The sequence below is a fragment of the Acromyrmex echinatior genome, chromosome 17, assembly GCF_024713525.1.
Source record: "Acromyrmex echinatior isolate Ae372 chromosome 17, ASM2471352v2, whole genome shotgun sequence".
Taxonomy (NCBI): Eukaryota; Metazoa; Arthropoda; class Insecta; order Hymenoptera; family Formicidae; genus Acromyrmex; species Acromyrmex echinatior.
The window spans coordinates 551,845-612,792 of NC_141868.1; the positions used below are offsets into that span (position 1 = coordinate 551,845).

General features: G+C 31.6%; 5 protein-coding genes and 2 long non-coding RNA genes across 16 annotated transcripts; 5 read left to right on the plus strand and 2 right to left on the minus strand.

Moving 5' to 3' along the window:
- Positions 1-7,460: 7,460 nt before the first annotated feature.
- Positions 7,461-14,920, plus strand: LOC147906803 (uncharacterized). The gene has a single exon (XM_087415140.1). It carries the CDS (start codon positions 8,593-8,595, stop codon positions 9,010-9,012), a length of 420 nt encoding a protein of 139 aa, XP_087271266.1. The 5' UTR covers positions 7,461-8,592; the 3' UTR covers positions 9,013-14,920.
- A 3,100-nt stretch (positions 14,921-18,020) lies between these two features.
- LOC105154993 (small ribosomal subunit protein uS17-like) lies at positions 18,021-19,533 on the plus strand. The gene is made up of 2 exons (XM_011070848.2): positions 18,021-18,429; positions 18,620-19,533. The coding sequence occupies exons 1-2, from the start codon at positions 18,302-18,304 to the stop codon at positions 18,717-18,719; spliced, it is 228 nt and encodes a 75-aa protein (XP_011069150.1). The 5' UTR covers positions 18,021-18,301; the 3' UTR covers positions 18,720-19,533.
- An 11,364-nt stretch (positions 19,534-30,897) lies between these two features.
- LOC105154978 (TBC1 domain family member 19) lies at positions 30,898-34,559 on the plus strand. 2 transcript variants are annotated; one of them, XM_011070819.2, is made up of 11 exons: positions 30,898-31,122; positions 31,200-31,322; positions 31,859-32,066; positions 32,137-32,224; positions 32,300-32,381; positions 32,462-32,692; positions 32,794-32,868; positions 32,941-33,175; positions 33,373-33,574; positions 33,649-33,835; positions 34,077-34,559. In XM_011070819.2, the coding sequence occupies exons 1-11, from the start codon at positions 31,012-31,014 to the stop codon at positions 34,143-34,145; spliced, it is 1,611 nt and encodes a 536-aa protein (XP_011069121.1). In that variant the 5' UTR covers positions 30,898-31,011; the 3' UTR covers positions 34,146-34,559. The 2 variants fall into 2 exon arrangements, with proteins under 2 accessions (XP_011069121.1, XP_011069127.1); XM_011070825.2 differs by having other exon boundaries at positions 30,962-31,122; positions 32,321-32,381.
- On the minus strand, positions 33,787-34,081 carry LOC147906804 (uncharacterized). Its single transcript, XR_015547881.1, has 2 exons — positions 33,962-34,081; positions 33,787-33,864 (listed from the first exon to the last, which is right to left on the minus strand). It is a non-coding gene; the product is annotated as an uncharacterized LOC147906804 (long non-coding RNA).
- A 140-nt stretch (positions 34,560-34,699) lies between the features above and the next one.
- On the plus strand, positions 34,700-49,620 carry pod1 (coronin). 7 transcript variants are annotated; one of them, XR_015547879.1, is made up of 19 exons: positions 34,700-35,513; positions 35,906-36,122; positions 36,226-36,374; positions 36,654-36,840; positions 36,905-37,199; positions 37,364-37,619; positions 37,743-37,895; positions 39,094-39,510; positions 39,736-40,372; positions 40,449-40,562; positions 40,835-41,005; positions 41,098-41,533; positions 41,621-41,759; positions 41,848-42,054; positions 42,141-42,276; positions 42,358-42,494; positions 42,759-42,848; positions 43,234-47,880; positions 47,950-49,620. XR_015547879.1 is itself a non-coding variant. In XM_087414914.1 (18 exons), exons 2-18 carry the CDS (start codon positions 35,963-35,965, stop codon positions 43,240-43,242), a joined length of 3,693 nt encoding a protein of 1,230 aa, XP_087271040.1. In that variant the 5' UTR covers positions 34,700-35,513; positions 35,906-35,962; the 3' UTR covers positions 43,243-49,620. The 7 variants fall into 7 exon arrangements, 5 of the variants coding, with proteins under 5 accessions (XP_087271040.1, XP_011069086.1, XP_011069079.1 ...); XM_087414914.1 differs by having other exon boundaries at positions 43,234-49,620; XM_011070784.2 differs by having other exon boundaries at positions 34,700-35,367; positions 43,234-49,620.
- Positions 49,621-49,755: 135 nt separating this feature from the next.
- Ufm1 (Ubiquitin-fold modifier 1) lies at positions 49,756-51,943 on the minus strand. 3 transcript variants are annotated; one of them, XM_011070759.2, is made up of 4 exons: positions 51,720-51,943; positions 51,530-51,586; positions 50,089-50,219; positions 49,756-50,015 (listed from the first exon to the last, which is right to left on the minus strand). In XM_011070759.2, exons 1-4 carry the CDS (start codon positions 51,734-51,736, stop codon positions 49,945-49,947), a joined length of 276 nt encoding a protein of 91 aa, XP_011069061.1. In that variant the 5' UTR covers positions 51,737-51,943; the 3' UTR covers positions 49,756-49,944. The 3 variants fall into 3 exon arrangements, with proteins under 3 accessions (XP_011069061.1, XP_011069069.1, XP_087271042.1); XM_011070767.2 differs by having other exon boundaries at positions 51,761-51,938; XM_087414916.1 differs by lacking the exons at positions 49,756-50,015; positions 51,530-51,586; positions 51,720-51,943 and adding an exon at positions 51,082-51,523.
- Positions 51,944-57,007: 5,064 nt separating this feature from the next.
- LOC147906805 (uncharacterized) lies at positions 57,008-58,658 on the plus strand. Its single transcript, XR_015547858.1, has 2 exons — positions 57,008-58,173; positions 58,486-58,658. It is a non-coding gene; the product is annotated as an uncharacterized LOC147906805 (long non-coding RNA).
- Positions 58,659-60,948: the final 2,290 nt, after the last annotated feature.

Consider the following 60,948-nt stretch of genomic DNA (forward strand, 5'->3'; position numbering starts at 1 on the left):
GTTTCTAATTTTAAATAAAAAATATAAAATCTTATTATGTATGTATGTATGTATGCATTATTATATAAATAATAAACAGAGTATCTCTGAAATACATGCAGTCATTCATTTCATGTTTTACTGCGTCCAATGGAGAATTAATTATTTTTTATTGATGTTTTTGATTATTTTTGGAGATTCCTTTAAAGATGCTAAAGAAGCAGAGAAAGATGCAGAATTTGTGTCATCAGATAAAGGAAAAATTATAGCTCTTCAAAATAAAAAAAGATTTGCCTTTAAAAAGATAAAGGAAACCTAAAATTTTTGATAATTTTAATGATGACAAAGATTGATCTTCCGATATTGAAAATCTATAAAATTAAATTATTATATTTCTAAGTTTTTTACTGTTTTTCAATTTAAAATTTTTAATTATATCTGGCTTCATTTTTTATAGCAAATGATTCTGAGAGATCAAAAAATTCTTGGGAAACTCAAACTTCTGATGAAGAATCGGTACCAAAACTAAGTAAATATTTAAAAATTAAAGCAAAAATATTATATACTTTGCAATATATATATATATATATATATATATATATATATATACAGGGTGTTCAAAAAGTCCCGGACCGGGTGAATAACTTGAAAAAAAAAATTTTTTTGAAAAAACGCCGAAACACCTGAAACGATTTTTCAAAAAATCTATCTTTTGAGAGGGGTGTTTTGGATTCGCCTCGAAAAGACCTTTCAAATGAGCCCCCACTTGACCTATGTTGCTATTTAATATTTTCGACCCCTCTCGTGCCCCACGTGCCCCATTGGGGGCGGGGGAGTCGCAACCCCTTCCAAAAGATAGATTTTTTTGAAAAATCGTTTCACGTGTTTCGGCGTTTTTTCAAAAAAATTTTTTTTTTCAAGTTATTCACCCGGTCCGGGACTTTTTGAACACCCTGTATATATATATATATATCTTGTATAAAGCTTATTATTTCAAATTTAATATTTTAAAATGTATCATTTGTATTTGCAGAGAAAATTGAGAAAAATGTTCCGAATCATATAATTACTTCATATAATTACAAATATGATATAAACACATATATGAAGTTAAAATCTGATAAATTTTTTCTTATGATTAAGTAGAATTTATTCATGCATTATATAATTACACATACATATATATATATACAGGGTAAATCAGAGTCGTTGAACCAGCTTTTTACCCTATGAGAAAATTATCGACTGCACACGTTATAAATCAATTATATCGCATGCTTGGTTACTGAATAGATATTGAAGTCGATAATTTTCTCATAAGATAAAAAGCTAGTTCAATGACTCTGATTCACCCTGTACACACACGCACGCACGCACGCACGCACGCATATGTATAAGATGTATTGTAATCATTTTACATACAATTATTATATATTTATATGTGATTACCTTGGTGGAAAAATTTAGCTGAAATTAATCCACGTTTTGAAACATTTCAGCAATTTCGCAGTAACGTTCCAAAACGAAATAATATCAATAAAATTTTTTCATCATATATTATATAGATTTTTAGAAAGAATACTTAGAAAATAATTAATGATAAAGTTTGTATAATTTTATCTTTTTTTTTTTAGATACACAACTCGAACAGGACAAGTCTTTCAAATGTTCAAATATTTCTGATACTCGTAAGTTTGACGATGATTATCATCCGCAAAACAAAGAAAATTTTAGAGGTAAAGAAATTATTTGTTACTAATAAAATTTATATCGTTTATAGATTTATAAAATGTATGTATTCACATACACACATATCTATTTTATAAATGATATTCAAGAGAATTATTCCGGAAGGATAAAATATAATGTGAAAAAACCTTCACCTAATACAGAAGAAAAGCGGTGTCTTCCTACGATAAAACACAGTACATAATAATGCTATTATTTTTATATTTTATATGTTTATTATAAATATTTTAAAATGTGTTTTAATATTCATTATTAATATTCTTTAATTTTTATTTATCAATTGATTATAATCCCGAAATTGATATAAAAACGATAAACAGAATGAAATCTGAACCTTCTAAAGGTAATCAGGAAAAATAGTTTTTTATTATACATATTATACTATTTCTACAATTTTATAATCGAACTACCTATATTTTTAATTATTAACAATTATTTTTCTTTTTTTGATAGGGAAAGATGATTCTGCGCTATAAGTGCAACAACCAAATATTATTTCAAATCCTTTTCAAACTTTGGAAAAGAAAAGCAAAGGTCAGTCTTTTGTACATAGTTGGAAATATAAATTTAACACATTTGACACATTCCAAACGGTCATTCAATATTTTGTGTTAATTTAATACAATATGATTATATATATTATATATTAGGAAATAATGCAAACATTATATGCAAATTTTACACAAAAAATGTAACACTGACAATTTGTAAGCAATTATATATCTTCATTAAAATTAACATTTATAATATAAATTAATTAACATATTTCAATAAATTTAACTTTTACAATATTATATTATTACATATTTATTATTACACAGTATTTATTATAGTTTATTTATTTGTCTTAAAATGTATTCTTTGAAAAACATTTTTATGTGATTTATTCGCTACTCACAACTGTATTACTTTAACATTGAAAAATATTGAAAATCAATTTAATACAAAATATTAAAATAATCACAGTATGTTAAATAACATTAACAATAAGTTAAATTAACACTGGAATATATTAAAAATTTAACACAAAATTTTAACAAAGACTTGAGTGACCATCTGTAACACAAATACAAAGTGTTTCTTACTGTGTAGCCTTCTTGCATTTTATTATTTTATGTTATTTAATTATTTTTTTTAGGAGAAAATTCCACACAAGGATATTTAATATCAATAAATCGAAAAGTAGATGCAGTCTTAACTATTCTTCATGAACACAATATCCTTCAACAGCAAATTATTCTTTGAATTTATTACCTAATTTTCCGTTAAATTCAATGGAAGACTTTAAAAAAATTTGTAATGATTTAAAAAAGAAGAACTACGAAATCAATTTGTAAGTTTAACATTATTTTTTATTAATAAAAAGATGAATATATTTTTAAAGTTACATTTCGTATTTGATATTTTTTACAGCAAAAAAAGATTCTTATGATAGATGGAAAATCAGCAGAAAAATAATCATTTTCAATGATAACTTGGATATGTTGCTGGAAAATGTAAAATGGTAAGCACTAATTAGTGAGACTTATGACGACATTATTGATTCAATCAGTTGGCTCACTACATATGCTGAGGATTCAGTGGAATGCGAAGCTTCTAAAAATTTGTGGTGGGGATCATTATTTAAAAAAAGAAACTTACGATAAGTCTTATTACATCAGTCGCTCTGTGGACCGCTCCTACTACATAGAGCAGATTTTGCTTTTACTGTATTAAAATGTATATTACCCTTGAAAACGTCTCACGCTGTGAATTATTACGTTCCAATTCAACAGGATGAGACGTGTGAGAGACAGTAAATTTATTCAATTTTTATAAAATTTTGATTATACATTTTATACATTATGCATTTTTCTAAGGTTTATTTACATATTTTCTATTTTCAGCGCATCTTCTCATACATCTTCGAAATCTCGCTACATACCTCATATCTTGATGAGGAGATTGCATTGACAGCGTATAAATTCTTGGACATCGGGATCGTCATGGGATCTACGTCTCATGTAGAAATTGCGATCTACGACAATCGAGAAAACCGCATAATCCTGCCTCATGCTACGTGAAAGGCGTTCATCGAGAGATGTGCAGATATTGAGCAATTAATACAGTCAACTGTCCCATCATCATCATCATCATCACCGATTTAAGATCTGAATCTAGAACTTGTTAAAGTGATATGAAAAACGTAAAATTGTCATTGTATGATACATGCTTGTACATGAAATCAACAACCATATTTTTCTTATTTGAGCTCGAGCAATGTATCGAGCATGCGTACTATAAACTAAGTCAATGTACGCACGGCGTTAGTGAAAAATTCAAATATTTTGTATAATTTCTAAGACAAAATTGTATTACTAATAAACGCGATGCTGTAAACACTTTACACAAAATTTATGATAAAAATTCTATTATAGAATGTAAACTAATGGTATATGGTTTAAATTATATTGTACATGCTGCATTAAATATTAGATAAATAAATCTATATTAAAAAATTTCTTTGAAAATTGATCTTTTTCCTAATCTCTTCATCATTCCTTCTTTATATCTTCATGATAATAAATTACTTAATAAAGCGCGTCCGGCTGATTGACTTATACCATTAAAATATTATTAATATTTGCTTGTATCATTCTATTGTAAAATCGCATCATAAAAGTCGTAAAATAAAAACCATATCTTTTTAATAAAATCGCATGCGAGAAAATATATATCAACAATTTGTGACTACTATACAAAATTGTATTAACAATAAATGTGATGTATTAAAAAATTACGTGAAGTTTATGATGAAACTTCAATCATGGAGTGTGAATTAGTAATGTGCGCTTCAGATGAAATTGTATATATTGCAATACAATTAAAGTAAGAAATAAATTAATATTTTATAAAAAATATAATGATATTTAAATATATTAGGTGTACAACTTTGCTTCCGCCGTTTTCCTATAGATGACTTTAGCGGTAAGTGGTGGTCGAAATAAATAGATCATAGACATACAATAAACTTGGGCATCTGTCAATATAACCCCATAGAAACATTAGTCGATTTGTGTCTGCATCATAAAGTTATTCTCGATTGAAAATGTCAGTTTACGAGCCAAATTCTCATCATTTGCGGGAGGTTCTAATTTTCTGCTTCAATAGGTATAAAGAAATCTGCGGCTGAGGCTCATCGAATGCTCTCAAATACCTATGGTGAGGCCGCTATTAGTGAAAGAATGTGTCGTGAGTGGTTTCAACGCTTCAAGAACGGTGATTTTGACGTCGAAAACCAGCATAGCGGTGGAAGAGAGAAGGTTTTCGAAGATGCAGAATTGGAGGCATTACTTGATCAAGACTCGTGTCAAAATCAAGAAGAATTGGCACGATCATTGGGAGTGACTCAACAAGCCATTTCCAAACGCCTCAAAATCATGGGAATGATTCAGAAGCAAGGAAATTGGGTGCCGTACGAATTGAAGCCGAGAGATGTTGAACAGTGTTTGTTTGCTTGTGAACAAAGGCAAAGACGGAAGGGATTTCTGCATCGCATTGTGACTGGGGACGAAAAATGGGTTAACCGTTACGATAACCCCAAGCGCAGAAAATCATGGGGAGTTCTTGCCCATGCTTCCACGTCGACGACCAAACCGAATATTCACGGCTCCACGGTCATGCTCTGTATTTGGTGAGACCAGCGTAATGTATTATGAGCTGTTAAAACCGACTGAAACAATCACAGGCGATCAGTATCGAACGCAATTGAGCGTTTGAGCATTGAAAGACAAACGGCCGCAATGCAACGAGAGACACGATAAAGTGATTTTGCAGCATGACAATGTTCGACCCCATGTTGCGAAAGTGGTCAAGACATACTTGGAAACGTTGAAATAGGAAGTCCTACTCCACTCACCGTATTCTCCAGAATTGCTCCCTCTGACTATCACTTGTTTCGATCAATGGCACACGGTCTGGCTGACCAGCACTTCCGGTCTTATGAAGAAGTCCAAAAAATTGGATCGATTCGTGGATCGCCTCAAAAGATGACCAGTTTTTTCGATGCGGGATTCGTACGCTGCCCGAAAGATGGGAGAGAAAGTAGTAGCAGCGATGGACAATACTTTGAATCATAAATGTATAACCAGTTTTTTACAATAAAGCCTCAAATTTCGGAAAAAAACGGCAAAAGCAAAGTTGTACACTTAATATTATAGAATTTTTTAAATTATTTTTAGCCTCCTTTTTGCCTGCCTCTATTTAGCGGTTTAGAATTATATAATAAAAAGGCATGCAATTTTTCCTCAAATAAGTTAATCAAATTATTAAATAAAAATAAAAATTGAATAATAAGAAATTATAATTTTAATTTCTATTTTTTTCTTGGTTTCCTCCACAATCCTAAAATATTTTTTTCGCTCCCTTCTACGACATCATTCGTTTGTCACGTAACTTTGAAATCTGCACTCCTGTTTCTTCTTACTGCGAGTGGAAAAAAATCTTCTTTCTCTTTTATTAAATAAATATAATATATTGTTTTACGATTTTTTAATGATATGATTTAGCAATGATTTTAATTTAACAACTAATTATAATAATATTTTTAGTAATGTAATATAAATAGAGAGCTGAGCGTTCCTAATTATCAAACCATTATAAACTATTATTGAGTAACTATCGAATACTTATTATGCTACGTCGTACTATTGAACAGCTATCATATTATTAATTAATTCTAAATAATAGTTATTTAAATCTCGTCATACACCTCATATATTGAGAAGAAGATTTACACTGACTCTTACAGTTTATACAACTACCTGGATGTCGGAATCGTTGTGGGACCTGTGTTTTTTGTGGAAATTGCAATTGGCAACAACCAAGGTAACAACATAATCTTACCTCGTGCTATGTGGCTTTCACCGAAAGACGCGCGGATATTGAGCGATTCATGCAATCAATTATACCTTCATCATTATCGGTTCAAAATCTTGCGATAGAAATCGTAAAAATGCGTGATGTGAATGTGGTCAAATTAACATTGCGCGAAACATGTCTGTATATGAAACCGTCAACCATGCTCTTCATGTTCAAACTCAAATTGCGTCGAGAATGTATACTCTGAGCTGTGCCAGTATACGCATATCGTCAATGAAAAATTTAAATTTTTGTAACACTTTTAGGTGAAAATTGTATCATCGATAAATATGATGCTGTAGATTTTTTGCGCAAAATTTATAATAAAAAATCAAATATAGAGTGTGATTTAATAGTTTATGCTTTAGGTAATATTATAAACAGAGTGAAAATGTACATTTTATTGCTAATCAGCAATAAACGAAGCAGGTGCTTAAAATTCGATTCGAAATTAATTAAATTAAATTAAATTAAATCTTTATATTATTCGTGAAAATATCACTTTTATTTATCATACAAGTGATATGATTAAATGTTATAACAATAAATTGCGCTTTGCCTAATTATGATCCAATGTCAGAGGCGTTAATCGTGAGCTGGCTCAAAGGAAAATGGATCAAAGGAAACAAAAAATTCTTATACCATTTTGAGATACTCGCTGTAGTTTTTGAATTAGAAAAGAAAATGTCTAAGTCAATATGCGGTTAAGCCGCGCCGCGCGAATTCGCAGGACGGCCCACACTAGAGTGGCGACGAAGCGCTTTTTCCCCCTCTCTGCGCGCCGCCGCCGCTGCCGCTTAGTCTTAGTAAGAAGCGTCATTCCTCCTATCGGTCGCGCGCAAACGAAGTAGTACCTCTATTCAACTACAGAAATGGATTGAACCATTGTAAATAAACCAGCAATATATTATCAGCCGGAAACGCCATAATAATATATTTTTGTATATATAGAAATATATATCAGAATCGTTGTTTAGAGAAGGAATCGTGCGTCCTTGCTGCATCGACGATGCCAGAATCGATAGAAATCACATTCTTGAATTGCAGAACGAATTATTGAAACAGAAGTAAGACAAAGTGAGACAGAGAAAAAACAAAAAAGGATAGAAACTCCGATTGTAATCGGTGAGACTCCGCACGCCGAGCTGGGCTCGTCGAACAAAACAGCGAGTCTATCCTTCAGAGTCTCTCTCTCTCTCTCTCTCTCTCTCTCTCTCTCTCTCTCTCTCTCTCCCTCCCTTTCTCTCTACGGTCGCTTGTTTCTAGCGATCGAAAATGCTTTCTGGAAAATTTCGGCCTGCTCAACGTGTATAATTAAGAGGAGAAGGAACATTATATAATAGATAACATATAAGTTTTAATAAATTATGTTAATCCTATATCCCTCCAATTTATGTATAATAGCAAAAATAATTTCAAACACGACAATTTACGAGATATTGATATTTCCATGATTTTCCATGAGCGTTATATACAACGTTCATAGAAGTGATTTGCATGACCTCGGCATGGTCTCACGCATATGATGCGAGATCTGAATGTTAGAGATCCCATGATCAATTCCTTTTTTCTTTTTTCATAATTTTTTTTTTTAATAAGTGACATTGTTAATAAACACATATTACAGGCTAAATATATTTTTATTTAATTATTGAAATTATATGTGTATTTGTTGATTGTATGCCGTTAGTCCCACTATATGTATATCACGTTTTTTGTTTATTATTATATCAGTTACAGATGGCGTGAGCACCCTTCTCGTACTAACCTAACCTTTTTTTTTATTATTGTTTCGCACACGCCAGAAACCAAGCTCTGTCTTTTATCTTATTCAAAAATAAAGAAAATCCCAATAGGTTATGGGCCCAGGAGTGTGAACGGCTATAATAATAAATAAAAAAAAAAGGAGAGTGATAGTGTGCAAGGAAGACAGAGGTCCAAGTAACATCGCTTGAATCTGCAAGGATGGAAATAAACTTGAAGTCTGTTACGCAACTGAACTCAAGCAGTTACGTTCGTTGGCGTTTTGAAATTCAGGCTCATCTCGAAGCAAACGATGTGTTTGATGTGGCTGATGGATCGAGAGAGCAACCAACGGATGCCACACTGGCTGATTGGAAAAAGAAGGACGCTTTGGCGAGGTCTTTGTTAAGTAAATCTCTCGATGATGCACATTTTAATTTGGTGGTCGCCTGTAAATCATCCACTGATATGTGGAAGACTCTCGTGGGACATTATGACGAGGTTTCAAACACGACAAAGCTAGCTGCATTGGAAGCATACAACGACTATCACTGGAAAGACGATATGACTGTGACGTCGTATATTTCAGGGCTTATGCTCATTGAAAATAAGCTTAAGGCGCAAAAATTAAACATCGAGTGAGACTACGTCAAGAGGGGGTGTTGATTGTATGCCGTTAGTCCCACTATATGTATACGTCACGTTTTTTGTTTATTATTATATCAGTTACCTGACAGATGGCGTGAGCACCCTTCTCATACTAACCTAACCTTTTTTTTTATTATTGTTTCGCACACGCCAGAAACCAAGCTCTGTCTTTTATCTTATTCAAAAATAAAGAAAATCCCAATAGTATTTTTAAAAGTTTCAAAACCGACAATTATAGCAAAAAATAATTCGACGTAGTATGCGTCGAATAGATAGAAAATCAGTATTTTTATATGTAAAAATATATGTAAGATCTGTTTACCTTTAGAAAAAATCCGAAAAGAAATCATGTTTCTGTAATAATGTTACGTTGATGTCGATCAGTACTTTCTGTGAAATGTTTTTTTTATAACTATCATCCGAATGAAAATTTTGATAATCAATCAAATCGCAAAAGTGCGATGATTAATATAATTATAAGGATGATGTCAATATAATTTTATGATTAACAAATCAAAAAGCTTTTTATATGTGCCTTTATATGCAATATACAAATAATTTTTTATTTATCTATTGAAGTGATTCAGTATTCTTCCTATAGTTATTGGAGTACATGTTAAATTTTGGGTTGATTTTTGAAGCGTCGCTTTCTTTCCTCCCATCGCCGCCGTTCAATGCTCGACGGCTGAGCCGTATCGGATCACACGCGGATGTGTATCTCAGGAGCGTTGCAATAAGAAATACTGCTACCTTCTAGCAAATTATCAATCTTTTACTTTCCTTAGTCTTATGTGATGTCTTCTTTATTCAACATGCCTTCTTTATTCACATGTTGAATAAAGAAGACATCGCGGAATTATTGGAGTTAAGTCATTCCAATTTAAAATTACGCATCTCATTCTGTATCGACTCTTATTCTTTAGCCTTAAATTGATATTATCAGTATTCTATATTAAAAGATATTACATTTTGTGGCACATAAGCGTGGTCAATAGCTCTTTGAAAGAAAAGAATGTATCATAAAAATAATAAAGTAATATTTTAAAAATACATAATATTCAGTAAAATGTATTTACTTATTAATATGATGTTCAATCAATATTATTAAGAAAATAATTAAGAAATTATGTAGGAAGGAAAATATTTTCATGATAATTTTCATGCTAAAATGTTGTCATGTTAATTTTCATGTTAGAAGGTATGATAGCAGCATATTTCTTATATTGTGACGCTTCTGAGATGCACGTCCACGCGTGATCCAGCGGTTCAGCCGTCGACTGTTGAGCGGTTGTAAAGGAAAAATAGGTAGCATTTCAGAAATTGACTCGAAATGTGTAACTAGTTCCGAGCACACTGAAGTACACATATAATTTCCATAATTTTATAAAAATATATTTGAAGTATAATAATATGTTCATTAATAACGTTATTTAAAAAAAAATTATGAAAAAAAGGAAAAAACAGGATCGAACATAGGATCCTCAACATTCTGATCTCGCACTTAACACCCAAGACCTTGCTGAGTTTTTGCGGATCACCTCTATGAACGCGATACATAACATACACGGAAAATCGTAAATTATATCTCGTCAACTATTGAAATCATTTTTGCTATTATGCGTTAATGAGAAAGATATATGATTAACCCTTTCACTTACAATATCATGTGAGACTCATGGTAAAGAAATCGGGTCAAACATAAACAACACGTTCCAGGCTGTTAATTATCGACGCGTCATCGAAACTTAAATCGTAGGGCAAAGGATTAATATAATTTAATAAAAATTATGTATTATCTAGAATGTCTCTTTCCCCCTTATGATACACGCTAAGCGGCCGAGATCGCCGAAAAATATTTTCGGTCGCTAGAAACAAGCGATCACAGAGAGAAGGACAGAGAAAGACTCATTGTTTTGCTAGACGAGCCCAGTTCGGCGTGTCCGCGCGGAGACTCACCGATTACAATCGAAGCTTTTATCTATTTTGTTTTTTTTTCTGTCTCGCTCTATCGAAACAACAGAAATTGAAAGAATTTTAAATCATAAACATGGTTGCCAGTTCTCCGTTTTTTTTTGACAGTCTTCGGTTTCTTGGCTAATATTCAATACTCCAGCAGATGTGAAAATCTCCAATTTTTGTCGTCTGCTGGAGTATTAAATATTAGTCCAAACAACCAAAGTCTGGCAAAAAAAAAAACGGAGAACTGGCAACCGTATTTGTGAATTAAAATTCTTTCATTTTTTTTTATTAAATTATATTAATCATATGTCTTTCTCATTAACGTATAATAGCAAAAATGATTTCAAAACATAAACATTGATGAGATATACAATAGTTTACGACTTCCGTGCACTGTATGTACCGTGTTCGTCGAGGTGATCCGCAAGAACTCAGCGTGGTCTCGGACGTTAAGTGCAAGATCAGAATATTGAAGATCTTATGTTCGATCCTGCTTTTTCCTACTTTCATAATTTTTATTTAATAAATAACGTTATTAATAAACATATTACTCCAAATATACTTTTTATAAAATTTCAGAAATTATATACGTGTACTTCAATGTGCTCGAAATTAGTTACGCATTTCGAGCCGATTTCTGAAATGCTGCTTACTTTTCCTTCACAATCGCTCGACGCTTAACGGCCGAATCGCTTACGCGTGGACGTATATCTCAAGAGCGTCATAGTATAAGAAACGTGCTGCGACCATACCTTCCAGCAAATTGTCATGAAAATATTTTCCTTCCTACATATTATAATATTGTATTTTCTTAATAATGATGATTAAACATCATATTAATAACTTGATGCATTTTACTAAATGTAATGTACTTTTAAAATATTACTTTATTATTTTTATGATACATTCAGTTTCAAAGAGTTATTGATCACGTTTTGCCATAGAATGTAATATAAAATTTTACTTTACCGCGTCATATATCTGGTCATCTATTTGTATTTTTTTTTTAGTGGAATAAACCTGGAGAATACATTTAAATAACGTATCAATAATAGAACTTCAAAGATAGAGAGTTTTTTTACAATAACATGGATTTAGATACGGTGAACGCCTTTTCTTAATTAGTCGCTAAGGAGAAGATAATGTGATCACGATATCGATTATGTATCTTTTTTCTTAGAGTGAAAAATAAAAATTTTTTGCATGTATGTATATATATATATATATATATATATATATATATATATGCATACATATATTATTTTGCGTGACGCTGTATGTGTAGAAAACAACGGCGTTACACGAGTCAATCAGCTGTAACCAGTATGACCCGCATTCACAGTATCATTGCCGCGCAACAGTACTGTCAATTCAGTGTACTGTCTTTCAATAAAAGTATATGTTTTGTGTAATTAAAACACTATATGATTTCATTTATATATTAAAAAAATTCAAATTACTCCGCTTTATTCTACTTTTTATTTAAAAAAGATCATATCGTGACGACCATTGTTACATGTCAATATCCTGATTCCAATTATCATTACTTAGAGTGATGCTTATAGTGTTTGATGAAATACAATTATATTCAAGTTACGGTTTTAAATTATCACTAAATAAAAATAAGTATTGTAAACAATTTACATATAAAAATACATATACAATAAAAAATGTTGAACTATCATTATATCGAACACAGATATAAAATGGATAAAACTTTCCTAACCAATATTCTGCCTCTTGCATTCTCTCTACTAATTAGCAGCAATTCGTATCTTTTCTTCGCATTTCATAAAAACTTCCACCGGTGTCGTCAAATAAGTCATGCTGGTAAAAGCGTTGCGTTTACACTTGTTGCACTTAATTCTCCCAATGTTCTTTTCGCTAAAAATATTAAAAAAAAAAAACAATGTGCAAGTTGAATTCAATCAATTTTCTTCGACTTTAATACGAATTCAAGTAGCTTTTTGCTACTCTTAGAACTTACACGAATAACTTACATTTTAACATAGCATGACTTTTTCCGTTTACAACGCCTTTTTCTGTTTACACGTAAACAATGCCTCAGTCTTTTCAATGTTTAAAGGTTGTTTCCGTGCTGTTTCTATTTCCCGTCTTCAAGCATCTAAAACACGCATCTTCCATTAGATTGTTTATTATGCAAACATTTAAATAATTTTAGTAATTAATCAACAGTTTTCTTGTTTCTATTTTACAATAATATGATTATAACTTAATTGATTTAATATAGATATATGTATATCTTTCAAAAAAATTAATCAATTTTTATCATTTTGTAATTTTATACACGCGTTTTGTGTAATGCTTCATAAAGTTGAAAAATACTTTTAATAATAATAAAAAATTGAGAAAAGTAGCAATATATGTCAATAAAATTATCAAAATAATTAGAACACACTAAAATGTTCAATTATAAATCATATTGTAATTTTTTCATTTCATAAATATCTATTGTACTTGTTGTATTACGTTGACTTTCTGGAGAAATATACATATAAAGAGGAATAGCATGTTATATTGTGACAAACATTTTTGAACTATTAAAACATGTAATATTAAAAACTTTGTTATTAGATATTTTTTTAGTATATAATATGTACATACTGATAAATTATCCGAGCACTATCAAAAATTTAATGATCATGTTATCCTTGATTGTTATGCTTGATTCTGTTAGATATTATGGTAGCAACTTGTCTGTGATAATATACTGATACTTAGATTCGTTTCGATTTGTTACAAAGGTGATTGAAGGTGGTTAAATTTCTCGAAACAATGTACGTATCTGATATGATCATTAAATTTTATCATTAAATTTAACCTATCATTAATATCTTCTAGTTGATTGTATGAGAATTAAATCGTTACCTGTTTTACAGAAAAAAAAAAATGAATCTTAAGCACTTCCTTTACACAGACGAAAATTCGTCGTGACATTGTGTATTATTATTTGTCATATCATATATGCTACCACTATTTACATACATGTCAAAAGTTTAGATTGTTTTAGAATTATTTATTAAGTGTGAGAGAGATCTTTCTTTAGAAAAGGCAGATAAACATCGGGTAAACCTTCCGTGTCACTTTGTTTATTGGTACTACTTATTTGGCTTTTTATGTATATCATTTCAGAAATTCTTCTTTTCAATAATAATTGTTCTGTATCTAAAATTCTAATATTATCCCAATCCAATTCGTGCATCTCATTCAATTGGTGGTGTGAAACCACTGACATCTCAGAGATGGATCTTCTTATGTCAGCCTTATGTTCTTTGATTCGAGTTTTTAATTTTCTTTTGTTTGGCTAACATAAGAGGATTCATAATTTAAACAATTTATTTTATAAACCACTTCACAATGGTTATCTTTACACAAACGATCTTTTCCAGTTTTAATAAATCTATTCAATTTATATTTGTAAGCAATATTAAAGCCCTGACCATGCGATAATTTTTAAAAAATTTTTCCGATACTTAAATATGATATTATAAAAAACTTTTTCTTTAAATTAGAATTAAAATCGCTTTCATTATTATTACACTCACTATTTTTATCTAAATTCGTTCTATTTTCTAAAGTTTTAATTCTGTTTTTTTATTGTTGAAAAAATTAATTCAAGAGGATAACTATTCATTAACAGAGTGTGAACTAAGTCAGAAATATTTTTTTCTTGAAATTTTGAATGGGATAAAAACAATGTTCTATCTAATTGCCCGATGATTACACCCCTTTTATGTACTAACGGATGATTCGAATAATAATTCAAATATCTCCCTGAATTAATAGGTTTTTTATAAATGTCGAAGATGATTCTTCCTTCTTGTCTCATTAGTTTAACATCTAAAAAATTAATGCCGTTTTCGTCGCCAAAGTCAACTGTAAACCTTAGCCTTTATATGATATGAATTAAACAATTCCAGAACATTCTCTACTTTGTTTTTATGCACGGACAATACAATATCAATATAACGGAAATAAAAAGACGAAATAATATTATTGGTCGTAATAATTTCTTGTTCTTGTAGAACAATATTCGCTAATATAGGGAACAATGGAGAATCCATTGGCATGCCAAAAATCTGTTTAAATATTTTTTTGTCAAATTTAAAAAATGTAGAGTTAATTATAATCATAATTGCTTTTTACAAACTCATGGAAAGGAATCGAAGTCTTGTTTTCAATCAAGTTCCATCTACGTTCAATACTCTTTAATACTAAATCGATCGGAATGTTCGTATACATCGAAACCACGTCGAATGATATAATATTGAAATTCTTATCGATTACCCTTCCATTGTATTTATTCACAATATCAAAACTGTTTACATAACTGAAATTCTTTTTATTATTATTATCTATAATATCTTTTAAGAAGGTCGCCAATGGATAAAAAGCACTGTTTATGCAACTAACTTAATATCAGCAGATGACCTTCCTTATGAATTTTAGGCAATCCATAAGAATTTTTTTCTATAAAACAGGTAATGATTCAATTCTCATAGAATTGACTAGAAGATATTAATGATAGGTTAATTTTTTAAATTAGAATCTGGAAATTCTTGTTCTACATAATTTGCAATATGACAATTGGCGCTGCAACATTGTTGTACGATGCACCTTCACAAGATGAAAGAACACGTTTATATATAGTTATATTACACGACGGCTGAATTTAATGTCAGATATATGTAATTCTGCGTTTTAAAAATATTTGTGAATTTACTGAAGATGGTCAGATTGTGGCCGAAACATCTGAAAAAAATGTTTTATTAATGTAATGTATATTAAATATCACAAATAATATCTTGTGCTGTGGTTTTATGTTCTTCTTTTTGTAAGTTTTGATTTATAAATCACATTCGTTTTAATTATATATTTTCTGTTAACTCATCAAAATTACTCCGCTTTACCCTGCATAAATATTATATATACATCTAATTATATAGAAAAAGTAACAAATATAATAAATAATTAGAATAATTTTGACATTATTTTTTACGAAAACATGAAAAATATACTTATATAAAAATAATCAATTATATTAGGTGTTGGAATTAATTCGTAGCGTTTTTAATGAAAGAATGTTATTTATTTCACATGAGCATTAAAAAATACATTAATGAAAGTACTTCCCATCACTTGTAAAACGCTACGAATTAATTCCAACACCTAATATATAAAATTATATACGTATATTATTACATATAGGATATTATATAATTTTTTTGTAAAAAATCAATTTAAATGTTATTTTTTATTAATTAATATTCAATCTTCTTATTAATTCTTATTTATTAATAAATAATAATTATTGTTATCATTTTTTAAATATGAAGAAAGAAGGAAAAAATATGAGAATATTTTACATATATATTTATATAATATTATACTTATATATATAATAAATGTTTTTATATAAAATATTTCTTACGAGACACGTTTGTTATCAGTTAAAAGTTTATTATAAGATATACGTGACGAAAATTCGTACATATTATTGGATTGTATGAATGAAAATGCTTTTTGCTTTAAAAGATTATATTAACCCTTAATACACACTTATACTTAGTACACACTTTAGCACCCTTATTACACACGATGGATCTTTCGCGTCTTGGATTAATTTCATCACTTTTATAAGTATATAAAAATTATTAAGCAATTTTTACTTTTATATTTTGACATCTTCAGAAAATTATTCTGAAGAGAGTATATTTATAATATTTTTACAAAGTTGTATATGTATAATAAATTGTATATAAATTATGTACAATTGTTGCACATAAAAAAGAAATGTGCAGGACACAAATGACCTAAAAATGATCTTGAAGAGTCTATATTCTCTGAATGTTTTTACACCTATTTCTCATTGATAAAGGATAGATACTTTATATACGAGGGGTATCCAGAAAATAAGTTCCGTTTGTATTATACGTTTAGTAAGGTCGATGTATGAGCGAGCTGGCAACACAGCATTGAAGAGGGGAAGCTACCGAATAGAATGAGCGGTGTTCGGCGTCAGTAGCTCGTGAAACACGGTCAGGAGAGGTTATCAAAATGGAGTCCTCCACTTCGCGTCCCGCCACCTCCATTCCGATTCCTTCTCGAGTTGTTTTGCGCGGCATCATTCAGTTTCTTTTTGCTCAAGATTTTAAATCCCTTTGGTGTGTCCCTTCTTCACGATAATGCTCGGCCGCACGTCGCTGCTTCAACAACTGCACTTTTGAATCAGTTTAGTTGGGATGTTTTGACCCACCCACCGTATAGCCCGGATCTAGCACCATCGGACTACCATTTTTTTACGAAACTGAAGGAGTCCTTGGCCGGAAAACGCTTCCAAAGCGACGAGGAAGTTCAGACAGCTGTAACTAACTGGACTAAAGAACTGGCGGGAAGTTTCTATGCAGAAGGGATTTCGAAGCTTGTTTCCAGATATACAAAATGTATTGAGATTGACGGGAATTATGTAGAAAAAGACTAGAAGTTGTCAAGTATTATCCATGTAAATTTTAGATTTTTTCAATAAAAACTTTATTTGTAAAAAAAACGGAACTTATTTTCTGGATACCCCTCGTATTTTGCTGGTTTAACCTTTGCAGGCTCTTGAGGGAACCTATATTGATAAGAAATGTCCCTTTACGGGCAATGTATCAATTAGAGGCCGTATTCTTACTGGCGTTGTACAAAAAATGAAAATGCAACATACTATAGTTATTCGCAGGGATTATTTGCATTACGTTTTTATTCCTCTGCTAGATTGTACTAGAACTGTCTTTCTTGCTTTTGACAAATATCAAATATATCTACTTTAGATTCGAAAAATGTATTTATTTTAGCTACAAAATTTAGCTATAAAAAACAGATCTGTTCTATAATATTATTCAAGTAGGATGTAATTCATTGGGGTAAAGTATATTGAATTAAAAATAAATTTGATTGAGATTTAAATAACTACAGATTGTTCAGTATATATAATACCATAATTTTATAATTATTTTTATTACAATATTATTATTATATAATATATATTATTTATTATATAATAGATCATTTTTATTACATTATCGTTATCGTAGATTTGACCAAAATATTAATTGATGATAATATAAATATCGCGATGGTCTTCTGAAGATATTTTGAAGAGTCTATATTCTCTGAGTGTTTTTATATCTATTTCTTATTGGTAAAGGATACCTTATATATTTTGCTGATTTAATCTTTGCAGGCTCTTGAGGGCACCTACATTGATAAGAAATGTCCCTTTACGGGCAATGCGTCAATTAGAGGGCGCATTCTTACTGGAATGGTGCAAAAATTGAAAATGCAACGTACTGCAGTTATTCGCAGAGATTACTTGCATTACATCCGAAAATACAATCGATTCGAAAAGCGGCACTACAATATGAGTGCTCATCTTAGCCCTTGCTTTAGGTACATAGGCAATAAAATAATTTTTTTATTTATGAAAATTTTTTTAATTTCCACTTTTATGCTGATAATTTGTATCACGATGGTCTACTGAGATATTTTGATGATCATTATATATCTGAGTTACGAAATAATGTTTAAAGAAAAATGTGCAATTAATTTAGCATTTATATTCACGAACGTTATGTTTCAGAGATGTAGAAATTGGTGATGTAGTCACCATTGGAGAATGCAGACCTTTAAGCAAGACAGTAAGATTTAATGTATTGAAGTTGTCGAAAGGAACAGGATGAAAGAAAAGCTTCAAGAAATTCTAAACATCTTACAGCAATGGTTTTTAATATTCATTATTTGTAATTTATATTACTATTGTTAACCTTTTAGGTCATTTGTGTCCTGCACATTTTGTTTTTATACAACAATTGTACATAATTTATACAATTTATTATAAATATACAACTTTGTAAAAATATTATAAATATACTTTCTTCAGAATAACTTTCTGAAGATGTCAAAATATCCGTAAAAATTGCTTAATAATTTTTATATACTACAGGGTGGGCCATCTATTGGTACGTTTTTGAATTTCGTCGTATGGCAACACCGAACGAGCTACAGACCCGAAATTTTGACAGTTTATTAGTCATACCGTCCGCGGCACGAAACAACATGTTTTCTCTTGAAGAGCGTTTTGAAATTTTAAAAACTTATTTTCAAAGTCAGTGCTGTGTCGCCGAAACTGTACGAATTTTGAAAAGAAATATGGGTCGTGATAGAGCACCCACCGAAGGAGCTATACGCAAATTGGTGAGGAAAGTTCGTGAGAAAGGGATGTTAGTGGATGACATTATATTACGACTGTTTTGAGTGAAATTGACGCCGAGGTAGTCCAAAATGTCATTAATAATTGGGGTGACCGAATGGCATACTGTAAGGCCAGTAGAGGGAGCCACATGAACGAAATCGTTTTTCATTCTTGACGCGGATACTTTTAGCTTCACAACAACAAAAAAATTAATAAAAAATATCAATGTATGCTCATTTGATCGCATTTTTAAAAACGTACCAATAGATGGCCCACCCTGTATAAGTCAAGTAAGAGAGTGGTCGGCCTTACTCAAAGTTAATAAAAGATATCGCCCTAAATCTATCATGAATCCATAGAGGACACCTTTGTCCTTGCACTATCAAGATGCACTATCAAGGAAGATTCAGTTGTCATTGAACTTTCTTAAGAGAATCACGTTAAGCGCCATGAGTACGAAATACGCATCACGCTATGAAGCTGTGTTCCTCTGCACTCACCCAGAAATGTCACAATTAGCGGCTACTAAATACATGAAAAAGTCGAAATCATTCGTACAGAAGTGGGTGCAGCGATATAATGTGGCAAAAAATGTCGATGATTTACCGGAACGTGGCTCGATATGCAAAGACAGGACAAAAAAGACGATAAAAAAATAGTGAATCTGTTTTCGCGGAATCCTGGCTTGACACTGCGTCAAGGACAAGCAAAATTGAAGCAGAAAGGTTTAGATATATCGTACGAAATTATTCGAACCTATCTCAAGACTAATAACATGAAATGATGCAACACCACGCTGATCGAGCACGCTCTTACTTGATTTACTGTACTTATAAAAGTTATGAAATTAATCCAAAACGCGAAAGACTCATCGTGTGTAATAAGGATGCCAAAAACTAAAGTGTGTACTAAGGGTTAATATAATTCTATTAAAATTTAACTTAAACGATGAAAATACGACGGTCTTCTGAAGATATATATTGAAGAATGTCATATATTTTCTGAATATTTTTGCATTCAAGTTTTTAAGACTTCTAAACCTAATGCTTGGTTTATGCTTCAGTCTTAACCCTAAAATCCTAAAATTCAGCTAGTGATAGGAATATAGATTTCAATTAGATCTAATTAGGATTGGCAGCTCTATTGAATTTTAGGATTTTAGAGTTAAGACCGAAGCATAACATTTCGTGTGTCGGTAAAGATTTCAAATCTGTTGATTGATTGCAACACGGAAATCCGAGACCTCTCTGTTTTTTGCAACTATCAACAGATTTAAAAATTTACTTATCACACGACACATGAATTATCAATCTTAAAAATGAATTTTTTAATATGAATATTTATAACATACCTCATATATTTTTGTTTTAATTACAGAATTACATTTTTGGCAGATTTCAAGGATGAGGTAAGGAAAAAATTGCAAAACGTGATTACACAATTCTGTATTATAATTCTCATATTCGAAATCTGGCAAAATGACAAAAATAAAATTTCTATAAAAATATTATACTATAATAGCATATATTTTTCATATATCATTCCTTCAATACATATTATGTGAATGAGCATTTTTTAAGAAAATAATTTACATATCTAACTGAATTTTATGTTATATATATTCCCAATTATAGGAAGTCCAATGATTAAAAAAATTAATTTTTAAAATTACTTATACATATTATAAAATGTGGAATTATTAAGTAACAACATATCACTTAGTTTTAAAAAATATATTTGAGCATTTTTTAACAAGTATTAACATATAAAAATAATTACAAGTATTTTGGCATATATATCGTAAATTATAAAAATATTTAATTTTTAAAAAGAAGACCTGTTATATTTGTGTCGTGTAAGGTTTATACAAAAGTAACGGTTTGTCGCGTAAAAAACTAATTCCATATAATATATATTATTATGAATTAATCTGCAATATTAAATAATTTAAATATTTCCAATCACAAAAGTATGACAGATATGACAAATTTATTTTATAATATTTAGATTTTACAGATCAACAATAGAGAGTTCCAGTTATAAAGGCACCAATATTTATCTAAATATATGCTTATTGTATTCAGTATTTTCTATACTATTTTTCTATTAATGTTGTAATCATTCTTTAAAAAAAAATTAAATTAATTTTGTCAAAAATTTTGTCAAATTTATCACAATTATGTTTGGTATAGTATGATAACTTAATAACTTTTCTACATGAAAAATTATATAATTTTAATCTTATTACTAAATAGAGAGAATTAGAATTTATCAATTTCATTAATAGTAGTCATAGCTATAAAAAGATCTCACTCAATACAAAGGACAGTTCTGAGACTTCGAACTGTTATGATATAAAAATAGGATAAGAAAATATATTTTTGATATAGATATTAAATTTACATTTATGATAATTAGAAAATCATGGAAATTCAGTTTTTGATTGATTTTTAACTTGGAAATTGTAGATATGTCTATATGCAAAACATATATTCTTATCCTGTAACTTTCTATTCCTTATACAGGGTCCGGTAAAATGATCTCCCACATTTTAATCTTTAATAAAAACGCCATTTAGTAAATGCTATTTAGATTTTATTTTTATTAACTGAAAATTTATGCTATGTCATTTGTTTTTATTGAGTTTTGAAAATTACAGAGTCCAAGTAGCGACCATTTTTTTCGATACACATTCGAAGCTGATTTCTAAAAGTTTCCATCACTCGAGCAATAATTTGAGGCGATATTCCTGTAATTTCTTGGCGTATTGCTGCTTTCAATTCGTCAATGGTTCGGGGGTGGTGTTGAAAAACCTTCGCTTTCAGGTAGCCCCAAAGGAAAAAGTTGCATGGGGCAAGATCGGGTGAACGCGCAGGCCACCCAACGTCTCCACGTAACGAGATTACGCATTTTGAGATTATTGTTTTGCGATCTGGAACTGGAGCGTATCTACCAAGCGCGAAGTGAGTACGAAAAGTTCTTTGCGTCGTAATCACAGATTCGTTACTTTTCATAAATGTTTCGATAACGAAAGCACGATACTCGCCCGTCCAATTCATGACAACAAATGAAATGGCAAGGCGCGAGCTACCAACCGATTACGCTAAGCTCCCCCTCTCTTCAGTGATTCGGGGACAGTGGCGGTGCAAAATGTGGGAGATCATTTTGCCGGACTCTGTATATGATATATGTAATATACAATAGTTTTACTTTTTTTCTTTACTTTCTCACAGATTGATGATAGACGGCGATTTAGAGGTCCTAAGGGATATTAAATGTTGAAATAAATATATGTAACAATAAGATAGGAAACAAGACCGTTTATATTAAATAACATTACAATCCGAAGCGCCACTACGGTCTAAGTATTAAGATGTTGAACTAATATATTATTCAAACGAATGAATTAATTTCAGAAATAATAATTACGTGTCGATATGGTTGTCGACATTAACGCAATTAATCTGAAATGTAATAATCCCCCCAAAAATTCCCCAAATTAATCTTAAAAAACTGTAATAAACTTATTGCGAAAAAATATTGCCTCGGCCGGGAGTCGAACCCGGATCTCTTGCATTCCGTGCGAGCGTCCTGAGCCTTTAGACTACCGAGACCTTAGCAATAATTTTTCGCAATAACCGATATGTATCGAGAGTAACGCATTATTTCAGCGCGCGTTTATAAACAATAAGATAGGAAACAAGACCGTTTATATTAAATAACATTACAATCCGAAGCGCCACTACGGTCTAAGTATTAAAATGTTGAACTAATATATATATTATTCAAACGAATGAATTAATTTCAGAAATAATAATTACGTGTCGATATGGTTGTCGACATTAACGCAATTAATCTGAAATGTAATAATCCCCCCAAAAATTTATTTAATTTGGGGAATTTTTGGGGGGATTATTACATTTCAGATTAATTGCGTTAATGTCGACAACCATATCGACACGTAATTATTATTTCTGAAATTAATTCATTCGTTTGAATAATATATATATTAGTTCAACATCTTAATACTTAGACCGTAGTGGCGCTTCGGATAATGTTATTAAATATATGGTATGTATATGAGACATAATTACAACATTATTATATAAGTTATGTATTAATAGAACATTGTATCCTTTTTCTATTGGATACTTTGTGATTAAATGTCAAGTGTATATATTAAATGCAAAAAGAACTTAAGAAAATGTAAAAATGCATATTTTATTGATAAGAAAGGGAAAATCAACGTTGTATCATACAATTCATCACATTTACTTACGTATCCTGATATCCATAAATATTCTTATTCCCTCGATAATCTATTGCCAGACTTAATTGACAAAATATGAAGTTTTGTATGCTTGTTACTTTAAGGAGGTGTACTCCTCTATATAGAGCAAAAGTTCTTTTTGTAGACAAAAGTTTCTCTTCTCGAAGAATAAAAGCGGTCATATTTTAACCCTTTCAGTATTTCTTTTCTTCACAAATTAAATGTTTTATTAATTTTTGTAAGAAACATCCTATATTAATTTTTTTTTAGTTTTGCAAACAAAATTGAATATATTGTATATATATATATATATATATATATATATATATATATAAAATAAAAATTAATAAAATATAATAAAAATTGATAAAAAATATTTTTAATAATAAATGTAAGTTATTAAAATTCAAATCTATAATAACTTAAATTATTTTAATTTAATCTCTTGCAATTAACTTGTCACTGAAGGGATTAATGCGATGTCAAGCCTTTTTTAAAACAATATCACATAAAAATTTTTCTACATATGTGCAAAATACCATGTATAATTGGAATTTATGTTTCAGTATTGTATAATTGTACAATGATGAGAAAAGAGAATGCAGTGGGTCAAATATTTTATTGACGCATTTGAATTATAATGTACTGTTTTTCTTTTTGATTTATACATATAGACTGGACAATATTGGCTCATTGTAGCATTTATCATATTTTATAATATCTTATTTATCGTGCTGAATCGCACGCATGAATGTATCGAACATGATACGCGTATGATCACAGTAAAATTGCAAAATTTCTTAACTTCCCTTTTTTTTTTGGTTATTAAGTTAAGAGCATTTTGTTCCACTTTGTATTCAGCGAGTATACGATTCGGGCGTATGATAAAGTACGCCGTTATATAGGTCTTGTATTTTATTACAAATCTACAAATGATGATTACGCCTGCGTAATCGTCCTATCTATTGTCTGTATGCAACAAGCGTATATTGGCTATACAATTTTTTTTGTCCTACAATGTCAACTCACTCTTTCACTCTCTAAAATGGCTATAGGCACCTAAAAATGGGATTTACAAGCTTTTCCTGCGCATACTTGTTTTACTCTCATCTCTTTCCGTATGTATGGAAAGAATTTTTAGATTGTATGTGGATAAAGTAGAAATTCTTGAATTTTTTTGTTAGCTTGAGCTTTGATTTTCAATTAATTATTTCTATACGGTTATACATTTTTTAAGTTCCTGTAAAAAAATAATTAAGACATCGAGAAAAGATTTATTAAAATCTCCAAATAAAATAATATATATTTTTTATTTGTCTATTCCTTCAAATGTGATAAAATCATCGTTTGAAATAAGGTTTATGAACTTTTTTTTATTTTACGGAATGAAAAAAAGGGAAAAAGTGATATAATTAGAAGTAAAAGAGTATATTCAAATTTTTATTTTTCGAAAATGTAATTTACCCACACACGTAACACATTTGCCGATCGAATTTCGCGAGCGTAAAATCCGTGTATACGGATATTGTACATATAATATCAAATATTAAGATAATCGATAAAGAACTTGAAGTTATTATGTTCTACCGCGTTGGCCTTCGAAGTTCCACTACCTTGTGCCTAAGTCACCTAAATTGATTTCAAGAGTAGCATTTTCAAGAATAGGTTTTCAAGAGGAGTTTCCCATTGTGATATATACGCCGCTGATTCAAATATCACAATTTATCGAATATAATATGTAATTAGCGATTATATTCGATAGTTATCAATAAAAATATGTTGCGTATATCGTTATGCTTGTATATTACGATGCCCGTAGGATGACCAAACGTCTCTAATCGGCAACACTTACATCGTTAACTTTTCCATGTTAATACATAGAATGTTCTTTTAAGAAATTAAATATCCTTGGCGCTTCATCTGTATAAGATTGATCGGACTCGTTTTGCATTATTTTATATTACGTGTATATATATTATATATATATATATATTACAATATATACTTTCTGCAACCTATTAATTTTATTACTATTCATTCTGTACATTTCATTCCCGCTTCGTTCGATGACCCTACTTGGGCAATGCTCGCTTGCGTAATGAACGAGATAGTAAAGTCCAAAAATACAAATAGGTTCAGTTGCATATCTAATTGAGCATGCAGGCCGTTTCGTCGATTATCAACGAAACTCGTCTAAAGCTATACGAAGTTGCGCTCCTTATAATAGGTAATACGATAACAATAGAAATCACAGTGTCTCGTTCGTTAACAACATTTGCGACGATATATCCTCAGTTCCTGCAAATAGGTATCGCATCTTTTCTCCCGTTATATTAGGTGTACAAATAAGTTTCCGCCGTTTTTTATCAAAAATTAAGCATTTATTGTGAAAGAACGATACATAATGTTTTATTGATGTAAGTCAAAATGTAAGTGCAAGTTCTTTTTGCGTTTGGCACAAATCTTCATTCAATAATGCTTCCAATTCCGCGTCTTCGTACACTTTCGGCCTTCCGCTACGTTCTTTGTCTTCGACGTCAAATTTACCGTTCTTAAATTTTTGAAACCATTCACGACAACTTCTCTCACTTAAGGCAGCCTCACCATATGCTTCTACAAGCAATCGATGAGCCTCAGTTGCAGATTTCTTCAAATTAAAGAAGTAAATCAAAAGTTCCCGCAAATGACGCTTATTCGACTCAAAACTCGGCATTTTCGCACAAAAAAAATATATGATGCTGATACAAAATCGCTAGTATTTCAAGATTATGTTGTTGACAGATGTCCAACCTTACGATATAATGTTTTACATCAGACAATTTTAACCATAGCTTACTAGTGGCGTCTTTTGTCAAACGACGGAAACTTATTTGTACACCTAATAGTATTAATTATATTCCTGCAAAATCAAAATTAATTCTGATCAAAAATATAAATGCTGATCGATATCATTGCTTATCGATATCGTTTTACTATTAACTGAAAGATATTGATATCAATTTGTTTAGTTACAAATAGAATCGTGAAGTAAAAGATTGACATTTGATACGACATCATTTCGTTTGGATTTTTCTGCAGAGTACATAATGCAATTCGAAAGGATGTTTCTCGCAGACTCTAACAGCCGGGTGAGGAATCAGAAGCATACGGAGGGTCTGTAAAGTCCGGTGTATCCGCACAGACGTGCACGAAGTGCCGGCAGAAGTATTGCCGTAGCAGATAGATTGTCTTGCAGCTGCAAACACTCGCAGATTAACAGATACATCTTGTTGCCTTGTGACATCGATTTGTGCAAAGTAATACGTCTGAGACCCACAGATTTTGGCAAGTATTGATACATCATCCGCGCGCCTGCAACACGATAAAAGCTAATGTAGTATATCTTGATACACTATCGGAATAAAATTTTGCTTCTTTATTCGTGCAATTATTCATCTGTATAGATCAATATTTTATATTGATAAAATATTCATCTTGTAAGAGATAAAATATCAAGTTTTAATAAGATTATTTTTTATATACAATAAATATTTAACATTTCCTTAAATTGTTTATATATATATTAACAATAAATCTTTTAATAATAGATTCTCCAAATTGATTAAAGTCAATCTTTTAATCCTGAGAAAAATAAAATTGTAATTTTAATAAATCCAGATAATGAGACTAAAATATTATACTCTGCGCGGTAATTTAATCACATTTTCTTATTAAAACTACAATTATTTGTTTAGTAAATTCGTTTTTTTTTCACATACGATTTTAAAACATATCAAAATTTAAAAAAATGATAAAATTTCATTTTTGCACAAATACTTTTTGCAATTGAAACGAAAGAAAATTTTATTTCTTAAATAAGCATTAAACATATTTAATAACTTTTTAAATGAAATAATTACTTAGCTGTTTATCTTTATTATCAAACTTTTTTAGCAACAATAGGATTATATTTTTTTAGTATAACATGTATGTATAAGCAAGATATATCATTATTTTATGGATTCATTAGCGTCATCTAATTCATAAGATAAGAATACATATTTATTTCAAGATAAGAATACATTGTATATACATATATTAGCGACGCTAATGAGTCTACAAAGTAAAACGCGAAATGTGTGATAATAATCCCAAAGTTTTCCGATTCCAAGGAAGGAAAATGAATCTGAATGTTCACACATTCGGACTCTAAATTCTTTAGAGTGGAATCTCACTCTTTAGAATGAAAATTGAACTATTCTTATAAAAGAGTGACTCAGTTTTCAATCTATGAGTGAACTAAATTTTGTTCAACAGCACAGAACTTACAACAATATTGCTGCAAGGTGTAATATTGCAACAATATTGCTGTAAGTTTTGTGCTGTTACACTGTTAAAAATGATGTAAATCATGAAATTTAATATACTTTCAAGTGTTATACAAATTTAATTCAATTTTATGACACGAAATTAAATTTAATGTATCTGAAAAGTATGTTTGTATACATGAAATTTAATATATTGGGTCATCTAAAAAGTATCCGCGGTACTTTGTTACTAGATATATGACCATCAACATACATCTAGTGACAAAAAACCGCGGATACTTTTTAGATGACCCAATATATTAAATACTTTTCATAAAATTTTACGAAGTTTAGTACATTTTATATAGCTTTGCATGAAATTTAATATAAGTAAATGTTAAATTTAAGTTACTTACAACTTAATTTTCATTGGCAACATTAAATATTTTTAATGTATCTGCTTGAAATTTGCTTCCATTACATATATAACGGAAGCAAATTTCTTTTTTTTTTTAACAGTGTGGGATTTACTCTTCAGAGTAGGATTCACAAAAAAAATTCTCTACAATAAGTTTTGAAGTGTATATAAAATATTTTGTATAACTGCTTAACACAACGTGTTATAACTGCATACACAGCGTGCGGTATTCATGTAAGATCGCTTTGTTATCATTTATGCAGCTATAGCTCGAGCGGACGGGCAATTGTTGTCTCTCATCATATTATTATAATTCTCTTAGCACCGAGATACTACCATGTTTTCTAATCGCATTTCATATGTAAAATATTTCGTACAATTATTTAGCACGTCGTATTATAACTTATACATACACAGCATACGGTGTTCACGCTTTGTTATCATTTGCGCGGCTTGGCTCGAGCGAACGGATAGCGATGCATAATTGTCTCTCGTCGTATTCTAATACTTTTCGGAATGATAAGTGAAAATAAGACAATCATTTTCTACGAACAATTAGTTGTGAGTTCGCACAATCGATCAATTACTGTGATTAATGACTCGTGAGCTATTCGAGGCAGCGCAGACAATCGTTCCTTGAAACAAGCAACTGGTATAAATAATTTACTAGAGAGTATTTTAAAGTCGTAGACAACGGAAAGTATAATTTGCTATTTTATCGCGATGTTCATGCGTAATTTTCCCGCGAATAGCTAAATATTGAATCTAAGCATCGCTAATGAAGTAATTATTACGGATGATGTGAATTATATATCATTCGTGATAATTATTTCATTACCCAGTCAGAAATGATAATGGAATCGACATCGAATCGATATCGATTCGACATCGATCGACGTCGAAAGCATCAAATCAACTGGGTAGCGATGCTTAGATTCAACATTTACTTATTCGCGGGAAAATTAGTGCATTCGAAAGATATTACACATGTGATATTGAAATTCGCATATATATTAATATATATTAATATATTTTCGGACAATTTATTGCGTCTTATTTATCAATTTATATATATATATTTATATCTATATCATTCCATGTAATTCCTATCATTTTGCGCGTAAAGTTGGCAGCCATCTTTGTTAATGGAGCTTCGCGGATGAATTTCGAGTGGAGCTACGTCCCGACAAGCAGTACCGTTTAAGTTCTAAATGCAGTTGTAAAACGAATTGATTTTTCGATATTCCTCAACTATACATTAACGTTAAGTTTGTATGGAGGTTAATAGCGAAAGCGCGTATCGAAATATGTTGTTCGGATAGTTGCAGGTACATTTAAGCCCATGACATATACAAAAATGTAAGGCCATAAGACGTAATCAGTAAGCGAAATGCCTAACGGTAGAGATCATAAGGTCAGTAGCGAATCCAATCTCGATTTCCTTATATCTTAATGTATAGGCTTTATGACGCCATCTCACGCTGCACGGAAAGGAATGGAAAATGCTGGAAAATATGTTGAATATTAAATAAATGATATTAAATAAATTATTAGTGCCGTATATAAATATAAAATTTTTAATATCATATATTAAAATTTAATATAATATATTAACATTTTTATTGCGTTTGTTAGAAAAATATATATTTTTTCGATTTGTGGGAAAGATGTTTTTCTTATGTTGTCTTTTCGATAAGACGAAGAGATATCTTTTAGTCAATTTATCGCTTTGCCGAAAAGACAACTTGAAAAAGATATCCTTTCACCATCTTTTAGTATTTTGTGTTTTGTCTTCTGGTATTTTGATAGCTTATATTTAAAATATAAATATTAACACATTTAAAAATATAATATAACCTTAATATCAATACTTTAAGCGAAATAAACATTACGCGAGTGTTAGATTGCAGAGATAAATATTTTTTATGCACAATTTGTGAATATAGCACGATTATGAATCAAGTATCGATTTATCATCTGGAGTTGAACATATTATCCTCAGAAAAGTGGACATATTACCGTCAAAACTATGTAGTTTATATCTACTTTGTCAGGGGGCAGTAGTGCGCGGCAGCATTTTGTGGTTACAGATTTTGGGCTGGCATGTTCTTTCTCTCGTTTTGTTGCGCTAGTGCAAATTGCGGCAGAAACGCGCAGATGTATCCACCATTTTTAGGGACCGATTGCCGGACTCTGTATTCTAGGGATACTAGACGCGATAACGGACAATTAGAATCCAATTTGTGTCGCAGCGTGCACTAGGGTCGATTATTTTCAAACAAGATGAAAATTACAAAAGTGAGAAATTACAAAAATTTACTAGGTGTTGACCAATGAAATTATCAGTGTTCTATCTAAATTCGTTCACTTTTGTAATTTTCATCTCGTTTCAAGATACAGAATCGATTTCCTGATTGGAACGCAATTTGTGTCGCCGTATGCACGAAAGCGTGTCAGAGTGAAATGATACGATGCAGGAATCAGCATGCGGGACAAAGGATGCGTGATTCGAACAGCCCAATCAGCGCTCTTCCGCATTTTTCTATCCCATGTTTTTCCCACTTTTAGATTGGCTGTTCAAATCACGCATCCTCTGTCCCGCATATTGATTCCCCTATCATATGATTTCGTCCCAGGTATCTAGGGATATTGTAATTGGAAAACATCCTATATTTCAGTGCGTTTGGTACTGCTGACTGCGTACGTGCGGTTGCCGGTTGCCATAGAGACCGTGTTTTTATTTAAAAATGGCGCATGTTTTTGATTTCGCCTTGATTGCGCTCCTGAAACGATTCTACGAAGAAGAATGAACGAGGAGACTATGGAGAACGCGAGTTCGCTCGAGAAGACGGCGCGGAGGCTCACTGATGACATACAGAGTATGTCGAATTACAAGGCACTTTACAATGAGATACAGGTGCGTGCTCGGTACTTGTTGTTGAACGCCCGTAAAAGCGGTGGCAGCGCATTTCCCATCTGTCTTTTAATTTGCAGAGACTTGTCGCGTCATCCGTCGTGAACAAAGATGACTTTAAGAACTCGCTGATCGCAGCACTTAAAGATAATGGTCTGGAGACTGAAATCAGAAACACAGTGTTTCACTGGGCACGATCACGGGTATTCCCCAATCAACACATAATGAACTTTCTATTTGTGGCTTAACTATTTACTCCAGTGAGCTCTATAATATAAAGCCATCGAGGAATGGAAGTGTCTTAATTCCTAGACACTCTGATATTGTACTTTTTTTTTATTAGAAATTCACTGAAATAATGTTATTTTAAAATATAAGTAAGACAGAAAGGTAAGTATTTATATGCCTTTCTTTTCTTCCTACAATTTTCTTTAATTTAGTATAAGAAAGATGCTAATATATTATAGAGCTCACTGTACTTGAAACTAAATATATGTATGTATATTTAAAGTTTGGCACAAGCAAGAAAGGAAATATTAGTGCAATCTAGTGCAGCAACAAATAACAGGGCGCCTATTCTTGAATTTATATCGCATTTGAAAAAAAACTAATGTACATAACATGTATTATATAAGGCTGTATGTGATATTTTTCAAGAATAAGGCTCAATACAAATCATCTAAATGCATCTTTTTGTTTCTCTCTCCTTCCCCCTCCACTTCCTTCTCTTCCTCTGCAGGGTTCGCTGCATTCTCGATCAGTTTCGCACATACAGACAGCTGACTTGAGCTACCTAAAGAAGACACAGATTCAATGGGAACGACGCATACAGAAGTCATTAAATTCAACATGCAGTGAATTGAACATTCCACTGGCTCGTATAAGATCCACTGCTGATAGGGACGAACTAGCTGAAAAGTGGAATGAATTGAGCACTTATGATATGGGTGAATATTAGTGAATTTAAAGATATGATTCAAGTTGTACTTTGAGTTACTTACAGGATATGATTTTTAGATTTATCACAATACCGACCACTATATGCACCAAAGGACTTTCTAGATGTATTGTTCTCCATACGTGATCCTTCATTCAAAAAGCAACTGTATGTAATTGTACAGATTTGTATAAAAATCAATCTTATCCAGCTTTATATGAATAAAAATGTGTCTGTATAAAGATTATTATCAAAACATTTCAGAGACGAATTAAATTGGGATTTTAGTCATATACAGATTAGTGTAAAGACGCTTGCGCAATTGGTGCGAATTTTATCTAATCGCTTCTTAGTTATAATTTATAATTTGTATACATAAATGTATATATAAATTTCTTTGTATAGAGACATATGTACTCAGAATTATCACAGGGACTGCCATTATTAGGAATAAATCCTGATATGCCGGCCACAGAAGGTTTCCCAAATTTGGAAGCCGAGCGAACGCACATTGGCGAAAAAGTATTAAACTCGAATCATGCCCCGATTGCACAGGAATTTCTTAAAAGAGGATCCCCCCGAGCTTTGCGTGGTCGTATTTGGTCACTCGTTCTCGGATCTGTTATCAAAGATAATGTATGATTAATATCTCATGTTGCAATGATCTTTGTTGCATTGTAAGCTAAAGATTGATGTCTCTGATTATTATCAATGGATATATAATTTTTCTTCTTTAGGATATAGAATATTACGAGGAATTGAAAAATATGGTTTTACAATATGATATTGTGATAGACAAGCTGATAATAATGGTAACATGTTTTAAATTATATTATCTACTCCTAAGTAAAAGAAACAATGTAAGACATTTTGCGTGTTAATAGGATGTACAATTAACGGCGAGAAACGATGATCAATACTTTGTATTTGAAGATGTTTTATATAAGACAATGTTATGCTTTTCGAGAGATTCTGAAATACTTGCCCCAGTCACAACCGACAGAAGTGCCGGGAGTCAAGTGATCCACGCGGTTTTGCAAGGCAAACCAGCGACACTGGAAAATACTTTGGTTTTTCCACCAAGTGGTGTTATTCCGTTCCATGGATTTACAATGTATGGTAAGGAATTGCAAAAGATCTGATTTAGTTAGTCTCTTCTTATATTTAAGATTATCTTAAGTATGTACAATCGTAAACCATTCACAGAATTGTACGTAGCATTTCATGACAAGATTCTCAAAATGGTCTCTGAATACTAATCTTGTTAAACTATGTTTTTTTTTCTAATTAATTAATTGTCAATATTTCCACATCAGCTACGCCATTTTGTTATTTATATGATAATCCCTGCACTACGTATTATACTTTCCGTGCATTCTACTTGAGATACTGGTTCCGTTTGCACACTGTATCGAGTCATGAACAAGGTATAGTTGCTCTCTGCTTACTTTTTGAACGATTACTGCAGTGCCATGAACCGCAGTTGTGGGTTCATTTCAAAAATATACATATTCAACCGTGAGTTTATCTCTTTATAGCTGCCTGTAGTATTATTTGCGCAATCCATTAATTTAACGTCTATGCATTTCTAGCATAAAAATAGTCTTCAAATGGCTTATGAGAGGTTTCAGTGGTCATTTACCACCTGAACAACTATTGTATCTTTGGGATTTAATTCTCGGTTATGATTCTTTGGAAATTATTCCACTATTGGCAGTGACAATATTGAGTTTTCGAAAAGAAAATTTATTGCAAGTTAATACTCAACAGAATGTAGAGGTATGGAAATGATATCATTATATGAATTCCTGCTAAACACAAAATAACAATAACATTACATTAATTGCAATTTTCCAATAATATAAATGTAATATAACGTGCACGTTGTATATAACAGATAATTACATTATTGAGTAGGAAATTAATATTAATGTAATGTTGTTACTTTATGTTTAGTGAATTACAAGTAGTTGTGTGTGCGCGCGCAGTACTACCTATAAGTACATTGTCTTATTTTCAGGCTGTGTTAGCAGACTTATCTTCTCTAAAAGTAATGCCTTTGTTGCAGTTGGCTCTTCTAAAAGAATAATTTCACTTTTGCATATAAATTTATAATTACAAAATTTGTAAACTTCTTTTTAGATTTGTGTATCATTTGTCTAATTGTCATCATATCCCAGCTAACGCTAAATATATTTATAGAAAATTTCGATTCGTATTTTCAATGCCAAATATTTCAGCACAGTGAAAGATTCATCACAGAATATATAAATGTCACAATATAAAATGTTGGAATATTGTGTATGAATACTCCTTGTATGTATATCACGAAAATTACGAGCAGTACACACCTCCGCCGACAGAAGGCCGCAGCGGAGAGCATTTACTCACATTACATTAAGAATCATCTGGGAAAGAATATGAGTGCAGCATTTTGTCTATAAAGTAAGCCTCAAAATAGGGCTCCAAAATGAAAGTATAAAGTGCGTTTTTCAAAGCAAAATTTTGTTTAAAAATTATTTCATGACCGGCCTGAAATTTCTGAAAAAATTAAAATGTTTGCGGAATATACATAGAACGTTCTCATAATATGTAACGATATATAAATGACATTTTTAAACGATATTTGAATATTGTTTTTACATTCCATAAATATTTCGGTATATATATTGCGGAATACTCTTGGAATGATTTTTGGGGATTTTAGGAATCTTTTACAAATATTTCAGGAATATTTAGCGTTAGAGATGGGATCTTATTCTATAATTTTCGTTAAAATGTATCGGAAAATATGTATGCCACATACTCGTGTGGAATCGAATAATAAATTAACGTGAAAATAAAAAAAAACGAAAAACAGTAAACAAAACCAACAATTAATACGAATATGAGGGAAGTAATCATTAATATATATCTACGGGACTGGGAGACTTGAAACAATGTTATCGTGGGGGAGGGATAAAGTGTGGCTCCCCGAAGGAGGATGGAGGGGGACTTTCCTGCTTCCGGCTGTCAACCGTAAAGCTTGATCGGGCTGGTCGGAGCTCGGAGCTGGTTGGAGCTCGGTAGAGTAACGTATAGTGACGCTGCCTGACTTTCCTTGGTCTCTCGTGTTCGTTGTCAGCTGTATTCCTGGATACTCGTTTAACTCGTCGCGGAAGCGCGTCAAAGATTGGCACGCGTAAACACGCCTCGATTGCGAATCCCCGTGAGTATTTCGCGTTTCTCATTGGCCGATTTACATACGTCGCTGCTGCTGACAGCGTCATTGCGACAAGCGGCGATCTACGGTCCCCATACGTCATATGAAGGTAGGGTGATTCTCCACCCCCAAATTATTAGTCACACACGGCTTTGCTCAGGCGGCTCCGACTGAACGAATTGCGTCGGCGTCGTTTATTTGTTGTCACCGACGCCGTACGTTGATGCCCGGTCTCGAGAGAGAGAGAGAGAGAGGGTGAGAGGGAAAGGGAGAGAGAGATTCCGGCGTCGATTTCTCCCTACCATTATTCCTGCCAGGAGCAACGCCCAGCGAATTATTCGCATGTGTTTAAGTGTCTCTGCGCGAAATCTCGGTTGAAAAACTGAGTTTTCTCACAAGATTTGTCAATAAAAAATTCCGTGGACGCTGGCCTTTGTCCTGTCCCAAAATTGTGCCTATATATCTCTTTAAAAAATTGTAATACTGTCTACATATGCTCGGAAAATACTCTCTTCTTACACTTCAATCAGTTATTGTTTTCAAGAGTGTTCAAGCTAAAGCAAATGATATCTGATTACGTACAATGTTTCGAAATTGATTGATAATGAGAAATTGATTCTAATGATGTAACTTGGTGTTTCTTTCAGGTTACATGATTTAAGTGGATTGCCTGGACATTTAAACAGAGTCAGCAGTGTGTTAAAATGGCTTGGCGTTTCAAAGCGTCCAAATACAAAAATGCAGCGCCAATCGTTCCCAAGCCAGAGGCTTGTATTCGAGATATCTCTGTGGGATCGTACCAGACCTATGGCAATAATATTACAGCATCCGCAGCGTTCATGGCATTCAATGTCGATCATAATGGTACATTACATTTGTATTTACCTTCAATAGATTTACCTCTTCGAGAATATTCATAAATTATTATTCATTAATTAAATAAAATCATTATTCCTTTCCCTTGAAGGATCCAGCTTAGCAGTATTGCCGTTGGAAGATTGTGGCAGAAAAAGCAAAACTATGCCACTGTTGCATGCACATGCAGATACTGTGACGGATATGGATTTTTCTCCATTTCACGATGGTTTGCTTGCAACTGGGTCTCAGGATTGTCTCGTAAGCATCTTAGAATTTTATTTTCAGCAAATATAAAAAATGAAATGCAAAATACTATTTAAAAATTTACATTTTCTAAATGTCATTAATTCTATTTAGAAGCTATATGTATTTCATCGATTATCTCTGTATCCATATTCATTCTTGAAATGTCAATATATTTCGTGAATGTTGGTATTTGGATATGGAGATAACTCACAAAATACATAACTTTTATATACAGAAAGTATCGGTGGAGATCTCAAAAGTAATTCGTTAATTCCATTTGTATAAAACTAGGTAAAGTTATGGCATATCCCAGAAAGTGGCTTGGAAGAATCCTTATGCAATCCAGAATGCACATTCTCGCATCGTCAACGAAGAGTAGAAGCAGTGTGCTGGCATCCTTCTGCTGAACATCTTCTGACCACTGCATCATTCACCAATCTCTCACTCTGGGATATTCTGTCACAACAGGAATTATTTTGTAAATATTTCATAACTTCACTGACACTTGTTGCTTTATTCTCATTTATGTTATGTTGTTGCAGCTAATAGCGATCACACCGAAGTAATCCAGTCTGTAAGTTGGAAGGAGGATGGTACTGTTTTAGCAACATCCTGCAAGGATAAACAACTGAGGCTTATAGACCCGCGCGCATCAACGTGTATCGTTAATTCATGCTCGAGCCACCAAAGTATTAAAGATTCCAGAACAGTTTGGTTAAACAATGATAGAATACTCACCACAGGATTTGATGCAGCAAGACTTCGTCAAGTTTATATTAGAGACTTGAGGCACTTGAATGAGCCAATGAAAATATTGGAATTAGATTGTAGTACCGGGTAAATATGAGTAGAAGTCTTTTCACTTGAGATTTATTTAATTAGTCTAATTGCTAAAGAATCATCGATAATGTCGTAATACATATAATATACATATAATAATTATAATGTCTTAAGATAAGTAGGTAATTATTTGTATATAATTATTTAATATATTTTGTTAGTATTTTGATGCCGCTTTTCGATCCCGACACAAATATGCTCTTCCTCGCTGGCAAAGGAGACACCACTATTATATACATGGAAGTTACAGAGAGAGATCCTTATCTAGTGGAAGGGATCCGTCACAGTGGTGAGCAAACTAAGGGAGTATGCCTGGTTCCTAAACGAGCATTAAATGTAATGCAAGCTGAAGTTAACAGGCTGTTACAGCTTACCTCCAATATGGTAATTCCCATCATGTACCAGGTTCCACGAAAAGTAAGTTGTACATATAATGTGTATGTGTGTGTGTGTGTGTGTGTGTGTGTGTGTGTGTGTGTGTGTGTGTATTGCTACATACAATACATATGTCTAAACTTTTTAATAAACATTAAATTTTAGACATATAGAGACTTTCATGCAGACATTTACCCGGATACAAGTGGTCCCGTTGCTCAAAATAACGCAACATCATGGCTTAAAGGTCATAATGCACCTGTACCAAAGATATCGCTAGATCCTGTCAAAAGAAACAAAGGCCAAGAACCGATTACTGTGAGTAAATATTTTAAATGCTGTGCAAGTTCTCATATCGTTCTTAATGTGGCATACATTTGAAGAAGCTTTCGTTAAAATTTTGTTTGCTTATTTGTTAATATCAGTTATATTATTGCTTTAAATACAAATCATCGATAATTGCATGTTTTTCATCGTCATGTTTTCTCGCATTATCATCCCATATTCTCTAAAACAACTGATTTTTTAGAATATATATTGAATTGTTACAATTAATTTATTTATGTATTTGCTTTGTGCAATACCTATTTTAATGTAGATATGTATACTTTTAAGTAAACTTTACGTTATGTTTTCTAACTTATTCTAGAATATGATAAAAGTAATCAATATGATGCTATTTATTTTATATAAAACGGTTTGTACAAGATAATAAGTGTTGCAATGTAACTTTATTAAAAAAATTGCTTGCTGAATATATGAGTTGGTTTTTATGTAATTTATTATATATAAATGTTTGCAATATACTTTTTATGATTATACAAAGTGCTAAATTTTTCTGTAATTCTTAGTACGACATTATGTATTATAAATACATTATAAATATGAGAAATCAATAGAATGTTATAATGTAAGAAATATTTTTTTATTATATAACATTTTATATCTCGATATTTAATCTTTTGTCGCAATTTCTATTTATTAAATTATTTGATTATTACTAATTATGTATACATTTATTTTGCGCTATTCAATTTCTTTCTCCATATTCTGTGTATATTTTTTTTTTCACGTTTCAGATATCCAATATATGTTTTATAGTTTATACATTAGCACCATTCGAACTATTATTCCTGGCACGTGTAATATAAGTGGCAATTGATGTTGTAGCTTATTCTACAGTGTAAGTAATAGTATGAAATGTAAAAACATTCGTATTGGCCATGAGATAATCTCTTTTTGTAAATTTACTTCCAACAAATTTAATCACGAAATACTTTAAGCTAAAGCTAAAGCTTATATTTGTATCTTTTTTTTGTGTACTGCTGTCTATTCTGTACAAAAATGCGAGCTACGTGCGTACATGTAATAATAATGTGAATGTAGCTGAATTGTTGCTATTGTTAAATTATCGTGTTGATTATGCAAAAATGTATATCAAAAGTGCAAAATATTGGACAGTGTAGTTTGGTTTGCATGCAGTTTGTGGTCATTAAGGATTTTACCGTACCTCCAGGTACACAAAGGGAACTTAGCGGTACTCAAAGACAATCAGCGCGAAATTAAAGTAGAACAAACGAACCGATCATCGAAACCCTTGGTCATTACCGCGCCAAAAGGATTCTCGAAAGTGCAGAGCAACGTGACAACTATGAATGAACTACAACGTGAAAATGATATCAATATAGAGAAAAATGACAACATCATAAATACTGATAAGATTGAAGATTTGAAAAAGCCACCCGAGATAGAAGAAGAAAAGCTCAAGATACAAAATGGAGGACAAACTGTTCCACCAAAGCCTTTACCAAGAGCCTCAAGAACCAACAGTATCTCTGAGGAGGAACCAAAACCAGTGGCACGTCCTCGTACATCACCAAATCCTGGATCAGTAGTTACATCAGTAAATCCTAATGCGATCGGTGGATATAAGGTTATAATCAGCTTAAAAAGAAATTAATGTTATATACAGGATATTTGATTTCTGTGACAACGCGTAACACTTTTGCATGCGGCCAATTTCCTGATTCTATATCACATTCATGTCATTGTCATACCATCTCTCTCTCTCTCTCTCTCTCTCTCTCTCTCAGTTAATACAACAATTTTTTTAAAGATGAAACAAATAAAGAATTCATTTTTTTCTTTTTCATTTTAGCCCCGACTTGGTCCTAAACCATTCCAAGCAAAGTCCAGTAGTCAGGAATTTTCATTTGACAAGGTCTTCTCTGTACCAATTGCACCGAATAATGACAGCAACACCAATGGTTATCAGAATGAAATTAATAATACTGCGGAGCATAATGCAGAAGCAGATAAGTCACCAACCTTAACATCTAATGAGCGTGCAAAGGATATGGAAAATGGCAAGAGTGACTCGAGCTCTATCGAAGAAGATGCTAATTCAAGTGACTCTGGATATAAACCAAAGACACCAAGCACTGCAGAAAGACGCAAAGTGTTTGAGACGAAAGTGAAGGATGAATCACCTGAGAATGAGGACGTTGGGAATTTTGAACGCGGCACGAACAGGAATTCGATTGCCGAAAGACGGCGCCTTTACGAGAGTCGATCTGTATCTGTCACCGATGGGAATTTGGCGGAAAAAGCTATGGGTTCACCGACCATGCTGAGGCGAAGAGATTCTTTTAAGGGAATCGCAAAGAGCGAGGTGATTAAAGAAGATGAAACGAAGAAGAGCATTCCTATGTTGCGACAGCAGAGCATGGATCCTAAATTGGAAAAAGTGGAGCCTGTTGTAACACCAGTTTCAAAACGAACGTCAACAGTTTTTGGTAAGAATTTTTCTTGCAACCCTGTGAAAAGTATTTTGCGTGTTATTTAATAATAAATGTCTTGATTGTTATATAGGAAGAGTGTCCAAGTTTCGGCACTTGAAAGGTACTCCGGGACACAAATCTACGCACATTGAAAATATACGCAATATCAGTCGTCAAATATCCGGCGAATGTGATGGCTTTCACGGTAAAATTTTTTTTTCTCAATAAGATTCTCAGCAAACATCAACTAACAGTAACATAATCGTTAGTTATAATTTCCCACTCAATAATATAATCAAAGATCAGATCTTGACGAAATTATGCTATTTTTAATACGATTTTCAATATGTTTCCATCAGATTAGCAAATAAATATTTGCAAATGATTCAGTACATTAAAAAGTACAAGACATGCATAAGAAAGATTCCATCGTTTAGGATAAAATCTGTAGGTAATTTTACTTACCTTCCTTTGCAGCTAATCCCGATCGAGTGGCTGTACCTTTGAGTGGGCCAGGTGGAAAAATAGCAGTGTTGGAATTGAAAAAAACTGGAAGACTACCTGATGGAGTTATGCCAGCATTAGTCCACGGCGCGACTGTAATGGATTTTCAATGGGACCCATTCGATAATCAGCGATTAGCAGTTGGTAAAGTACAGAAATTGAAAATTTATAATAAAGAAGAAATATATTATTCCATCAAATTTGAAAAGTACTATAATAGAATTTGCTTGTGCTAGCTTGTGATGATGGAATAATTCGTTTGTGGGAAATACCTGAATCTGGTTTGGCAGAACCGACAAACGAACCGAAATACATCATAGAAGCTCATACCGATAAAATTTATCTAATCAAATTTCATCCACTGGCATCAAATGTTCTTGCATCCGCTTCGTATGATATGACCGTCAAAATCTGGGATTTGTCCCTGTTATCATCCATCGAGACAAATGCAAAAATCACGTTAATCGGTCATACTGATCAAATATTTAGTTTAGCGTGGTCACCGTGTGGCCAATATGTCGCCAGCACATGTAAAGACGGTAAATTACGGATTTATAAACCCCGATCGAGTGACGTTCCTGTGAAAGAAGGAAAGGGTCCCGTTGGAACGAGGGGTGCAAGAGTTATATGGGCACTCGAAGGCAGATATCTCGTTGTAATGGGCTTTGATAAGTAAGTACAAAGAGCTACATGTCTCGTTCAAATGTAGTAAAAAAAATATACATAGAGAAAGTAATGATAGAAATTTATATCTTCCAGAGTTTCTGAAAGACAGATTTACGTATTTAAAGTGGACAATTTGAATACTCCTTTGAACACTGTTGGATTGGATGTCTCGCCTGCCATACTAATGCCATATTATGACGAAGATAGCTCCACACTTTTTCTAACTGGACGTGTAAGATTCTTTTTTATATTCAATTTTTATTACATGAAAAATTTGCCATAAGTTATATTTACTTCTCCTTTTAAAATATTATTTGTAGGGTGATTCTACAATATATGCATTTGAAGTAACTGAGGAAACTCCGTATTGCTGTCCATTGAGTCATCATAGATGTAGTAGCTTGCACCAGGGTTTGTCATTCCTTCCAAAAAATAAATGTGACGTGGCCAGCGTGGAATTCGCCTCTGCCTTGAGGCTAACAAATAACACAATAGAACCTTTAAGTTTCACCGTGCCGCGTATAAAGGTATATTACGTATAATTAATATACATATATATTGTAGTATAAATTATTGATATGAAAGTGCTAATGTATTCATCTATTTAAATTAGAGCGAATTATTCCAAGATGATCTCTTTCCTCCAACTAAAATTATCTGGAAACCAACTTTATCCGCGTCAGAATGGTTTAGCGGCGGCAATAAACAACCATCTAGAATATGTCTTAAGCCACCTGGTATGGATAATTGTAAGTAAAAGATGTTATATTGTTAAAATGAGAAGAAATATTTGTGCAGAAACATTTTTACATGCGAATTTTTATTCACAGTAACTGAAAATCAATCTCAAAATGCAGTTACACCTCCCCAAATTGCAACCAAACCATCACTAACCCCTTTTGGAATCACTACACAATCTTACAATAGATTAGGATGGAATCCGGATATTAAAGCAAAACAAGAAGAGGTGAGAGGGTTCGATTGAATTTATGCATTTTGCATGTATTTTATGAACGGATATTGATGTAAAAATGATTTCTTACGAAACATTGTCGCATATATATGTATATCCTCGGTTAATATTATTCAATGATACAAAGCGTGATGCATCCAATTATTTGAAAAAAAAGCTTTGAAAAAAATTTTCTATACTATGAAAATTCCTATTGCGAGACATCCTTGCTTCTATGTAATATCATGTTTGAGCATATTGTGTGCTCGTGTGTATTAGATCCAGAAAACTATGAGCCATTTTGTGGGAGACGTTATCCAGTGTTCGCTAGAACAAGATCACATGGAAGGTGTCGAGGAACATGAATGGGTAAGTAGGTGTTTCATTTGCTGTAAACCATAAAATTGAAATCGTGTTAATAAGCTGATACCACTAAATGGTTATACGTAATAGTAAATTTATTATGTAAATTTATTAAATAACATAGCGAGTGAGAGAGAGAGAGAGAGAGAGAGAGAGAGAGGGAGAGAAGAGCTATATATACTTCAAATCATATTTTTAGATCTTCAGTACGTAATTTAAAGATAAGTAACGTAAAAGTAAGGAAGTCGAAACCATATACTCTTATCTCTCTATATGTTATTTATATAAAAATAGTATTAACAAAGCAATAAGTTTTAAAATAGAAAGAAAATTTGTATACAATTTATTTACAAAAATTGATGATGATTAACATTCAAACTTATTATTTTAGGACGAGTGAAAATTGAAGACTTGTGGATAGATGCAAACTGGTAAAAATCTAAAACGTAGTTGTTTGAGCCGCGTAAGTTATTCATAAGTTAGAATTATATATCGTGCGAATGGCAACAATATCGCAGTGTTACTGTGTATAGAGTGAGAGATAGTTGTCGGAGAAATATACTTCCAACGATTTTCTTTTGCGAGGGAAGTAAGAGAAAAGTACAGTGTTTTATATCAATTTACAACAAATAATACTCATTTTTTCGTAAATCTAGCTTAAGATTTTGTAATCGCATTTTTTAATGCATAGAAATAAGAATCCAGGCCTTGTTAAACCATATTATTTAAAGTAAAAAGATAAATGAAGTAAGTGGCACAAGAGATTTTTTAATCTGACTACATTAATGCAATATTTGATATAGCGCAGTGTCAGTATGATAACACAGTTCTTATAAAACTAAAATGCGTGATTATAGCTCTAGTCCCAAATAATTTTTTAAAATCGCTTTTTTGTCTCACTTATATATTTCTAACTATACCTAAAAATAATTCTGTACTATTCTATAGTATATCATTGTAGAGATTATATTAGATGTAGGATATGCTTAATTATTGTCAAGAGAATTGGGAAGCTTATAATGCAAATGGACAATAGTCATCCATCTATTTAATGAATATCAGTTTTTAAAGTTTAATGGATGAGTAATTCTTCTTAGAGCGAATATGCTAGTATATTCATTACAATCATTACCTGTTTTTCAATACCGAGTGTGAACGATATCAATTGTGTCAGAGACAATTATTGACGATTTTTTAATTATTTATTATATATCGAGCATTAGAATGATCAATTTTCTATGTAAACGAGAAAAAATTGCAATAATGTGCCATTTGAAATGACAGACATAATCCAATCTGCAATCTGTTAATAAGAAAGAGAAAAAACAGTATTATAAACAATATTATTAGTTCTTTAAAAGTAATTTATTTCCCATTAAAGTTGACATTCCTTATTTAATTTATTTAATTGTCACACCAGTGCCAGATTTATCTTTGTTTCGATAATGTCAATAATGGTCTCAATGTATAATACGTCATAATATAATATATTATTACTGATAATAGAGCAAATGACAGTTTCGTCGCAGAATTGTGGGAGGGGGAGCAAATGGTTTTTTACGATATTTCATATCTTTTATATCACGCACATATAAAAAGACAAATTAAGTGATAAATTAAACGTGCAAATAAGTAATTTTAAGCGATTAATTTAATTTTACAACTGGTGAACATTTAATGAACATTCTGTAACATTCAAGCGATATTAATGGAGAAAAAATGACTGATCCTCTTTTTACAATAATCTTTCTTATCAAAATATTGAATAATAATACAATTGCCAATTTATTAAGCGATAAATTTTATCCAAATATTCAAATCAGAATATTTCATCTCATCTATATACATGCATATGTATTTTTATAAGTTATAAAAAATAATGGTACTATGTCCTCCAAAAATAAGTTTTGTAATTGGCGATAAAATACCAATTTTTTTTTCTTTGTAAAAAATTGAATGTTATATGTGTGAATGTATGTATGTATGGGTGTCTCACAATTACCGCATTTCCTCTTAAGGACATATTCTTGAGGTAATTTTGAGACGAAAATTCTAATACGAAAATGTCGAGATCACAATAATTTTTCGAATTATAAGTTAACTTTAAATGCTTATAAGTAAAAAACCGTTTTACTTTTCTAATCTCTATTATTATTCAAAAGGTAGTATAAAAGAAGGGCAACGAGCCAATGACGCAAATAAAAAATTATAATTCAGCTAAGAAAACTTAATACAAAAACAATTAAAATACAATAAAATGAAACAAACGTTTCAACTCCAATTTAGTCATTTTCAATGCCATCATACAATAATATAAATGTCGTTCTAAATTGAAAATTAATACATAATCTTACAATATTCTTAAAATTAACAAATAATTCTTTCCTCTTTCGGTGTAATACGCTGTGAGTCATTTTTATCAAGAATTAACAAAGTCATAAGAAAGTTCTGGAAAAGTAACCGTATACAAAAATAATTAATATTAATCATATAAAAATTAAAAATATAATGATATACCTTAGTAAATCTGTGAAAAGTCCCATAATACACAACGAGAAAAAAATGTAAAATGTGGTCCATTTTGTGGTACAGTAAAATAGTCTTTTTAATTTAATAGGTTATTAAAGCAAATTCGCAAAAGTAACGAGCATCCGACTTAAACGATGTCACACAACGAAATGTCAAACAGAAAAACATTATCAATAAACGGAAAAAGGAAAAATAGGAGGAAAAGGACAGAAGATGTTAGAAAGGAGAAAGTGAATGTATAATGTTTCGGCAGAATTGTTTGGAGATGCGGCTCCTCTTGATGTTTTAAATGATAAATGGTTTCTGAATTTGAGCGATGTTGACATTCCTTTAGAGGTCCAATGTTTGCTTCAGTTGGGGGAAGGCTTTGGTCTTCCTATTAACAAACACAATTTAGATAGAACATTGATAGAATTTATTAAAAATATTGAGAATAATATTGTTGGCCGTCAGAAGAATTTAATTAACTTCGTTAGGAATAATAGTGTTTTAATTATTGATAAATTTCGGAATGATTTTCCTAAGAACGACTTGAATGATTTTCCTAAGAACGACTTGAATGACAAGTTGTTGTGCGATTGGGTAAGAACAACTAAACGATTTGTAAAAGATCATCCCGAGATTTTAATTTCAAAAGCTGATAAGGGGAATGTCACCGTTGCTCAGAACAAATTTGAGTACATATCCAAGATGGAATCGATGCTTTCAGATAAGAATACTTATAAATTAATAACGAAAGATCCTACTAAGAGACTCGCGGGTGAGTTACGTAATTTGCTTGGTAGGTGGAAAGGTAAGGGAGTAATAGATGATTTGACGTATCGGAGGTTGCGGACGACTGATGGGGTCATTCCTAGGGCTTATGGTGTTACTAAGATACATAAACAAAACCATCCCTTGAGAGTTATTGTCTCATCGGTAAATAGCCCGTTTTATAATTTGGCATTATTCTTGCATGGCATTATTGCAGACTCTTTACCGGAGACGCCCAGTCACATAAAAAACAGCTATGATTTGATCAAGAAACTTAAAAATGTTAAACTGGAATCAGATTCCGTTTTGGTTTCCTTGGATGTAGTATCCCTTTTCACTAACATACCTATAGATTTGGCATCTGATAGTGTGGTTGTGAGGTAGGATGCTATATCTAAGAAAACTAAGATTCCTTTGGACGAGTTTCTGATAGCCTTTCGTATGGTTCTGAATTCGACTTTTTTCATTTTTAATAAAAAAATATATAAACAGATTTTTGGGACCCCCATGGGTTCATCTTTGTCACCGGTTGTTGCAAGTATTGTTATGCAGGATTTTGAGAAGATGGCGATTGGAATGCTACCTTGTCGTCTGTTGTTTTACTACCGATACGTCGATGATATTATCTTAGCCGCTCCTTCTGAAAGTGTTTATGATATTTTGGATGTTTTCAATTCATTACATACTAGATTACAGTTCACCATGGAGATAGGTGATGGAAGAATAAGTTATTTAGATACGATGATAATTATCGATGAACGGAATCTCATTTTCGATATTTACCGTAAAGCAACCTTTTCCGGCAGATTTCTTAATTTCCATTCACACCACCCGCTCTGTCATAAAAGAGGTGTGATTTATGGATAAGATATTTTGTTTGTGTCATCCGGAATTCCAACAAAATAATTTGATTGACGCTATTAAGGTTTTTTTACAGAATGGATATCCATTAAGTTTTATTTTTTCGACCATTCATAATAGAATAAAATATCACATTAACAAGTTTAACAATTTAAATAAGAATAAGGATGACAGTGGGGGAAGGTTCTTTACGATTCCATATGTTAATACGATATCCGAAAGATTTATACCTGTTGTTAATATGCTTAATTGTAAATTGGCTTTTACTATTCCTAACACATTGAGAAGTTTCATAAGGAGAGGAATGGATGATTTGGAACACGTTCAGAGTCAAAATGTGGTTTATAGAATATCCTGTGATGATTGTGATGCCAGTTATGTAGGCCAAACTAAAAGACAATTAAAGACCAGATTGCATGAACATGTTTCTGATATCAATATAAGGTCAAAATCTCCATCAGTGATTTCCAACCATTGTATGGTGGAGAATCATAACTTTAAATGGGATAAAGTAGAAATATTGGATATAGAGCCTTCATACAACAAAAGGTTGATATCAGAAATGGTTCATATTAAAAAACAGAAGCATGGGATTAATAGACAAAATGACACGGAGTCTTTGCCGGATTTGTATTCTGACATTATACATTCACTTTCTCCTTTCTAACATCTTCTGTCCTTTTCCTCCTATTTTTCCTTTTTCCGTTTATTGATAATGTTTTTCTGTTTGACATTTCGTTGTGTGACATCGTTTAAGTCGGATGCTCGTTACTTTTGCGAATTTGCTTTAATAACCTATTAAATTAAAAAGACTATTTTACTGTACCACAAAATGGACCACATTTTACATTTTTTTCTCGTTGTGTATTATGGGACTTTTCACAGATTTACTAAGGTATATCATTATATTTTTAATTTTTATATGATTAATATTAATTATTTTTGTATACGGTTACTTTTCCAGAACTTTCTTATGACTTTGTTAATTCTTGATAAAAATGACTCACAGCGTATTACACCGAAAGAGGAAAGAATTATTTGTTAATTTTAAGAATATTGTAAGATTATGTATTAATTTTCAATTTAGAACGACATTTATATTATTGTATGATGGCATTGAAAATGACTAAATTGGAGTTGAAACGTTTGTTTCATTTTATTGTATTTTAATTGTTTTTGTATTAAGTTTTCTTAGCTGAATTATAATTTTTTATTTGCGTCATTGGCTCGTTGCCCTTCTTTTATACTACCTTTTGCTTATTACTACAGAGCCTTTTATATTACTTTTAATTCTATTATTATTTTTGGATTCTTTTGAACATTCTAAGACGAAAATCCTAATACGAAAATATCAAGGCTATAATAGTTTTCGAATTACACACTATCTTTAACCAATTATAAAATTCAAAAACTATTATAGCCTTGACTTATTTTTTTGTATTAGGATTTTCGTCCCAAAATTACTTCAAGAATATGTTCTTAAGATGAAATGCGGTAATGTGATCACTCTTATATAATGCGTGTGTGCGTGCGTATGTATTAGGGTAGTTGTTATTTTAACAATTTTCGAAATTTAATTGGGACACCTCCTAAAATGGTTCAATATCACAAAAAAATAACATCAAATTTTTTTCAGATTTTTTGAACAATTTTAACTTCATTGGATCGGCAATTTTTACTTTCGATTGTAATCAAAATTTACGTAAAATGAGTTTTAATTCATTTAATTTCGAACAAATTAAAAAAAAAAAACTTTAAAATGGGTTAACAATTAGAGCGTCGACTGAATTTTATCCACAAAGGTGTTTTTCCATCTATCCGTATCACTGGAGCATAGGTTAAAATTGTTAAAAAAAATCTGAAAAAATTTGATTTTTTTTTATATATTTAACTACTTTAGAGGGTGTCCTGATTAAATTTCAAAAATTGTTGAAATAACCACTTTAATATATATATATATATATATATATATATATATATTTGCGCGCGTGTGTGTGTGTTTATACACACATATGTATGTGTGTATATATATATATATATATATATATACATATTTATATATATAAACTAATTTTTTTTTACTTTCCATATCTCGGAACATATGAATATATTTGATCAACATAGTGCCAAAAATTCATTATTAGTAGTATTTTTTGTATCTTACACATTTTAGACCTGTAAGAAGGCATTCGAAAATATTTAAGAAATTTTCTGTATCAAAGATATTTAAGACGAAACTTGATTTGTCGCTCCCATTTATATCTCGTCCGCATTACTGATTTTATATTGCATTTTATAAAAAAAGGATACGATAGTGTTGCATATCTTGATGTAATGTTTTTTGTTTATTCGTACATGTTATATATTGCAATCGCAATTCAGATTTGTAACCATTTTGCAGTTTTCAAGCAAACTCTATCCGTTTACGATCAGATTATAAATAAAAATTTTTTACAGAACGACATTAGAAATAGACGTGCATAATAATAAAAAAAAATGATTGAATATTTCACGCCATTTGATTTCGTTCTGTAAATCATCGCTATCTAAATAATTTTATCATATAGTAATGTACCTTTATATATCAACCTTATAACGTTCATGTATTTCAGCTATAAAACCTTTTTATCAAAAATTCATATCTGATTCCTATGTATCCTCTATCTAATAAATATAATTTATGCAAGTGTTATTTTTTTTAATTATATGAATAAAATTTTTTTTAATATATTAGAATCCATAGAACTTATTATAATGATTCGGACATTGATTAATTCAAAAAGCATGGGGAATGTTTTTATTTGAATAAGTAACTTTTTATAATTGCGTAATTTATAGTATATATATATATATATATATGCAATTTCATAATATTTGACAGCGATAATTTTATAATTTTTAATAATTTTTTTACGCAGTATGCAAAGATATAATAAAAATAAATACGATATTACATAAATCATCTAGTGTATCCAACGCGATCTCTGGGAATCAATCTGAGCTCTGCACCGTGTTTAAGAAATACATTTCCTGAAAGTATAAATTCCGATTAATATTCGTACACTTAAAATGAAGATATTGCGATATATATTTCAAGATTTACCTGCAGTTTGTTGAGGATTAATACCTATTCCATCATCTGTAATTATGGCCGATGTAGCTGGCGGCACTCTAAATTCCTCAGCAGCAAATTTTAATACAGCAGTAAATGGAGTATTTTCTGGTACACTAAGTCTGCAATTAATAAAATAATAGATGCGTTTCTTATTTTACAAGACATTGCCAAAACTACATACTGACAAAAAAAATATTGCCTTACAAATATATAAAGCAAATATATTTTTTTCATAACATCTTAATTATCTTTTAATATAGGATTGGTAATTATTTCGTTAACAAAATTTATAAGCGATAGAGAAAGTTTTTATTCTTTTTTGCAAAAATTACATAGAATGATTATAGATTATAGGACAATACAAAGTATATAATTTATATTACAAAATGAAAAAAATCTGGAAATTTAATTTAAGATATCTGCTTCAACATTACTCCATATCTTACTATCTGGTTGAGTTTTAACAGTAGACATTCTGTTGTATACTTGTTTGCGAATTACGCGGGGACCGTTTAACAAAATTTTCATTATTTGGCAAAGATGTTTGTACTCAAATTTAAAATCTGAGCACCACTTTCCATCTAGAAGATACATATTTCGGCCAAAATAAAATATTGCATCAACAAAATCTATGCAAAATCGAGTACTGTCCTGAAGTAATCTTAAGAGTGATTTCTTTTCAGTATCTGCTAAAGCTACGCATATTTCAGGATCATAGTCAGTTAATTTTGAAGTAAAAGTTTGTACAACCAATTCTTTAATTGTATCGTCATCTGATTCAACCGTTAAGTGTACAAGTCTTGAAACATGACTATCATTTAACATCTTATTTATGCATTTCATTACTTCATCTTGATCACCATTAGCTATTGCCATTTGCCATGACATAATTAATGCCTCGTCTTCCATGCCTGACAATGGTACTCCTAATTCTCCTAAAGAATCTATAATCATGTTTGTAGCGATAGAACTGCTTATTACTTGATTTAGAAAGGCATTTAATCTATCCTGTCCAAAATGTTGAGTATACAATTTTAGATATTCATCAACTATTTCCGTAGAAATACGATTGTCCTTCAAATAATGTTCCAATAATTTATCGCAAGCTTTTTCCAGATCAGAGCATGTAATATTCTGATTTTGTAGAAATAGCTTTCTCTCCAACTTTCGACGTAAATATTTCTCAAAGGGCAATGTTCTGTTTTCAGTTTGCACTTGGGCAACGGTGATTTCGATGAAGTGAGCACAGTTGAAAGCTTGTATAGCATTTTCTACAGTCATTTGTTCATTAATAGCTGGACTCTGCAGTAGCGCGAGAAATGCGTCGATAGTCTTAAAGATTTCAGAGCCAGCAACTTGCATGTTATTCTATACACACACACGCACACACATAACAAAGACACAATTTCTATTTCAAACAGCCACTTACACTTTATATGGCAGATTAGGATCAGATGTGAGAGTGATTCTGAATGTGACTTTGGACCTGTAACAAGTTAAATTTACATTAATACGTTATACAATACCTCATGTCTAAATTAATAAAACATATGGCTTTCTCACAATCATATCTACATCCCTTATTATTATTTATATTCATCAACTTTGTATCTACATACTTTAATCTTGTAAACATTTCTGAATTCTGAAAGATACGTACGCCATCATTCACACGCAAATTTCTATAAAATATATACAGACAATAATAATTGCTCTAAATTGCAATCAATTTGTGACAGATTATAAATGCAACAGTTAAACCAGGCCAACAAAAAGTGTAACCTAACCTAACCTAGCCTCTATTTAGGATCAGAGTAGTAATCATGTAACTTTGGCTGTGGTTAAAGTCTCGCTACAAATGCTTTGAAGCGTTTGATGGACCAATGAGAAGAAAGAATTTTACAAACTGACCAATTAAAAAACGCTTCAAAGTGTTCAACATCGCGTTGACTATACTCTTTAGAGCCGGTATTCATAGTCAGATCTTATATTCAAGACCGTCTTAAATACAGTCTTAAGAAGTCATGAACCAATCAGAAGGCGTCTTAAAATATTACTTAAGACGGTCTTGAAATAAGACTCGGCTTAGGTTTGTTCGCATCGCATGCTCCAAATTAATCTAGAGAGCATTTGGATCACAGGTAAAGTGGCAGTTGGAACAGTTGCATTCATGTGCTCCAATGTTCAGTGACACGAATGGATTTAAGCTGGAAACACAATAAAAAGCATAGGCAATAGGAACAAGGAATGAGAGATTTCAACCTATCAGAAAGCGTTCATTCTATTATTCATGATTTCTAATAAGTTTTAGGACAAATGAGCATGTCATCTAGCTTAATCCGTGAGACCACTTGAACAGGTCGGACATATGTCTCGTTTCGTTTCAGATATTTTGTGTTATCTTGATTATTTGAAAAGCGTTTTTATACAAAATAAATGCGCTTTTAATAAATATAAAAGTATATTATTATATATTATATTTTTATATTATATTATATTATATTTTATTGTATTAATATTATTTTATTTTTTATTTTATTAATATTATATTATATTGTTATATTATATTTTTATATTTATATCAAAAACACATTTATTAAATGCGTTTTTATACAAAATGAATCTGAAATACTTTTTTCGATACAGTACGTTTCAATCATTACGTATGCATGCCCCAATCGTATCATCTTCTGAGATGACGCAATTGGAGCGTGCTCTTAATTGATCTATGGAGTATGCTCTAACGCGACGCGAATCTAGTCGCCACATTGGTTCAGGTGACGCAACACATTGGAGCGTGTTGGGCATATTAGAGCGTGCGACGAACAAATCTTTGATAGTCCGATTTCGCGTTCGCACCTTTTACATCATGAAACAGTTGCTCCCATCAATTCACAGATTCACTATCAGATCGAAAGGATTTGCAAATGGCGGCTTTAAAGAGACTCAAAATCTGACCAATCAGAGATCGGTATCCCTTATAACTTGACTCCTTACTAAAGGGACTCTAAGACAACCTCGTTTATCCAGTTGTGATGGTGGTGGAATACGACATTCACAATTGCAACATTATCGAAGTAAGACTAAAGTACAATTTCATACAGCGAGTAAAAGCTGGCATTTTATCCCTTCTCCACCAATTTTTTAGATTGACGAATCCAGCGAATAAACGCTCAAAGTTCGACACTGGCCTTGTTTCCACCGACAGGGTGGACTGTTAGAGGCTCTGCACAATAAAAGGAACAGCGAACAGAGAACAGAGAATAAGAATAGAGAACAGAGAATAATTTCAACCTATCAGAAATCATGTATTGCGGAATACACAGTTTCTGATAGGTTGAAATTCTTATTTTCTATTCTTTATTTCTTGTTCCTTTTATTGTGCGGAGCTCCTTACAGTCGAACGACGGGGGAATGCTTGACTGTCGTTCTTACATTCTGATCCGGTTTAAACCCTCGGTAGAAACTAGGCCATTATCCAACTATGAGCGACGCAACGCTGATTTTGACTATGGCTCACTTGATGAGTCAAATATTTCGAAGCATTTTTTAATTGGTCAATTTTTTGAATTGTTTGTTCAACGCTCCTTTATTCACAGCATAAAGGGAGTAACTTCGCCAGCGAAACTTTGCTCCATAAAAAGAAAGGAGGCGATAGCTTTAGCTAGAGTTCCTATAAAGCTCAAATATCGTCCCAACTAAAATGGCGGCTGATCAATTGTGGTCACAAATTTTCTTCGATGCCCATTCCAGTGTATATATATATAGTTCAGTGATGTAATCATATCCTTAGGATGATGTCCCATGCAGCGGATCGTGTGTAAGTGGATTCGCGTATCACCAACACAGAATTACTCTTTTAGATCTGGTTACGAAATTTGCAAACAAAGATCGGCTGCATGGGACATCACCCTAAGGGTGCGATTACATCACTGAACTATATATACACTCGAATGGGCAAGGAGGAAAATTTGTAACCACAATTGATCAGCCGCTATTTTAGTTGGAACGATATTTGAGCGAATCAGAAGCGTTCGTGCGCGTGCTGTGATCGATGTATCGATCAATGTATAGAAATCTGTAGAGATAGACATCTATAGACATAGTATGTAAAAAAAATTATGTTACTTCAATTTTATTAGTACATTTAATAAAATAATATTAATAACACTTTTCATATCCTACATTGTTAACACATATGCAGAAACTGATACATTTAATACAAAAATTCTTACCTATGAAATGAAATGCCTTTTTTACTTCTCTGCCCACACTCAGGCAGCTCTTCATGTTGATACTTTGCACATTTTAGTCACGCGATTTTATAATCTTTTAAAGTAATCAATAAGATAGGAAACAAGACCGTTTATATTAAATAACATTACAATCCGAAGCGCCACTACGGTCTAAGTATTAAGATGTTGAATATATATATTATTCAAACGAATGAATTAATTTCAGAAATAATAATTACGTGTCGATATGGTTGTCGACATTAATGCAATTAATCCGAAATGTAATAATCCCCCCAAAATTCCCCAAATTAATCTTAAAAAACTGTAATAAACTTATTGCGAAAAAATATTGCCTCGGCCGGGAGTCGAACCCGGATCTCTTGCATTCCGTGCGAGCGTCCTGAGCCTTTAGACTACCGAGACCTTAGCAATAATTTTTCGCAATAACCGATATGTATCGAGAGTAATGCATTATTTCAGCGCGCGTTTATAAACAATAAGATAGGAAACAAGACTGTTTATATTAAATAACATTACAATCCGAAGCGCCACTACGGTCTAAGTATTAAGATGTTGAACTAATATATATATTATTCAAACGAATGAATTAATTTCAGAAATAATAATTACGTGTCGATATGTTGTAATATTTTTTCGCAATAAGTTTATTACAGTTTTTTAAGATTAATTTGGGGAATTTTGGGGGGATTATTATATTTCGGATTAATTGCGTTAATGTCGACAACCATATCGACACGTAATTATTATTTCTGAAATTAATTCATTCGTTTGAATAATATGTATATTCAACATCTTAATACTTAGACCGTAGTGGCGCTTCGGATTGTAATGTTATTTTAAAGTAATCTTTCAAATATTGGGTCATCTAAAAAGTATCCGCGGTTTTTTGTCACTACATGTGTGTTGATGGTCATATATCTAGTGACAAAGTACCGCGGATACTTTTTAGATGACCCAATATAATGATGATCTTGCTGACATATGCATCTCACTAAAGAACACTAAACGTAAGTGTGCATGAGCACCTGAAAGCTTCTGATTTGCTCTTATATTGACCAAATTAAAATGGCGTTGATCAATTGGTGCCACGATTTTCTATGCTTCACAGCGAAGATGCCCATTTCAGTGTAAATATAATTCAGTGGATTACATGTAGCGCGGTACGCGGTACAGAAACTAACTGGGTAACTATAGGAACATCGCGCAAACCGTGCCGCTTGTTTTTTTTTTCCTTTATTACATGTAGGGCTATAAGCGGCACGGGTTGATAAGTAAACTTTAATATGAATTTTTTTTAACATATTAATTTATTTCTATTCACATTTCATCAATATTCTTATTTTTTCAACGGATTTAATTAATAATTACATTTAAATCAATTAATTCTATAAAAAGTGCTTAGTAATGTGAATTTGTCACTGGCCCATGCCGCTTACTGGGCTATATGTAATAGAGGAGAAAAAAGCAAGCGGCATAATTTGCACGATTCCTATAGTTATCTAGTTATAGCGTTTTCCACTGGTGCAACACTAGCGCCGTGTTTAGAAGGAACCTGTACTAGTATAGTAATAATGTAGGTTTGGCGGGGGGGGGGGCGGTACAATATAAGTATTAGGTCATCTAAAAAGTATCCGCGGTTTTTGTCACTAGATGATGTTGATGGTCATATATCTAGTGACAAATTACCGCGGATACTTTTTAGATGACCCAATACATACAATATGGAACTTTTTATGTGGTCCCCAATTTTTAGTACGCATGCGTCGATTTCTAACCAGGGGGTTGATTCAGTAAACAAGGTGAAAATTACAAAAGTGAGCAAATTTAGGCTGACCAATGAAATAATCAGTATTCCATTAAATTCGCTCACTTTTATAATTTTCATCTCATTTCAAGATACAGAATCGATCCCCAGGAATCTGCCTTCAGCAAGTTAAAATTGCAGGTTAGATTAGGTTAGCTGGATCTCTTTCCGTAAAATATAATTAACCCTTTCGTCTATAATATTGTATGAGACTCATGGTAAGGAACGACGTAACGCGTGACGTGCTCAGTGGAAACGTACCCTATTAGTTTCAGTACCGCATACCGCTATACTGAAACTAATGTATGCACCTTTAGGCGCCATTTTACTTTACATTGGTCGCGTTCAGCAAACTCAACTGTTACGGAGTGGATCCGTGAGTGCTCGTTACTATTGGATGATCTAGAAGAATACACCAATAGCAGCGAGCGCTCACGGATCCGCTCCGCAAACAGTTGTAGGTGCGTTCGGTATTGTAAATCGAAGGCGTCAGTTTACTATTTTACCTCGAAAATCGTTCGGCAACTCACATTTTTTTACTACACGTCATCTCATCTGTGTTCGATATTATTAATTATTTTTAAAGCCAATCGAGCTGTTCGATCCAGTCCGGATTCAAAGACCGTGCTAATGCAGATTTTCGCGCCTAAATTAAATTCATAACCTATATATTTATGATAATGTATCCAACTGATTCGTTAACACATAACGTACATTCATCTTTTATATTTTACAAATAATATATTCGAACTATTATAATATCTGAGTTTATAAACGCTCAAACAAATGCTATCAAATAGAAATTGATGGAATGCATTATGTACAATATTTAATGAGGAAAGTAAGTTTTAATTCTTTTCCTCTTTATGAATTTGAAGTTATGTATTTGAAAACAAAGAATTTGCTAGTTAATTTTTAGATCAAAGCTTATATTGCACACATAAATGAAATAAAATCAAACTGTATTAACATATTAAAGATTCTAACAAATATAAATCAAGATATACTTTTGTTTAAAAATTTTTTTTCCATTTTTTATACTTTCAACGATATTCGCCTCGAAAGAAAAATACTGTTTTTTTTTAAAAGAATGTTTCACCTCTTAAACATGATTTAGGGCATAAAAAAATAGTGTTTCTTAGATTTTTGTGTTTAACAACATATTTCATGAAGAATCAAATCGGTTCCGGACAGTTGTGAAATTTCCCTTGTGAGTCGAAAAGTCCTTTACCATTGTGCAATTTTTGCTTTAGGAGATATTAATTTCTAAATATCATTTAAGCACGTATCCGTGGATTACCACCAAGTATACGCCCATTAGTCGCGATCGCTTGTTGCGCGGGGAGTAATGACTGCCAAGTAATCCTTGCGTAATAATTGACTGCAATTGATAGACATAGTCTTGTAGTAGTCCGCACGGATGTGCTTATTTAGTGATCTTTAGAAATTAATATCTCCTAAATTATTGCGAAATTGTAAAATAATAAAGGACTTTTCGATTTAATTTAGTCTGTTCTACAATGAGAGAAAGGGTTTTGTTAATTTACAAGTCATCAGTACCTTTAACAAGTAATCCGTAAATATGTGACAATAAAATTGATTTGTTGTGATTGCTACTAGTCTGCTATACCAACTAATTATTAGTAATAGAAGCAAACTAGAGAGCCTATAATCAGAGTGGCGCCATACAAGAGATGATGTCATATTTTAACGAAATTCTGCGAGAGAGAAAGAGATATACGGTCTCAGTCTATCCAACAGACTGTCAGTTTTAGGGTTAGGTGCAACAGCATTGAACGACATAGATACATTACGTAAAGATACATTGATAAAAATAAAATTATCGAAATTATTTTAGAAATATAGGATGTACAATATTGTTTTGTAACATTAAAAAAAGGATATGTTATGAAAATAATTCCAAAAGACACAGAACGCCGAATGAATTGGTTAAAGAGTATAAATGGCAAATATAAAAATTGGACACCGTCAAAAAATTCATCTGTATGTGAGGTAAAGTAATTTATTCTTTATAAATAATGTATTTAAAATATTAAAATAAAAATGTAACATAAAATATACACAGATTAATTATAATATCTGAAGACACAGTAGTGTCTTGACACTAAGTATATGTATAGTCATCACATTGGTTACGAATTTAATTCTTTCTCTTTTTGTCGTAATCTTTTCAATTATATATCATTGCATTGTGAATCTAAATCAAATAATATGATAATTATGATATTTAATATATAATATTTTATGAAATGGTATATACACATATATTTTTCTGAATTTTTGATTTCTTTTATATTATCACAGATGCATTTTGCTCCTAAAATGTAGGAACAGAGAATGGATAATAAACTAGCGCATTTATTGAATAGCGCAAATAATGTGCAATAAATAACGTTTTGTATAAAGTAATGTGTAATATTACAAAATGTACAATATTGCAATAATACAAAATAAATGAAATTTTATAATAAATAATATATGTAAAAGTTTTATTATTTTATATACAATATTTATTTATTATCATTTTTTAATTTGTCACAATTTTTGAGCATTTTTTAGCATGAATTTAAAATTTAGAAAATAATGCATTTAAAAAACTGGGAATGGCGGACCAATCACAAATTATACCCGTATGGCGTCACTCTGATTGTAGGTTCTCTAAAGCAAACTATTGGGTCATCTAAAAAGTATCCGCGGTACTTTGTCACTAGATATATGACCATCAACACCAACATCTAGTGACAAAAAACCGTGGATACTTTTTAGATGACCCAATATATAGAACCTAACCTAACTTATCTTTTGGATAGACTTTAGGATTGTTTATCATAGAAATCATAAGATTTCGCATCGCAACATACTTTAACATGCTCCTACCATAGCTCCTACACACTTTATCAAGCGCGTTGGAGTAAGAGCTACGGTAGGAGCATATTGGAATATGTTGGAAGATGCGATGCGAACAAATCTATAGATGATTGTGGCGTCTTAAGTTGAGGGAAACCTGACCAGTCATAGGCAAATATAGGGAGAATACTTGATTAGAATTGGTCAATTTCTTACGATTTGAGATCCTACGTCTACGACTTCTATGTATATAGTGTCCCGTGAGATTTCTCCAACCGCCCATAGGAAGGTAGATGGGATCGAAATAAAAATAAAAGTCCTTTACCGTTTAGCGATATTCGTAATAATAATCGAGATCTTAAAAACTTAAATACAATGCAAGGCAATAGCGATAATACAGCGATAGGAATAATATAAGAAATAATATAAGAAGTAAGAAATATATAAACTATCGCCTCCCGTAGCACAATGCGGCGAAAAAAATAACGGCCAATCAATCAAATCGCGTACATATTGTAGTATGTTCTTCTACTAAATTACTAAGTAGACATAACTTAAAAACATTAAGTCACTACAGGAACAAAAATTGCTTTCAATGAAATATTTTTTAAGCAGATTTTCATCAGAAAATTTTGGTAAATATACTATTTTATAATGTTTGAATTAAAAATGTATTACATAGAAAGTATTTCTGAAACATTCATATATACATACATAACATATAATTTTCTATTTATTATATTTTCATGCAAATATTTACGGAAGATGGAAGATGAAATGTAATATAATACTTACGTCATAAACATATATTTTTAACAAGCTATGTTTAACAGTAAATTGTATGTTTAGCAGTTTATAGAAAAGAAATTGTTAAATAAGTAAATAAATAAAATAAGAATAAGACCCAATAAAAATAATTTTGAAACTAAAAAAGCTATAAGTTCTAATTAACTTTAATATTATAGTTAATTTAAAAAATTATTGTAACAACATTGCAAATGACCCGATAGGGAAACATTTGTTCATTATTGTTTTTGTTTCTACTTAAGTTTATAATGTTTAATATTTTTAGTTAATTTAATAAGCCTTTTTTGTTTCAAATTTATAAATATATTAATTTTTAGTTCAAAATTACTTGTAACATTCAAAATTTCAGCCATCTCTTTTCATGCATTTTTTTTAGTTTTGCATTTCTATAATCTTTCATATTTTTATCATAGGTAAGAGCGACTTCGTACGAGATCGATTAAAAGTTTGTCACCGATTTTTCATTACAGCCCACTTGGTTGTCGTTAATGTTTTGTATGTCATAATATATTATCGATAATGTACTATCCATATGGTAATTATTATTACAATATGAAATGATCCATTTTTTAAATTTATCACAATCAAACTAGGAATCGAAACTGGAATTAAACGTGAAAATAGGTTATAGCGTATATAAACAGAATGAAAAATCTGAACACTGATTGCTAGGCTATAAGGCGATAGATACAGAATTCCAACGGAAAAATTCTCATCGGAAATTTATCACTATCGTTGTCGCTATCGCTACTCTGTGTTTCTATGTGCATTGACATATATGGATTCCCGTATATTGGATTTCTCTATTCCTATCGCTATCGCTATGTCTATTGCTATCGCTATTGCCTCGTGTCTTGGACTTAATGTTTGCAATTGTACTAATGAGAGCGCGCCGATAGAAACGCTCCGGTTACTCGAAGTATAGCTAAGCAATGGTGCGCTTCCTCTCTTACCTTTCCAACGCGCTGCCGGTGCAGTCAATGTTTGAAAAAGTGGGCCGGACTCTACTTCGAGCGGCCGGAGCGTTTCTATCGGCGCTTTCATTAGTACAATTGCAAACATTAATATTATTACGAATATCGCTAAACAGTAAAGAACTTTTATATTTATTTC

What these genes read in the sequence shown, in the direction of transcription:
- LOC147906803 (XM_087415140.1), top strand. Translation starts at nt 8,593, where the DNA reads ATGGAAATAAACTTGAAGTCTGTTACGCAACTGAACTCAAGCAGTTAC.
- LOC105154993 (XM_011070848.2), top strand. Translation starts at nt 18,302, where the DNA reads ATGGTGCAAAAATTGAAAATGCAACGTACTGCAGTTATTCGCAGAGAT. An exon ending in CATCTTAGCCCTTGCTTTAG is followed by an intron (nt 18,430 to 18,619) that starts GTACATAGGCAA and finishes GTTATGTTTCAG; the next exon opens with AGATGTAGAAATTGGTGATG.
- LOC105154978 (XM_011070819.2), top strand. Translation starts at nt 31,012, where the DNA reads ATGAACGAGGAGACTATGGAGAACGCGAGTTCGCTCGAGAAGACGGCG. An exon ending in AAAAATATACATATTCAACC is followed by an intron (nt 33,575 to 33,648) that starts GTGAGTTTATCT and finishes ATGCATTTCTAG; the next exon opens with CATAAAAATAGTCTTCAAAT. An exon ending in ATACTCAACAGAATGTAGAG is followed by an intron (nt 33,836 to 34,076) that starts GTATGGAAATGA and finishes TCTTATTTTCAG; the next exon opens with GCTGTGTTAGCAGACTTATC.
- pod1 (XM_087414914.1), top strand. Translation starts at nt 35,963, where the DNA reads ATGGCTTGGCGTTTCAAAGCGTCCAAATACAAAAATGCAGCGCCAATC. An exon ending in TGTACCAGGTTCCACGAAAA is followed by an intron (nt 37,620 to 37,742) that starts GTAAGTTGTACA and finishes ATTAAATTTTAG; the next exon opens with ACATATAGAGACTTTCATGC. An exon ending in TAATCAGCGATTAGCAGTTG is followed by an intron (nt 41,006 to 41,097) that starts GTAAAGTACAGA and finishes TGCTTGTGCTAG; the next exon opens with CTTGTGATGATGGAATAATT.
- Ufm1 (XM_087414916.1), bottom strand. Translation starts at nt 51,462, where the DNA reads ATGCAAGTTGCTGGCTCTGAAATCTTTAAGACTATCGACGCATTTCTC.